Source organism: Salmo trutta, chromosome 10, assembly GCF_901001165.1.
Source record: "Salmo trutta chromosome 10, fSalTru1.1, whole genome shotgun sequence".
Lineage (NCBI taxonomy): Eukaryota > Metazoa > Chordata > Actinopteri > Salmoniformes > Salmonidae > Salmo > Salmo trutta.
The window spans coordinates 38,760,148-38,831,889 of record NC_042966.1 but is presented as its reverse complement, the minus strand read 5'-3'; the positions used below and the strand labels follow the sequence as shown (position 1 = coordinate 38,831,889).

At 43.9% G+C, this 71,742-nt stretch overlaps 4 protein-coding genes across 4 annotated transcripts; 3 read left to right on the top strand and 1 right to left on the bottom strand.

Annotated features, from left to right (window-relative positions):
* Window positions 1-1,022: 1,022 nt before the first annotated feature.
* On the top strand, window positions 1,023-14,490 carry LOC115201702 (fatty acid desaturase 6). Its single transcript, XM_029765531.1, has 6 exons — window positions 1,023-2,207; window positions 9,991-10,157; window positions 10,288-10,468; window positions 12,056-12,243; window positions 13,686-13,865; window positions 14,268-14,490. Exons 1-6 carry the CDS (start codon window positions 1,859-1,861, stop codon window positions 14,415-14,417), a joined length of 1,215 nt encoding a protein of 404 aa, XP_029621391.1. The 5' UTR covers window positions 1,023-1,858; the 3' UTR covers window positions 14,418-14,490.
* Window positions 14,491-16,527: 2,037 nt separating this feature from the next.
* On the top strand, window positions 16,528-31,297 carry LOC115201700 (tripartite motif-containing protein 16). The gene is made up of 7 exons (XM_029765529.1): window positions 16,528-17,602; window positions 23,361-23,456; window positions 26,549-26,629; window positions 26,830-26,982; window positions 27,879-28,050; window positions 29,863-29,958; window positions 30,224-31,297. Exons 1-7 carry the CDS (start codon window positions 16,721-16,723, stop codon window positions 30,862-30,864), a joined length of 2,121 nt encoding a protein of 706 aa, XP_029621389.1. The 5' UTR covers window positions 16,528-16,720; the 3' UTR covers window positions 30,865-31,297.
* Window positions 31,298-47,502: 16,205 nt separating this feature from the next.
* Window positions 47,503-56,163, top strand: tvp23b (trans-golgi network vesicle protein 23 homolog B (S. cerevisiae)). Its single transcript, XM_029765528.1, has 7 exons — window positions 47,503-47,582; window positions 48,047-48,126; window positions 48,269-48,413; window positions 51,040-51,129; window positions 55,051-55,176; window positions 55,404-55,532; window positions 55,738-56,163. The coding sequence occupies exons 1-7, from the start codon at window positions 47,571-47,573 to the stop codon at window positions 55,762-55,764; spliced, it is 609 nt and encodes a 202-aa protein (XP_029621388.1). The 5' UTR covers window positions 47,503-47,570; the 3' UTR covers window positions 55,765-56,163.
* Window positions 56,164-64,040: 7,877 nt separating this feature from the next.
* Window positions 64,041-65,318, bottom strand: LOC115200893 (extensin-like). The gene has a single exon (XM_029764008.1). The coding sequence runs from the start codon at window positions 65,316-65,318 to the stop codon at window positions 64,041-64,043; it is 1,278 nt and encodes a 425-aa protein (XP_029619868.1).
* Window positions 65,319-71,742: the final 6,424 nt, after the last annotated feature.

Sequence of the window (71,742 nt, the reverse complement as noted above, 5' to 3'; positions counted from 1 at the left end):
TTTATTATCTATGCATTGTCACTTTATAAATTACCTCGACTAACCTGTACACCCGCACATTGACTCGGTACCGGTACCCCCTGTATATAACAGATATTGTTATGTAATTTTCTTGTGTCACTTTTTGATTGAATTTATTTTACTTTATTTAATTTAGTAAATATTTTCTTAACTCTATTTCTTGAACTGCGTTGTTGGTTAAGGGCTTGTAAGTAAGAATTTCACCGTAAGGTCTACACCTGTTGTATTCTGGACTTGTGACAAATACAATTTGATTTGAATGTGTTTTGTATGTAACTTCAATGATTATGTATGCGTAAATGTATGCACTCGCTACTGCAAGTCGAAGATGTGTGGATACAACCTTTGGAATACAACATAAGTCATGTTTGGATGTACTCTCACCCAGAACAGTTATTAAAAATGTTTATCACAATTAATGAAGTAACTTTTTTGACGCTGATTGTTAATATCCTGGTCATTGCAACTATAATTACAAAGATGATTGAGCTGGGTAGGTCTTCCTACTGTTTCTGTCACCAGTGTTACAGTGTGATAACATGACTGACAGCTCCTGTTCTGATTAGAACAAGATAGAGTTGATGTAGAGGGAAGGTCTGATAACCCAGCGCTCTGATGTCCCCTGGGTCGTGTTCAATTAGAGAGAAAATATTTTTTAAATGGTGAGATAATACCTGAACTTGTCCAATTACAAACTGGATATTTTAGTTTTCTGTTGTGAAACATTTTGCCAAGTGTGCTCAACTGAACACTACCCTGCACTCTGCTAAACCAGTTTCAGTGGTAGTCCAGTTCACTCAGGATCCCACCAGTGCTCCTATTCCCTTAAATCATTAAGAGCACTGCAGCCAACATTGTACCTGGCCAGCAAAGAACACTGGCCAACAGCCCATTAAAACACTAAACTACTCATCTCTCTCTCTCTCTCTCTCTCTCTCTCTCTCTCTCTCTCTCTCTCTCTCTCTCTCTCTCTCTACACAGTGAGCACTAAGCAGTCGCTGCTGATCCTCTCCTCCTGACTTAGCCCCCCTTTCCCCCACTCCCCCTCCTCCTCCTTTCCCAGGCCCTCTGCCAAGGTTACAACAGGGATGAGAGAGGGAGGAAAGAAAGGAGGGGGAGGGGAAACGAGGACTGCAGGGGAGGGACCTGCAGTATGCATGAGGAGCTTCGGTGAAGAGAGAGGGAATAAGCAGCAGAATCCTTTCTGGAGCTGAGCAGCTGCAGGGTATAGAGTTGTGTGTCCGTGCAGTATGCATGGCTTTGTGTGTGGTGTGTGACACAGGGACTTGCCCGGGCTCACTTAGCTCACACCCATAGAAGCCACAGGACGTCCCCAGAGCTGCTGCTGTATTAAACATGGACTGCACTACAGGAACAACCTGACAAGGAGAGAGGAGAGTAGAGAAAGGAGAGAGAGAGAACACAGAGAAGAAGAGGAGGAGGACGGGGAAAGAGAGAAGTACACAGCCTGTTGGAGAAGAGGAGGAGAAGAAAAGAGGAGAGGAGGAGAAGAGGAGAGGAGAAGTGGAGGAGGAGAGGAGGAGAAGGGGAAGAGAAGGGGAGGAGAGGAGTGCACACCGCAGCTTGTAGTAGAAAGAGAAAAGGAAGGTGAGAACCGTTAGAGTGGTTGTAAAGGAGCTGAACTTCTCAGAGGAGAGTTCCTATCATGTTTACTTCAGTCCGGACCCTTTGTGTTCAGGGCACAATGTCCAGGCTACTATCCTCAGAGTCTGGCCGCTGCCTATGAGTCCGTCCATACAGCCGCTGCACACACCGAGCACTGTCGCTTTTACCGTACTTTGTTGTTGGTCAGGAGGGAGGCACAAAGGGAGCTGAAATGCAGAATGTACCGGAGGAGTGGAGGGAAGAACAGAGAGCTGGAGGAGGAGAGATGGATGCTAAACCCTGGGAGGGTAGAGAGGCCTTATTCCAAATAAACACGGGTAACTCCAAACAGGATATGGACAGAGGGAAAGAGAATGGAGAGACCGGGGTTAAGGAGAGGAGGAAGGAGAATGGAGAGATGATGAACGAAGGGGGAAAGGGGATGAAGGGGACGGATAAAGAGTCGCTGATGATGGAGCTGACCCGTTTGGTTCAGAAGACAGTGAAGGAGAGTAGCTGGTGGGAGAGGAGAGGCATCGACATCGCTATCCTGGTCCTGGCCTTTCTCCTGTTACCCCCAGGTAATCCATACACCTGTCTCACACACTTCATACACCTGTCTCACACACTTCATACACCTGTCTCACACACTTCATACACCTGTCTCACACACTTCATACACCTGTCTCACACACTTCATACACCTGTCTCACACACTTCATACACCCGTCTTACACACTTCATACACCTGTCTTATACAGTTCATACACCTGTCTTATACAGTTCATACACCTGTCTCACACACTTCATACACTTGTCTCACACACTTCATACACCTGTCTCACACACTTCATACACCTTTATCAAGGCCAACATGTTATTATACAGTATATGTATATAGTGTAGGTTTACCTCATTCAGTTCATCCTACCCCAAGGTAAGACATCTACCTGCACACCGCAATACATACACCCGTCTCACAGAATTTATAGTGGTCCTCTCTGGCTAAATTGGTAGAGCATGGCGCTTGAAATGCCAGGATTGTAGGTTCGATTGCCGCTGGGTCCACAAAAACATATGCACGCATGACTAAGTCGCTTTGGATAAAAGTGTCTGCTAAATGGAATTATTATATACTAAAGGTAAAAATATAGCATAGTTTTACCACATTCAGTTCACAAGGTAAGACACCTTGTCACAGCTTGATCTGAAACACCTGTCTTGTGCTTGTCACCCCCCCCCACCAGGTGTCTCCCATTTTCCCCATTATCCCCTGTGTATTTATACTTGTGTTTTCTGTTTGTCTGTTGCCAGTTTGTCTTGTTTTGTCAGCTCTTACCAGAGTGTTTCCTGTTTCTCCTGTTCTCAAGTTCTTGTTTTCTAGTCTTCCCGATTGTAACCTTTCTGCCTGTCCTGACCCTGAACCTGCCCTTTGCATGTTCCTTTGTTATAATAAATATTCTGAGAACTGAACTATCCGCCTCCTGTGTCTGCATCTGGGTCATATCCTGAGTCGTGATAGTATGAACTGGCCATGACTGACCCACAGACTCGGACCAGCTCCGCAACGCTGTCTCCTTCCAAGGAGCTGCGATTGGAAGACACGAGGAGTTACTTCAAACCCTTATGGAAGGACTCTAGATCTTCCATATATCTTCCAGTGCTTTCACTGCACTGCTTGAGTATTTTCCGCAGATTAACTACTAGGCAGCAAGCCTCTACGGTAAACCCCAAGACTCTCGGTAACCCCGCTACCAGCGGCGCTTCTTCCCAGCCTACCCCGGCTTCCCGAGAACCGACTGACCCAGCAGACTCTGACCAGCTTTTCTATCCAAAGCCAATAATTATATGCATATTCTAGTTACTGGGTAGGAGTAGTAACCAGATTAAATCGGGTACGTTTTTTATCCGGCCGTGTAAATACTGCCTCCTAGCCCTAACAGGTTAACTTCTATGGGCTACATGGGACGCTAGCGTCCCACCTGCGGGACACAGCCAGGGAAATATCAGGGCGGCAAATTCAAAAACAACAAAATGTCATAATTCAACTTTCTAAAACATACAACTATTTTACACCATTTTAAAGATACACTTCTCCTTGATGTAACCACATTGTCCGATTTCAAAAAGGCTTTACAGCGAAAGCAAAACATTAGATTATGTTAGGAGAGTACATAGACAAAAATAATCACACAGCCATTTTCCAAGCAAGGACATGTGTCAATAAAACCCAAAACACAGCTAAATGAAGCACTAACCTTTGACGATCTTCATCAGATGACACTCCTAGGACATTTTGTTACACAATACATGTATGTTTTGTTCAATAAAGTTCATATTTATATAGAAAAACAGCTTTTTACATTAGCATGTGATGTTCAGAACTAGCATACCCACCAAAAACTTCCGGTGAATTTACTAAATTACTCATCATAAACGTTGACAAAATACATAACAATTATTTAAAAAATTATAGATACAGAACTCCTTTATGCAATCGCTATGTCAGATTTTAAAATAGCTTTTCTGCGAAGCACATTTTGCAATATTCTGAGTACATAGCTCAGCCATCACAGGCTAGCTATTCAGATACCCGCCAACTTCGGGGCTCACTAAACTCAGAATTACTATTAGAAAAATGTGATTACATGTCACAGTATCTACAGAAGGTGGCGCCCCTCCCCGGTCTGGCGGCGCTCGGCGGTCGTCGTCGCCGGCCTACTAGCTGCCACCGATCTATGTTTCTGTGTTGTTTGGTTTTGTCTGTCTAGGTCTGCACCTGTTCCTTGTTTGTAATTAGTGTGGGGGGGGTATTTAGTTTGTCCTTTTTGTTCAGGTATTCGTGCGGGATTGTTTTGTGTCATTTCGAAGGGCTGTTCGTATTTTGACGCTGCCTGTTAGTTCAGCGTTCTGTGGAGCTGTCAATTATGATTGCTGGGCTGCGCCCCGTTCTCTTTATTGTTTTGGAGCTGTGCTCCTGTCGGGTGTTTAGGCGCACCCAGTATTGCGGCTGCCTATTTTTCCAAACAGTGTTAATAAACATCTGTGTTTTTGGACCTCCGTCTCCTGCCCTTGACTCTGACCCTTCCTGCTACACTGATAGCCGTGACATTACCTTTGCTGTTCTTCGTCAGAATGCACTCCCAGGACTTCTACTTCAACAACAAATGTTGTTTTGGTTACAAATAATCCATAGTTATATCCAAATACCTCCGTGTTGTTTGTGCGTTCAGGTCACTATCCAAAGGGTAACGCGCGAGCGCATTTCGTGACAAAAAAATTCAAAATGTTCCTTTACCGTACTTAGAAGCATGTCAAACGCTGTTTAAAATCAATTTGTATGCTATTTTTCTCATAAAATAGCAATAATATTCCAACCGGACAACGTTGTATTCATTCAAAGAGGGAAAGAAAAAAATGGTGAGGTCTCGTGAACGCGCATCTCCAGTCTCTCTGTCACCAGGCAGTCCACTGACAAACTGAGCTGCTGTTATCTGCCCAGAGACAGGAGACGCGTCAATCCGGTTTCTGAAGGCTTTAGAGAACCAATGGAAGCCTTAGAAAGTGTCACATAACAGCACAGATACTGTAATTTCGATAGAGATGCAACAGATGGACTACAAATTGTCAGACAGCCCACTTCCTGCTTGGAATCTTCTCAGGTTTTTGCCTGCCATATGAGTTTTGTTATACTCACAGACACCATTCAAACAGTTTTAGACACTTTAGAGGGTTTTCTATCCAAATCTACTAATAATATGCATGTTCACGTTTCTGGGCAAGAGTAGTAACCAGTTTAAATCGGGTACGTTTTTTATCCGGCCGTGAAAATACTGCCCTCTATCCCAGACAGGTTAAAGAATTATAGATAGACTACCCCTGGATGCAACCGCTGTGTCAGATTTTAAAATAGCTTTACGGAGAAAGCACATTTTTCAATATTCTGAGTACATAGCTCAGCCATCACGGTGAGCTATACAGACACTCGCCAAGTTTGGGGCAACCTAAACTCAGAATTAGTATTAGAAATATTCTCTTACCTTTGCTGATCTTCATCAGAATGCACTCCCAGGACTGCTACTTCCACAACAAATGTTGTTTTTGTTCCAAATAATCCATATTTATGTCCAAATACCTACTTTTTGTTTGTCCGTACAGATCACTTATCCATTCTGCGAGCGCGGAACCAGAGACGAAAAGTCTAAATGTTCCATCACCGTACTTGTCAAACGCTGTTTAAAATCATTCTTTATGGTATTTTTTACATAAAATTGCGATAATATTCCAACCGGACAATAGCGTATTCATTCAAGGAGAAAAAGAAGGAACAGCGTGCTCGCGTGACCACGCATATACAATCCCTTTGTTGCACTCAGAAACTGAGCTCCTATTATCTGCCCAGTGACAGGAGAAATCACTTTCTGAAGGCTTTAGACAGCCAATGGAAGCCTTAAGAGTTCTGTTATACTCACAAACACCATTCAAACAGTTTTAGAAACTTCAGAGTGTTTTCTATCCAAATCTATCCACTAATATGCATATTCTAGTTTCTGGGCCAGAGTAGTAACCTGTTTAAATTGGGTACGGTTTTCATCCGGCTGTGAAAATACTGCCCCCTAGCCCAGACAGGTTAACTTAAATTTGACTATCTCCTTCCGCCCTGGGTCCAAGAATGTGAAGCCTGGCGCGCTCTCATGCCTGTATAGCCCGTTGCTACACCGTCTGACCCCGAAACCATCCTCCGTACCTCCTGTCTAGCGGCTGCAGTCATCTGGGGTATAGAGAGCCTGGTCTGTACCCAGATAATTGGCAAGCTCTGGCTGGCCTCCTTCAACCACTCCCTGTTCCTCACCACCCCTGGTCTCATATATCCCTGGACTTCACTGGTCTTCCTCCGTCAGATGGCAACACCACTATCCTTTCGGTGGTGGATAGGTTTTCCAAAGCTGCCCATTTCATTCCCCTTCCCAAGTTACCCTCAGGCAAGGAGACGGCCCAGCTCATGATGCAGCACGTCTTCCAGATCCATGGACTTCCGGTCGACATGGTCTCTGATCGCGGTCCTCAGTTCTCGTCCCGATTCTGGAAGGCGTTCTTCACCCTCATCGGGTCGTCAACCAGCCTGTCATCCAGTTTTCATCCCCAGTCTAATGGCCAGTTGGAGCGAGCCAATCAGGACCTGCAGATGGCTCTTTGTTGCCTCATCTCTGCCAACCCCATCAACTGGAGCAAGCAACTTGTTTGGGGGGAATATGTCCACAACACCCTTCCCTGCTCGGCCACTGGTCTCTCGCCTTTTGAGTGTTCCTTGGGATATCAGCCCCTGCTCTTCCCTGAGCAAGAGGAAGAAGTCAGCATACCCTCTGCCCAGATGGTTGTCCGCCGCTGTCACTGTACCTGGAAGAGAGCCCTGTCTGCTCTTATCAAGACCACCTCCAGGTATCGTCTCGGGCAGAGGGTATGGCTTTCTACTCGGGATCTGCCCCTCCGGATGGAGTTACGCAAACTTTCCCCCAGTTTTATCAGCCCTTATCCCCATCTCTAAAATCCTTAGCCCCACTGCTGTTCACCTTCTATTGCCCCCGCACCCTCCGTATACATTCCACTTTTCATGTGTCTAGGATTAAACCTCTGTCTCACAGCCCTTTGTCTCCTTTTGCCAGTTTGTCTTGTTTTGTCAGGTCTTACCAGCGTGTTTCTCCTGTTCTCAAGTTCTTGTTTTCTAGGTTCTGACCTTTCTGCCTGTCCTGAGCCTGCCTGCTGTTCTGTCCCTGATAGACTCTGCCTTGGATTACGAACCTCTGTCTGCCCTGAGCCTGCCTGCTGTTCTGTCCCTGATAGACTCTGCCTTGGATTACGAACCTCTGTCTGCCCTGAGCCTGCCTGCTGTTCTGTCCCTGATAGACTCTGCCTTGGATTACGAACCTCTGTCTGCCCTGAGCCTGCCTGCTGTTCTGTCCCTGATAGACTCTGCCTTGGATTACGAACCTCTGCCTGTCCTGAACCTGAACCTGACCTTTGCATGTTCCTTTGTTATAATAAATATTCTGAGAACTGAACAATCCGCTTCCTGTGTCTGCGTCTGGGTCATATCCTGGGGCGTGATACACCTGTCTAACAACGGCAAAACTGGTTGAAATGACATATTTTCAAACTATTTTGATCACTGGGTTTTAGCCTGGTCAAACCAGGTTGACAACTGGTTCAATAGTGAGAGTAACATTTAGTCTGGTTAAACCGGGCTAACAGCCTTATAGTCTTTATAAAGGTTAAACATATTTGTATAGGTTTACCACATCCTGTGTAACATGCAGATGTGTTGTAAATACACAGGGAGAAGGGAAGTGAGAAATCCACTGTACTAAAACATCAAGGATTATGGCTGTAAAGTAATCCCAGATTTGAGTCATCTGGCCAAACAAGGTCCTCCAGAGGAGAAGGGGCAGGACCAGAAACGGATACCACGTGCTTGATAGCAGAATAGAATGTTCAGGGAAGCTGTTCTCTAATGTGTTTCAAATGGCAGGAGTAGAATGGAGTAGAATTGTGTTGCAAAATTGTCTAATGAAGATCTTTTTTTATGCTTATTTATGTAGCCTGGTTGCAGAGCTGTTTGTCATGACAATGACGATAGCAGTTGGCAAGACATGAAAAACAGATTTGGGACCAGGCTAACGCTAACGGCTAGATGTTTGCCTCTTCTACATTCCATAATGTGGAATATTTGCATCTAGAACAACGTGAAAACTTTCCACTCTTTGTTTGACCCCATTTCCTCCCAACTCCATCCCCATACCCCTCTCTCCTTATCTACACCTCTCCTTCCCCATATCCCTCTCCCCTCATCTCCTCAACTACATATTTCCTTCCCCATATCCCTCTCTCCTTATCTCCTCAACTACATCTCTCCTTCCCCATATCCCTCTCTCTTCAACTACACCTCTCCTTCCCCATATCCCTCTCTCCTTATCTCCTCAACTACACCTCTCCTTCCCCATATCCCTCTCCCCTCATCTCCTCAACTACATATTTCCTTCCCCATATCCCTCTCTCCTTATCTCCTCAACTACACCTCTCCTTCCCCATATCCCTCTCTCCTTATCTCCTCAACTACATCACTCCTTCCCCATATCCCTCTCTCCTTATCTCCTCAACTACACCTCTCCTTCCCCATATCCCTCTCTCCTTATCTCCTCAACTACACCTCTCCTTCCCCATATCCCTCTCTCCTTATCTCCTCAACTACACCTCTCCTTCCCCATATCCCTCTCCCCTCATCTCCTCAACTACATATTTCCTTCCCCATATCCCTCTCTCCTTATCTCCTCAACTACATCTCTCCTTCCCCATATCCCTCTCTCTTCAACTACACCTCTCCTTCCCCATATCCCTCTCTCCTTATCTCCTCAACTACACCTCTCCTTCCCCATATCCCTCTCCCCTCATCTCCTCAACTACATATTTCCTTCCCCATATCCCTCTCTCCTTATCTCCTCAACTACACCTCTCCTTCCCCATATCCCTCTCTCCTTATCTCCTCAACTACATCACTCCTTCCCCATATCCCTCTCTCCTTATCTCCTCAACTACACCTCTCCTTCCCCATATCCCTCTCTCCTTATCTCCTCAACTACACCTCTCCTTCCCCATATCCCTCTCTCCTTATCTCCTCAACTACATCTCTCCATCCCCATATCCCTCTCTCCTCATCTCCTCAACTACACCTCTCCATCCCCATATCCCTCTCTCCTCATCTCCTCAACTACATCTCTCCATCCCCATATCCCTCTCTCCTCATCTCCTCAACTACACCTCTCCTTCCCCATATCCCTCTCTCCTTATCTCCTCAACTACATCTCTCCATCCCCATATCCCTCTCTCCTCATCTCCTCAACTACACCTCTCCATCCCCATATCCCTCTCTCCTCATCTCCTCAACTACACCTCTCCTTCCCCATATCCCTCTCTCCTCATCTCCTCAACTACACCTCTCCATCCCCATATCCCTCTCTCCTCATTTCCTCAACTACACCTCTCCTTCCCAATATCCCTCTCTCCTTATCTCCCCAACTACACCTCTCCTTCCCCATATCCCTCTCTCCTCAACTGCATCTCTCCATCCCCATATCCCTCTCTCCTTATCTCCTCAACTACACCTCTCCATCCCCATATCCCTCTCTCCTCATCTCCTCATCTCCTCAACTACACCTCTCCATCCCCATATCCCTCTCTCCTCATCTCCTCAACTACACCTCTCCATCCCCATATCCCTCTCTCCTTATCTCCTCAACTACACCTCTCCATCCCCATATCCCTCTCTCCTCATCTCCTCTCCTCATCTCCTCTTCTTCGTTGTTCCTCCAGCCTTTCTGCTGCTGGGCTCATCCCAGGTCCTGGTGTTTGTCCTGGGCATGGTGCTGATGGGAGTGTCCCATGCTGTCATTACCGTTAAGGGAACCCACCTGGCCAGCCACGGATCGCTGAGCGAGTCCCCTGCCTGGGCCGAGTTCTGGGCTGTGTTCTTCATAGAGGTAAGAGCGAGTGAGAGGGGTGGGTGGGGGGTGGGGGGGTGGGGGGAGGGGCATCTGTGATCTAATGTCCCCAGATAGATGGCATAATTGCTGTAATTTTAGCTAGTAATTCAGCTATCTGTCTGTCCAGGTGTGTGGGTCGTTCACAGCAAGGGCAGGTGTAACAGGCCACATTAAGATGCATCATGCCCACACCAACGTGATTGGCCTGGGTGACTCCAGCACCTGGAAGATACCCTGTCTACCCCGGAGCGTCTACCTGTTCACCGCACCCCTGGCTGTACCCATTATCACTCCTCTGGTGGCTCTAGGTGAGACAAAGACAGGGTCTGTGTGTGTGTGTGTGTGTGTGTGTGTGTGTGTGTGCGTGCGTGCGAGCGTGCGAGCGTGCGTGTGCGCGTGTGGGGTCTGTGTGTGTGTGTGTGTGTGTGTGTGCGTGCGTGAGTGTGTGTGCGAGTGTGTGAGTGTGTGCGTGCGTGCGTGTGTGTTTCCAGGTGTAGCGTCTACATGTGCACTGTGTAAAATACATAATGCTCTGTCTCTGTTAGGTTGCTGTTGTTTTGAAACAGGAACATGTTGATACCTGTGTTAAGCTAATCATGTTTGAAAGGCTGACAATAACATTGTTTAGGCCCCTTCTTATTTACATTGATATTTTCACTCCAGGCTGTGATGGTGGAACTGTCTGTGTCTGTATCTGTGTGTGTGTCTCTGTTTCTCTCTGGTCCCTGTCTCTGTCCCTGTCTCTCTCTCTGTCTCTGGTCCCTGTCTCTGTCCCTGTCCCTGTCTCTGTCTCTGGTCCCGGTCTCTGGTCTCTGTCTCTGGTCCCGGTCTCTGTCTCTGGTCCCGGTCTCTGTCTCTGGTCCCTGTCTCTGTCTCTGTCCCTGTCTCTCTCTCTGTCTCTTGTCCCTGTCTCTGTCCCTGTCTCTCTCTCTGTCTCTGGTCCCTGTCTCTGTCTCTGGTCCCGGTCTCTGGTCTCTGGTCCCGGTCCCTGTCCCTGTCTCTGTCTCTGTCTCTGTCTCTGGTCTCTGGTCTCTGGTCCCTGCCCCTGTCTCTGGTCCCTGTCCTTGTCTCTGGTCCCTGTATTTGTACCTGTCCTTGTCCCTGTCCTTGTCTCTGTCCCTGTCCCTGACTGTGACTGTATCTGACTGTGACTGTATCTGACTGTGACTGTATCTGACTGTTACTGTATCTGACTGTGTTGTCCCCGGGCGCTTTCGAGTGGATCACTTATGATAATTTACCACAATGCAACACACCTTTCAAAGTGTGTTGCATTATTGGGAGAAAAATTCTCAGACTTGCGGCTACATGCATGAACTTTACAAAAATTATATGATCAAAGGTCATGAAGTTTTGGCTTCAGTTGACTGCAAGTTCCTGCAGTTGTTCTTCACTAACTTCATCCTGCAGCCATCGCCTGCATTGTGGGAGGCTCTATCGTCAACCAATCATCAGGCTGTTTTCATTTGACCCACACGAACGTGACCAAAGACATGACTGGAACAGGAACCAACTGTGCCACATCTCATGTATACATTGGATATAAAAACAAATGAATGTGATATTTGAGGCTCTCTCTCTCTCTCTCTCTCTCTCACCAATTGATTGTACAAGGTACACACATACAGAACCAATCAAAAGTTTGGACACACCTACTCATCCAGGGTTTTTTTCTTTACACACATATAGTCAGTGAGTGTATGATATTGTGGTTGGAGACATGTTTATCTGGTCATTATAAAGAACAACTTCAGTGAGCCTTGCAGTTGGAAAACCACATTACTGTCGTAGATGCGCCTCCCCCGACTTCACTCCTCTACTTGTCTACAGACGGTTGCTTTTGCACTACCATTCAAACGACCCCCCCACCCCACCTGTCTGTGTGTGTCCTGCAGGTCAGCTGAAGGACCACTCGGTGAGCCAGGCCCTGAGGACAGTCCTGATGGTGTTCCTGGGGTTCTACTCTCAATACTGGCTACTGATGCATGTGTCTGGGTTCCAGCATCTGTACAGCAGTCTCCTCTGTATGCTGCTCTGCAGGGCCATGTTCTCTATACCTTACATACACGTTAACATCTTCCAGGTGAGATGGTGAACAACACGCATGTACACACCCGGACGGACGCACTCACGCACACACACACGCACGCACGCACTCACACACGCACACACACGCACACACACACACACACGCACGCACGCACGCACGCACACACACACACACACACACACACACACACACACACTTAACTAAATTGTGTTACGTTTTATTATTTTTTTACTTTACTTTATTTAGTAAATATTTTCTTAACTCTTTCTTGAACTGCACTGTTGCTTAAGGGCTTGTAAGGAAACATTTCACTGTAACTTGTATTCGGCGCATGTGACAAATAACGTTTGATTTGATAACATCAAAGTCAGGAATAAATGGGTAGTTGCTGATCTGGTCATTATTTGGGTTGATTAGTATTTGGGTCAAACTGTTAACTCAGTCTTTCGTAGAAAAAGCTCACCCCCCCTCTCACACTTCACAATGCAGCATTGTGTCCTCACAGCTTCTACCAGGAATTCGAACATTTCAGGCAGTTCAAAGGCTACAGAAAAAAACCATTCATGCATAACTTTCCCAGACGGAGCCTTTCGTTTCCAGTCTATTGTGTTAATGAGTACAAAAGGTTTTTTGAAGTGGGATTGAATGAAACAGTGGTTATTGATGTGGTTAAAGCCATGGGTAGAGGTGGGGGGAGGGAACGCTTGTGTCAAAAGTAGTGCACTAAAATGGGAACACCGTGGAATTTGGGGATGCAGTCCTTATGTTCTTCAGGGTTGAGTACTAAATGTGAAGGAAAAACCTCTTCCCCTAATCGTGTATTGTTGTCCCCATCCTTCCAGGTACTCCCACTGTGGCTGTCCCTCTCTGGCCCTGTATTGTTGTCCCCATCCTCCCCGGTACTCCCACTGTGGCTGTCCCTCTCTGGCCCTGTATTGTTGTCCCCATCCTCCCCGGTACTCCCACTGTGGCTGTCCCTCTCTGGCCCTGTATTGTTGTCCCCATCCTTCCCAGTACTCCCACTGTGGCTGTCCCTCTCTGGCCCTGTATTGTTGTCCCCATCCTCCCCGGTACTCCCACTGTGGCTGTCCCTCTCTGGCCCTGTATTGTTGTCTCCATCCTTCCCGGTACTCCCACTGTGGCTGTCCCTCTCTGGGCCTGTATTGTTGTCCCCATCCTTCCCGGTACTCCCACTGTGGCTGTCCCTCTCTGGCCCTGTACTGTTGACACCATTGCAGAAGTATGTAACTGAACGGATGGGCCCATAGAGATTAATGTCTATAGGTAGACCTCCAGCAGCCCGATCACGCTGGACTTTGCATCCCAACTTTCTACTATATTGTGAATGTGTCCAGGGCAGCAACAACATGCCAACAGTTTCTCTCTGGGTATCGTTCTCTTCACTGAATCAGCAGGGTTTCACAAACACCCTGAGCAGGTCTTTCCTTTAAATCGTCCTTTCCTGTTCCGTACAGCACATCGGCCTGTCTATGTTCTCCCCGACCCGCCGGCCCAAGAGGATTTACCAGATGACCCACGGGGTTCTGAACCTTCCCCGGAACCCCCTGCTGGACTGGATCTTCGGACACTCCCTCATCAACTGTCACGTGGAACACCACCTGTTCCCCTTCCTCTCTGACAACATGTGTCTCAAGGTACAATGTATCCCAAATGGCACCCTAGTCCCCATAGGGCTCAGGTCAAAAGTAGTGCACTACCTAGGGAATAGGATACCATAAGACACAGACAGTGTGTCTGTCAAATATGTGTGGGGAAAGTCAGGGTTGGGGCCAATTCCATTTCACATTACTAATTGAAAAGCTATGAGGAATTGACCGAATTGAAATGGAATTGATCCCAACCTTGTTTACATTGCAATAACAGTATATCTGTCAAATATAAATTAATCAAATAAGCTTCTTTCAAGAAAATTACATTCACTTTCACCTCTTAACTATGTGGAACTGTATGACTACTGTTGATGTAAAAAAAATGGCTTGATAAAATAAAGGTGATCGATATGATCCAATTTCCTTTCCTCCCTCCTCTCCTCTCAGGTAAAGCCCATCGTGTCCCAGTATCTAAAGGAGAAGGAGCTCCCATACCAGGAAGACACATATCTCTCCCGTCTGCAGCTCTTCTTTCACAAGTACCAGGAGCTCATGGTGTTCGCCCCGCCCATCACCGAGCTGGTGGGGGTGCAATGATGGAGGGGGGAGGAGAGAGGGAGACAGAGAGAGGGAGACGGAGAGAGGGAGACGGAGAGAGGGAGACAGAGAGAGGGAGACGGAGAGAGGGAGACGGAGAGAGGGAGACGGAGAGAGGGAGACGGAGAGAGGGAGACGGAGAGATGGAGACGGAGAGGGGGAGACGGAGAGAGGGAGACGGAGAGAGGGAGACGGAGAGAGGGAGACGGAGAGAGGGAGACGGAGAGAGGGAGAGGGAGAGAGGGAGACAGAGAGAGGGAGACAGAGAGAGGGAGACGGAGAGAGTGAGACAGAGAGAGGGAGACGGAGAGAGGGAGACGGAGAGAGGGAGACAGAGAGAGGGAGACAGAGAGAGGGAGACGGAGAGAGGGCAGAGGTGGAGGATGACATGTAGGTCAGGAAACAGGAACTATACCTACTAACTAACCCATGCTGCTGAATGCTGTCACTGGAATAACAGATTGTTAACACGGTCCTATCTAGGAGGATCAATAAGAGCACAAGCTCAAACTAACTCGCATTAACACAGCTGCAAATTCATCAATTATTCCTGTGGAAAAACGATTAAATTAATTGCAACAAATACATTGTCCGTTTGTCTTCATAATCTAAGACTGTAACATGATAGCTACCAATGATCTCTATTCAATACAATGTGTGTACTTAAGGCATTTTATGGTACATACATATTTTCGTAAACTGACCTGTATTGTTCCCTTATGATCACATAAAATATGTATGTACCATAAAATGCCTTAAGTACACACATTGTTATCTATCATAACAAAACAATACAAAAACACACCACATAACCTAGACAGTGTCCAAATCATATTAATATTTAAAAATATTAAACAGCTAGTATCAATGTGATGTAATTGCAAAACCTTTTGATAGCTGCTACAGATGTCTTTTTGATTTCAAGGCTCATAGGCCTCTCGTCCAAACTAGTGCACTACTTTTGACCAAGGCTCATAGGGCTATCGTCCAAACTAGTGCACTACTTTTGACCAAGGCTCATCGGGATACCGTCCAAACTAGTGCACTACTTTTGACCAAGGCTCATAGGCCTCTCGTCCAAACTAGTGCACTACTTTTGACCAAGGCTCATAGGGCTATCGTCCAAACTAGTGCACTACTTTTGACCAAGGCTCATCGGGATACCGTCCAAACTAGTGCACTACTTTTGACCAAGGCTCATAGGGCTACCGTCCAAACTAGTGCACTACTTTTGACCAAGGCTCATAGGGCTACCGTCCAAACTAGTGCACTACTTTTGACCAAGGCTCATAGGGCTATCGTCCAAACTAGTGCACTACATGGAGTAGGGTGTCATTTAGGACACAAGCTGAATATGTCTAACTGACTGAGGAGATTAATCAGACTAGGAGCGTATTTACTACAGATCGATGGTGTTGGCGGTGTTTCTTTATTAGTGTCTGAAACAGAAAACCGTTGTTTGCACTGAAATAACAGTAAATATGAAATAAATCAATGAATCATGTCTGTGCCATTGTGCTATGTTTTCATTCTGAGAAATGTCCCTTAAAAACCTGAGATGCTGTAGTATGAGACCAGTTTTTATTGCCAGTCAATACCACGTGTTGTACTGTGTGGATCTGTATGCTATTCAGTTCTGCCACTGGGTGGCAGAGTTGGATCAGTCTTTCCAATCAAAGCTCTGGCCTCTGTCTACTCAAGAGAATAAAGAATCAATATTTGCTTCTCCATTGTATTGCCCTTGCACTTTGGAACTTGGAATTTGTCCAACCACTTAGATATACAAACGACGCTTGTCGTAGGATACCATTGTTTCTTATCAGAAAATACATAGGGAATAAATTATTATTTCAAACGCTTGATTGATCCTTTTATATAATCATCTGATAGTATAGAAGGGTTATCCATCAATGATCAACTCCAGCTGTGCAAATCATTACAGAGACAAGAGGAATACTACACCTCTGTGTGTCCAGTCTGAGCTCCACCCATCTGGCTACTTTTACTCTGTCATCTGATACACTAGGAAATAAAAGGGAGGGCCGTGATTGCATGGAGAAAGGCATGTGGGTGTGTTTGTTTCGGGGCGGGTGTATGTGTGTTTGTTTGTGTGTGTGTGTGAGTGGAGTTAGCTGAAACTATGAGAGATGCAGCTGAGACGTTCACATAGTTGAGGTGTGGCTTGTTTGAGGCTCCAGGAAGGAACTAACTCAGGTTAGCCAGAGGCAGACAGAGTAGAACAGAACAGAACAGGAGCGGCTGAGGCAAGTTCGTCTGAAGGAGAAAGTGAGCGAGAGTGCGGTATGGCAGACACAAGACTCAAACCAGAATCAAAACCAGACCAGAAACTCTGCTGCACTGTGTGTTCCGGTGCTCTCAATGGTGACAAGTCCTCTACCTGTGGGCACTCAGTCTGTGCCTCCTGCCTGAGCAAGAAAAGTGAGGGCTGCCCCCAGTGTTCACAATGCCCTGGCAAGCCTATACCGGCACCTGTGGAACAGAACGGAACGATGAATGAAATAGTGGCTGAGTCTCCACTGGTGATCAAAACCGAAGAAAAAAAGAAAAAGGACATACAAACCCAAATTTCAAAAACAGCAGAGGAGGCAAAGATACAGAAAGACCAGAAGGAATCAGAAGACCCTAAGAAATCAGAGGATGCAAAGATACAGGAAGACCTGAAGGAATCAGAGAACCCTATGAAATCAGAGGAGGCAACGATACAGGAAGACCTGAAAGATTCAGAGGAAGAAGAGAAAAATAAAGAGAGTGATCCTCCACAGCTTGCAGAGGAAGTGAAAGAGGATGTGGGGGTTGGGGAGGGAGATACATTAAGGGAAGAGAAAGCAAAAGGAGAGGTGAAAGTAGAGCCGTTGGGGCCCGATGATGTTGTGTGTGACTCGTGTATGGAGATGAGCCCGTGCCGGGCCCTCAAGTCCTGCCTCACCTGCCTTGTGTCCTACTGCGAGGCCCACCTTAGGCCTCACCTGGAGAACCCCAAGTTCCAGAACCACAGGTTGGTGGAGCCGCTGAGGGACATCGAGAGACGGACCTGTGAGACCCACAAGTGGCCCCTGGACCTTTTCTGCTGTGCCGACGCAGTGTGTGTCTGTCAGGACTGTGTGACAGAGGACCACAGGGGACACAACACTGTGCCTGTGGTGGAGGCACGCAGAACCATTGAGGTATTGCACTTTCTCTCTTCAGCATGCATACTTTCCTTCTTTCTCTTACGTTTCTTTCTCTCTCCTTCTCTCTCCCTTTCTCTTCCTCTCTCTCTTTCTCTCAGTTTCTCTGTCTCTTTTTCTCTCCCATTCTCTCTGTTTCTCCATCTCTCCCTCTCTCTATTCTGTCTCCCTTCCTCTGTTTCTCTCTCTCTCCCATTCTCTCTTTCTCTCTCTCCCTCGTTCTCTCTCCCTTTCTCTTTGTTTCTCTGTCTCTCCCTTTCTCTCCCTCTCTGTCTTTCTCTCTCCATCTCTCTCAATCACTCTGACGTTCTTTGATACACATGCGCAAACAAACATTTGCATAGATTTGATATCTAAAGGAAACACCTTGTGCATAGGGCCAAACCATTCTGAAATTACAGAACACCGTATCAGTTGTGTGGTGTTGTTATCTATGAAAATTGGCCACCTCGTGTTTGTAAGTAAAGAGTCACCTATGTTTCTATACATGGCGAGAGTGGAATAAAAGCAGGATGTTTTCTTCACAAACTCATCCAGAGCCCTCAAGCCGCTGTGGTCAGTCTGAAACATCCCACTATATTGTATTAGTCCATACATTTTCTAAATTCTATAGCCTACATTGATTTTAAGTAAGTATCTTCAACTATTCGTCACACTTTACAATTTATCCTTGGCTTACGAAGTAGATTTCATCTTTCCAAAGTCTTAATAATGCATCAAAGGCAGCTGCTCTTTATTAAACGTATTAATATACTTGTACCAACTGGTGCATGCACACATTTGACAACAGGTACAACAGTGTACAAAACATTATGAACACCTGCTCTTTACATGACAGACTAACCAGGTGAATCCAGGTGAAAGCTATGATCCCTTATTGATGTCACTTGTTAAATCCACTTCAATCAGTGTAGATGAAGGGGAGGAGACAGGTTAAACACGGGCCAGCATCCTTGTGTAATGCTTTCGACACCTTGTAGAGTCCATGCCCCGACGAAGTGAGTCTGTTCTGAGGGTAAAATGGGGTACAACTCAATATTAGGAAGGTGTTCTTAATGTTTTGTACACTCAGTGTATATAGTAGTGTGTGACTGGTGGTAGGCAGGGCTGGCCCTTGCCTTTTACGGGGCCCTAAGTGAGATTTGGTGGGGGGCCCACCCACCTCGCGGACAAAACGTTTTATTGATCCCCCTTTACAACAGTGGAAATAAACATTTACGTTTTTTATAGTTCATTTCCTGCTAATCTACATATTTTATCATTGGGAGTAGAGAAGTTTAGCAGTTTAATTAAAAATATATGCAATTCTACTCATTTTGCCGTGGGGCAGAGAGAAGAAGTTGCGGTTTTACAGCGAATTTCCTGCAATTCTACACATTTTGCCCTGACTTATGCCACGTTAATGATATCTGACTGAGAGTGACTGACAAAATCAAATGGGGGCCCCTTGGAGGTCAGGGCCCCTGGGCACATGCCCTGCGCTACTGGTCGGTATTCTGCCATGATTACTACAAATTTAGATAGCTGGCTAGACTAACTAGACTAATTTACCAATCTAAAAATTGTTAGCTGACATGACTCACGGGGCGGCAGGTAGCCTAGTGGTTAGAGCGTTGGACTAGTAACCGAAAAGGTTGCAAGAATGAATCCCCGAGCTGACAAGGTAAAAATCTGTCGTTCTGCCCCTGAACAAGGCAGTTAACCCACTGTTCCTAGGCTGTCATTGTAAATAAGAATGTGTTCTTAACTGACTTGCCTAGTTAAATAGGCTATGAAAGTGAACTGTGTTTGCTGGTTATCAGGGGTGTATTCTTTCCTCCAATTCTGTTGAAAAACCTTTCTTAAACAGAAAGGGGATAACATTACCTGAATTCAAAATCTTTCAGTCACTATCCTGCTATATGAAATTGTATTAAATAAATGCATGTTAAAGATAGCATGCATAGGTCGTTGCAGGTCTGTGGAGATCTTCACCATCGCTGTAATAATCTGTGCAGAATCTCAAACGGCATTGATCATCATGTACTTTTAATGTAATCTCAACTGAAATCCAGGCCGTTTCGTTCTGCTATTAGATTAAGCACATTAATCTAAACCAAAAATCAGACATTGTTTTTCCATTGTTGTGCTTTTAGATGGTTGAAAGCATAGTGATAACACATTGGAAATGCAACAAACTTTAAGCAGTTTTTTTTGGGGAGTGATTGAATATAGGTGGTAATCTCATTGTTCAACATCTCAACAAAATAATACCCAATTATCCACGTTGTAATGACGTGGTGAGACCCTCAGGTTCAGTCATTCATTCCAACAGAGATCCAGGTTTTAGCTCACACCTGTTATTTGCAAATGAACCCTTTGTTACGAAACTTTAAATAATGACATTCCCTACCTAAATCAAGGAATGTTTGAAAAACCCATACGGTATTGACAATAGTCATGCAACAACTCAATTACTATTAGCTGAATCCTTGGTAATTCACATGTGCAATGTAAATAGAATAATCTCACAATGCTGAACTAAACTCAACGTATGACTGAGGAGGGAAGGCTCCTCTTTATCTAGAGTTCTTCTTGTGTGTTCACAAGCAAATACCTCTTCTGAGGAATTGCATAACTCACAATGGAATGGTGAAGGCGTTGTTTGATCTGATCTGACTGACACATTGTTGAACAGGAGGCAGAGCTTGTCTGTGTTGATCCAGGATAGTCTACAACGATTCAGTATATGCCATTTATCCTGACTTATCCAAACCTCTTTGTTACTGTTTAATGCTGGCTCAGGGAACATCCAAACAAGATCATTCTGTTGACATTCAGTTTGACACATGATTTGGGACTCAGTTTCCCTTCAAGGGTTCTCGGCTGTTGTCTCACTAAGCATAACACCATTTACATTAACAAGACACAACATGTGAATAGTTGTAAGTAATGTTTTGTGACGTGAGATATTTGTCTCTGTGCCAAATCATGAGTATACGATAATAAGGATAACTAACATTCATGCCTCATCTACAAATTGTTTAAGCCCAAACAGGTCGAACAACTTTGTTGTTCCGCTGTTCTATAGAACACGATATTTGTTTTTTTCAGAGCAATGAGAGCGTGCTCAGACCAGAACAGGAATCTACTGAGGGGAAAGGAGAGGGTAGGACACAAGAGCAGCTGTTGAGTGAGTAACCTGGTCCCAGATCTGTTTGTGTTGTTTTGCTAACTCTGTCATTGATAATGACCATAGAGAGTTGGCAAGACAGCACAATCAGATCTGGGAGCAGGCTAGCTCTTAAATGGCTGAGGAATATGAAAATGCTACATTAACAGTCACACATTAGGCTGTCTGGGAGGTTTTCAAAGTGTTGCGTTTCAATAAAGGGCTGCTCATTTTGAGCACCGTAACATTCAAAGAATATTCTTGGAAAATGTGGGGTAGGTGCAACATAAAACAAACAAAAAATGACAAAGGTTTGAGTAAGAAGTCAAACTGGTCTGCAAGTCTTCAACTATAAGGTGCTTTATTGAGCTCTCCTAACTGTACCGCTGAGGAACTAGAACAAGCACACTTGTAGCTGTTAAGTTTGGAACACAGCCGACATTCCCACCATCACAAAATTACTGTTGTTGTTTACGTAATCCATTCTAAATCGCAATCTGTGTCAGGTTGGCATCATTTGAAAGCTTGTTCTACTGCCAACATGACTAGCTAAATTATACAATATGATCTTACAGGTTTAGGCTTCACAAGGCAATTCAGAGCAGCAGATGGTCATTTTGGTGTGCATAGAATGGAGTCATGAGTACATTCAGATGTGGGGTCCACAGCAAATGTTCTTCACAATACTACAAACACAGGCTCATTATGTTCAGGACAACCCAGGGTATAACGCCATGTCATCATGTAACTGTACATCAAAACACAGATCATAAACGTTGACTCTGTATATTACATGACTTTAATGATATGGAAATGTAAAGTGCACGTTTGGACTCGCAGGTGTTTTGGCTCCTTGTATGACATCAAAGCAGTATTTATTAGTCTTCAACGTCTCATCTTTCAGAATACATTGAGCCCTCTTAATTTACAGCATTTCCCTCACTCAGAGAACAAAACATTTGCAAAAGTGGTCTAATGTCCATTGCTCATATTTCTTGGCCCAAGTAAGTCTCTTCTTCTTATTGGTGTCCTTTAGTAGTGGTTTCTTTGCAGCAATTTGACGACGAAGGCCTGATTCACGCAGTCTCCTCTGAACAGTTGATTTTGAGATGAGTGTTACTTGAACTCTGTGAAGCATTTATTTTGGCTGTAATCTGAGGTGTAGTTAAATGTAATGAATTGATCCTCTGCAGCAGAGCTAACTCTGGGTCTTCCTTTCCTGTGGCTGTTCTCATGAGAGCCAGTTTCATCACAGCGCTTGATGGTTTTTGCGACTGTACTTGAAGAAACTTTAAAAGTTCTTGACATTTTCCGCATTGACTGACCTTCATGTCTTAAAGTAATGATGGACTGTCATTTCTCTTTGCTTATTTGAGCTGTTCTTGTCATAATATGAACTTGGTCTTTTACCAAATAGGGCTGTCTTTTGTATACCACCCCTACCTTGTCACAACACAACTGATTGGCTATAATGCATTAAGAAGGAAAGAAATTCCACAAATTAACTTTTAACAAGGCTCACCTGTTAATTGAAATGCATTCCAGGTGACTACCTCATGAATCTGGTTGAGAGAATTCCAAGAGTGTGCAAAGCTGTCATCAAGGCAAAGGCTGGCTACTTTGAAGAATCTCAAATCTAAAATATATTGTTTTATTTGTTTAACACTTTTTTGGTTACTACATGATTCCATATGTGTTATTTCATAGTTTTATTTCATAGTTTTGAAAAACCCTTGAATGAGTAGATGTGTCCAAACTTTTGACTGGTTCTGTAATTCAAAGAATCAACACTTTATTTCATATCATACAAAGAACGCCTATGTAAATAGTTAGTGGGTTTACACATCCATCTTACATCAAAACAAGAGATGATTGAATAGTGAAATGAATAGTGTCTAATACAAATGATCATCAGAATGTCAGGACTGGAACAGAAACCTGCACGTCCAGTAGCTAGATCTCTAAGAGCAAGGTTGGCCATGCGTGTTCTAGGGTTTATGCATTGTTACTTTTAGCAGTATCGTTGTAGTCCTACAACCAATTCTAACAGTAAACCAATAGCATATACAACCCATTGGGAGATATACTCTTCAGTCTCTCCGGGAACTTGTGACTTTCCTTGGGAACTTAATCCGCAGACAGTTTCACAGTTATCTGTATCTGAGGTTAGGAAACATAGAAATTAGACCAGGACTTGTTTCATTATTTTCAGATAGGAATAGGAATTCTAACATGAGTACCAGTTGCAACTCAAGAGTCACTCGAACCTAAGAAATTCAGGCCCTACTTATACTGAAACACAATTAATCAAACTGTAGTGAATCAGATTCCTTCCCTGAAAACCACAATAGAATAACATAGAAATCAGATCATATCAGACAATAGAGAAACGGACAGGAAAATGCTCTGTTCCTGTGACTCAGCTGCATTGTAAACGTTTAGATAAATTGGTCAAATAAATGAGTTGAACAGAATTGTTCAAGTAAGGCATAGCTTCAGCATGACAACCACTTGGCTATAATGTGTGCAGTCATTGAATTTTCCTCTCCTTCTCTTCCTCTCCTTCTTCCTGTCGTCCTTCCTGTCCTTTTTTTTTCCTGACAGAGGGAACTACTAGATAAGCAAGCAGAGATGGTGAAGACAGTGACAGCAGCAGAGAATGCCATCAACAAACTTCAAGTCAACACTGTCTCTATTGAGGTACGGTAGGCTGCAGTGCCCTTCTCGTTACACGTTTAAAGGATGATGTCAAAGACTGATGGATCTGTGACTGTTAAACAAAGTGCTGTGTAGCATCGCTTTAGCTGAGTGTTTCTAGATTCCAGAATTCCTACACAATGAGTGACAAAACAGACGCATGTCACAACGTTTTACAAGAAGTAAAAAAAAAGTCCCAATAAAAGAGCAAGAGATACCTCTAATCTATAAGTAGTCCCCAGGTATCGGAACCACCCACCCCAACCTGACAGGTTTACCCAGGTGTGGTAAAAGGAATGAATTTGTATAGGGTTTGGCTCCACCGTCATGTCATGTAGCATTCCTTGTCCCCTAGGGATTGATTGTGTAAGCAGACATTCAATACCTGAAGCATAGACACCTTTATGGGAAAATTGCAGACTGTGGAGAAACACACACATGCACACACACACACACACACACACACACACACACAGTGTGTGTGTGTGTGTGTGTGTGTGTGTGTGTGTGTGTGTGTGTTGATATGTGTAGGGTGTTGATATGTGTAGATATGTAGTGTTGTATTGTAGATATGTAGTGGTGTAATAAAGGTATATGTAGTGTTGTATTGTAGATATGTAGTGTTGTATTGTAGATATGTAGCGTTGTATTGTAGATATGTAGCGTTGTATTGTAGATATGTAGTGTTGTATTGTAGATATGTAGCGTTGTATTGTAGATATGTAGCGTTGTATTGTAGATATGTAGCATTGTATTGTAGATATGTAGTGGTGTAATGATGTTATATGCAGTGTTGTATTGTAGATATGTAGTGTTGTATTGTAGATATGTAGTGTTGTAATGATGTTATATGTAGCGTTGTATTGTAGATATGTAGTGTTGTAATAAAGGTATATGTAGTGTTGTACTGTAGATATGTAGCGTTGTATTGTAGATATGTAGTGTTGTAATAAAGGTATATGTAGTGTTGTACTGTAGATATGTAGCGTTGTATTGAAGATATGTAGTGTTGTAATAAAGGTATATGTAGTGTTGTACTGTAGATATGTAGTGTTGTATTGTAGATATGTAGTGTTGTAATGTAGATATGTAGTGTTGTATTGTAGATATGTAGTGTTGTAATAAAGGAATATGTAGTGTTGTATTGTAGATATGTAGTGTTGTATTGTAGATATGTAGTGTTGTATTGTAGATATGTAGTGTTGTATTGTAGATATGTAGTGTTGTAATAAAGGTATATGTAGTGTTGTATTGTAGATATGTAGTGTTGTAATGTAGATATGTAGTGTTGTATTGTAGATATGTAGTGTTGTATTGTAGATATGTAGTGTTGTATTGTAGATATGTAGTGTTGTATTGTAGATATGTAGTGTTGTAATAAAGGTATATGTAGTGTTGTATTGTAGATATGTAGTGTTGTAATGTAGATATGTAGTGTTGTATTGTAGATATGTAGCGTTGTATTGTAGATATGTAGTGTTGTATTGTAGATATGTAGTGTTGTAATGATGTTATATGTAGTGTTGTATTGTAGATATGTAGTGTTGTAATAAAGGTATATGTAGTGTTGTATTGTAGATATGTAGTGTTGTATTGTAGATATGTAGTGTTGTAATGTAGATATGTAGTGTTGTATTGTAGATATGTAGCGTTGTATTGTAGATATGTAGTGTTGTAATGTAGATATGTAGTGTTGTATTGTAGATATGTAGCGTTGTACTGTAGATATGTAGTGTTGTATTGTAGATATGTAGCGTTGTACTGTAGATATGTAGTGTTGTATTGTAGATATGTAGTGTTGTATTGTAGATATGTAGTGTTGTATTGTAGATATGTAGTGTTGTATTGTAGATATGTAGTGTTGTAATGATGTTATATGTAGTGTTGTATTGTAGATATGTAGTGTTGTAATAAAGGTATATGTAGTGTTGTATTGTAGATATGTAGCGTTGTATTGTAGATATGTAGTGTTGTAATAAAGGTATATGTAGTGTTGTACTGTAGATATGTAGCGTTGTATTGAAGATATGTAGTGTTGTATTGTAGATATGTAGTGTTGTATTGTAGATATGTAGTGTTGTATTGTAGATATGTAGTGTTGTATTGTAGATATGTAGTGTTGTATTGTAGATATATAGTGTTGTAATGTAGATATGTAGTGTTGTATTGTAGATATGTAGTGTTGTATTGTAGATATGTAGTGTTGTAATGTAGATATGTAGTGTTGTATTGTAGATATGTAGCGTTGTATTGTAGATATGTAGTGTTGTAATGTAGATATGTAGTGTTGTAATGTAGATATGTAGCGTTGTATTGTAGATATGTAGTGTTGTATTGTAGATATGTAGTGTTGTAATGATGTTATATGTAGTGTTGTATTGTAGATATGTAGTGTTGTATTGTAGATATGTAGTGTTGTAATAAAGGTATATGTAGTGTTGTACTGTAGATATGTAGCGTTGTATTGTAGATATGTAGTGGTGTAATGATGTTATATGTAGTGTTGTATTGTAGATATGTAGTGTTGTATTGTAGATATGTAGTGTTGTATTGTAGATATGTAGTGTTGTATTGTAGATATGTAGCGTTGTAATGTAGATATGTAGCGTTGTATTGTAGATATGTAGCGTTGTATTGTAGATATGTAGTGTTGTAATAAAGGTATATGTAGTGTTGTATTGTAGATATGTAGTGTTGTATTGTAGATATGTAGTGTTGTATTGTAGATATGTAGCGTTGTATTGTAGATATGTAGCGTTGTATTGTAGATATGTAGTGGTGTAATAATGTTATATGTAGTGTTGTATTTTAGCCTTACTTAGTTTGGACCCCAGGAAAACATAATCACAAGAACAAACAAAAGCCACTTCAATCAGACCACTGTCTGTCTGTCTGTCTGTCTGTCTGTCTGTCTGTCTGTCTGTCTGTCTGTCTGTCTGTCTGTCTGTCTGTCTGTCTGTCTGTCTGTCTGTCTGTCTGTCTGTCTGTCTGTCCGTCCGTCCATCACCTCAGCCCCTATATCTAAATATACTGTACCTAATGTGTACACAATTATAAAACGAACCTGACAACACCTCTTCCATCTCACCATGCAGAATTCAGTTACAGAGGTCCGTGAGGTCATTGAGAACCAGTTTACGGTGCTCCAGGCTGCGGTGGAGCGGGCCAAGAGAGAGGTAATCCTATTTATTGATGAAGCGATGTGCTGTTTTATGCACTGTCCCTATATTTATGCGGATCTATTCTTTTTACCTGCTTTAAAAAATATATATATTGTCTGACATCACATTTGATGTATGTTTTATGTACTGTTTGTTTCTGTAAAACCTGCATATAAACCAAAGATTTTGTAATAAACTTAAACCTGAACCTAAAGGTGACGGAGATCCTGGAGGGAGAGGAGAAGCAGGCTCTGAGACAGGCCGAAGGGATCAAGGTACACCTGGAGCAGAGGTGCACTGAGCTGAAAAAGACACAGGCGCAGGTGGAGAAGCTCTCCAAGAACAAGAATGACGTGGACTTCTTACAGGTAAGGTCTTACTTGGTCTGGTGGTTTATGATGGATTGAGACTGAGATAGAGGTGGTGCCAAGTCAGTAGTTCTAGTCACTGACCTAAGGTGTTTATCATGGTGGTAAGTAATGCACAGACAGTAGCCTAATTTACAGGTGCAAAATCTATTTGGTGGTTAACCATGAACTCTGATACAGTGGTGCCACTGCCAAGTGACTCATTAGGGTTATTCACTGACCTAAGGTGGTTCTCATCAACATTAACACAAACCACAGTGCTGCTATCATTCGTATTGACTTTAATCATGAAACATGACTCAGGTGGACTTCCTACAGGTAAGGTAGTTTTCACTGGTCTGGTGGATTCGGTGTTGGTTGTGTTGTGGTGCCGGACAGTGCCAAGTGACTCCATAGTGTTATTAACAAACCTTAATGGCGTATGTGCTGCTATCTTACGTATTTACTTTAATCATGAAACACGACTAAAGTAGAAAATAGTGGAGGCTGGTGGGAGGAGCTATAGGGGGATGGGCTCCTTGTAATGGTTGGAATGGAACAGAAAACAAACACATCAAACATATGGAAACCACGTTTGACTCCATTCCTTTAATTCCATTCCAGACATTACAAAGAGCCCCTATAGCTCCTCACATCTGCCTCCACTGGTAGAAACTAACCTAATGTTTTACCCAAGCCATGTTTCATCATTAGTATTCACTCAGGTTCCCATTAACGTAAGTAAGTAAGCCTTGTCCAATGGCCAATAAGGGCAGGTACCTATATCCTGTTCCTTTAGCATGAGACAGCTTGATGTACAATTACATCCCCTGGACGGGACGCCATTAGCTATACTTCATCAGTAATTTCCAACGGTGTACAAAATAGTGAACCGAGGTGTGTTGTGTGTTTTACAGGAGTACTCCGAGTGGAAGAAGGACTGCTCTGACATCACCCTACCTGGGGTCTACATCGGCCTCATGGACCAGCTCAACTCCTTCAGCAGACAGATTGTTACCTCCACAGAGGAGCTGTGTGAACTGCTGCTGTCCAAGTACACTGAGACACTCAAAGAGACCTGCAAAAATGGTGAGTGCCGTCAACATCTGGATGGCAGAGGCAAACTGCCATAGTGGCTGGCGGCAAGCCTCTGCAAGTCTCTGCTCACCCATTAGTGGCAAAAAGACAATGGCCCGAGCTTGCAGTTGCGGTTCAGGCACACAAAGAAATCCCTCAGGCTGGTCACAGACAAACACAGAAAGTAGAGGAAGTGATGGTGTGTTAGGAGGAAGAACGACACTTCAGCTTTGTGCCCCAGATGCAAAGAGAATCTATGGACTCCCTACCTGGGTGTGTTTAAACTTGTCTACAGACCTGAGGTATCTTTCAGGCAGTGTGGCATAGGTGTAGACTGGTTAACTGGAGTAGACTGGAGTAGACTGGTAGACTGCTGTAGACTGGTAGACTGGAGTAGACTGGTGTAGACTGGTGTAGACTGCAGTAGACTGGTGTAGACTGCAGTAGACTGGTGTAGACTGCAGTAGACTGGTGTAGACTGCAGTAGACTGGTGTAGACTGCAGTAGACTGGTGTAGACTGGAGTAGACTGGAGTAGACTGGTGTCAGAGAGATAAAAATAGTTAAAAGCCTCTAACCTAAGGCTGTCTGTCACTAGAGGGAAACCCAGCTGTGAGTTGTGTGAGTCAGCATGTTTGATTGTCATGGAGACATAGGATAACAATGACAGTATAGCGATGTGTTCTTTGTTGCTTACTCTATCTTTACTAATGATTCACCTTCAGTAATGAACAAAGCAAGAGTGGTCATGTATGCTGATGACTCTACAATGTATAGCGCAGCATCACAATGTAATGAGCTAACAGATGTACTGAGCAGTGAAGTAAGAATGGTCTCTGAGTGGGTTGATATGAACTAATTGGTGTTGAACATTTCTAAAACTAAATGTATTGTATTTGGTTCTAGATATACGCATGATGATAATCCCCAATTGAATTTGTCCGATGAATAGAACACATGTAGAGAAAGTGAAAAAAACTACTAGGCATCATGTGGAACGCAGCTTCATCATGGTCAGAATACATAGATAATATTGTTTTTAAGATGGGTAAGGGAATTGCTGTTACAAGAAAATGTTCAGTGTATGTAACATCTAACACTGAATCAGGTGATTCAATCCCTGGTCCTATCACACTTAGAGTACTGTCCAGTTATATGGTCAATCCCTGGTCCTATCACACTTAGAGTACTGTCTGGTTATATGGTCAATCCCTGGTCCTGTCACACTTAGAGTACTGTCTGGTTATATGGTCAATCCCTGGTCCTGTCACACTTAGAGTACTGTCCAGTTATATGGTCAACCCCTGGTCCTATCACACTTAGAGTACTGTCCAGTTATATGGTCAATCCCTGGTCCTATCACACTTAGAGTACTGTCTGGTTATATGGTCAATCTCTGGTCCTGTCACATTTAGAGTACTGTCCAGTTATATGGTCAATCCCTGGTCCTGTCCAGTTATATAGTCAATCCCTGGTCCTATCACACTTAGAGTACTGTCCAGTTATATGGTCAATCCCTGGTCCAATCACACTTAGATTACTGCCCAGTTATATGGTCAATCCCTGGTCCTATCACACTTAGAGTACTGTCCAGTTATATGGTCAATCCCTGGTCCTATCACACTTAGAGTACTGCCCAGTTGTATGGTCTTATTGGCTAATGGGGATCCTAATAAAATTCACAAAATTCACAAATGTGTCCATGCAAAAAGAAATGGCTACATTCAAATGGAAACTTCATGCTTGTGAGTTAAAAAGTGAAGTAGGCCAATGTGATTATTTCTGACCATAAAACATGTTATATTTCTCTCTCTCTACTCTTCAGACATGATGGGGATAAAAACCACAGTCCATGAAATAATCGCAGCCAAACAGAACAGGGATGTTCCAGACCCAACGACGCGGGATGACTTTCTAAAGTGTAAGTCTCTTCTATCATATTGAGGTCATCCATACACAAACAAAACAAGGCTTCAAATCACTTGAATGATATTACAGTAGTCCTTCAAGGTTATCATAAAATTACAGTAATACTTCAAGTAGTTATCATAATATTCTGTAGAAATATCCAAATCTTTGTATGACGTAATTGTAGATATGAATCTGTAAAGTTGGCCTTACCTAAGTTGTTGATTCTGTTTTACTTTTATAATTTCTGTTATGTTATTCTATCTCACGCTGTGCAGATGCCAATCCGGTGAGTTTTGACGCAGACACGGCCCATAAGTTCCTGCGTCTGACTGAGGAAAACAGGAAGGTGACCAACACCACACCCTGGCAACACCCGTACCCCGATGTCCCTGAACGTTTTGAGAACTGGCGCCAGGTACTGGCCACAGAGAGCTTCTACGTCGGCCGACACTACTTCGAGGTGGACGTGAGCGGTGAGGGCACGCATGTTGGACTCACCTACAAGAGCATCGACCGCAAGGGTCCTGAAAGTAACAGTTGCATCGCCGGCAATGACTTTTCATGGTGCCTCCAATGGAACGGACGTAGCTTCTCTGCCTGGCACGGTGATGTGGAGACGCCTCTAAGCGTGGACAAGTTCACACGTATTGGGGTCTATGTGGACTATAGCCGTGGATTACTGGCTTTCTATGGGGTGGATGACGTCGTCGGCATGACCCTCATCCACAAATACAAGGCTGAGTTTCTGGAGCCCCTTTACCCAGCCTTCTGGCTGTCGAAGAAGGAGAACGTGGTAGTGCTTGTTGAACCTGGCGAGCCGCTGCCACTGAAAAGCTCCTCTCCCCCTAAAATACCCCTAAACACTGATGTAGCACCCCGAAGCCGTTTCACAGTAACTCTTGTTGTTGAACAATGATCAATTTGTCGGTAGTAGTAATTTTCTCCGTCACGCCTGAAAAGATTCAGAATGCAGGAAGCAATGGAAAAAGAAACCTAAAACCTCATCAGGTGACAGGAAACCTCACTAGATCTGTATATTATGTTCTAAATGAAAGTTGAATATTTATAATATATTTCCAGAGAGTATATTGGTTGTTCTTATTCTTGTTGTGTTGCATCTTGGTATAATGTCAGTGGTTAGGTTACATCTAATGTGATGGGTCACTTTCTATTCATATTTTTTGTTTAAATCTGATGCAAAATAGTTTTGATACTGTGACTATTTGAATGGTGGATTTCTTTGGGAATGTTGGGACTGCTGTTACTGTTTACTACAAATTGTGACTTTGGAATGTACTGTATTTCAGCAATACCACAGTAAATTAAATTAAATTGTATTTGTCAACTGCTTGGTATTTGTCACATGCGTCGTAAAATTGTATTTGTCACATGCTCTGCAGACTAACAGTGATATGCTTACTTACAGGTCATTTTCCTACAGTGGAGAGTTAAACAAATACATACAACATTTAAATAGTGACACAAGGACTAAATACACAGTGAATAATGAACAACAATAACGAGTAAAAATAACATGGCTATATTCAGGGTGTACCAGTACCGAGTTGATGTGCAGGGGTAGGAGGTAATTGAGGCAGTTATGTATAGTGCCTTAGGAAAGTATTCAGACCTTCTGACTTTTTGCACATTTTGTTATGCTACAGCCATATTTAAAAAAAATATATCTCATTAAACTACACACAACACCCCATAATGACAAAGCGAAAACAAGTTTTTAGAAATGCTAGCAAATGTATTCAAAATAAAAAACATAAATACCTTATTTATATAAGTATTCATACCCTTTGCTATGAGACGCTTTGCTATGGGAGAAATTGAGCTCAGGTGCATCCTGTTTCCATTGATCATCCTTGAGATATTTCTACAACTTGGAGTCCACCTGTGGTAAATTAAATTGATTGGACATGATTTGGAAAGGTACACAACTGTCTATATAAAGGTCCCACAGTTGACAGTGGATGTCAGAGCAAAAACCAAGCCATGAGGTCAAAGGAATTGTCCGTAAAGCTCTGAGACAGGATTGTGTTGAGGCACAGATCTGGGAAAGGGTACCAAAACATGTATGCAGCATTGAAGGTCCCCAAAAACACAGTAGCCTCCATCATTCTTAAATGGAAGAAGTTTGGAACCACCAAGACTCTTCCTAGAGCTGACCACCCGGCCAAACTGAGTAATTACATTTACATTTAAGTCATTTAGCAGACGCTCTTATCCAGAGCGACTTACAAATTGGTGCATTCACCTATAATATCCAGTAGAACAACCACTTTACAATAGTGCATCTAAATCTTTTAAAGGGGGGGGTTAGAAGGATTACTTTATCCTATCCCAGGTATTCCTTAAAGAGGTGGGGTTTCAGGTGTCTCCGGAAGGTGGCGATTGACTCCGCTGTCCTGGCATCGTGAGGGAGCTTGTTCCACCATTGGGGTGCCAGAGCGGCGAACAGTTTTGACTGGGCTGAGCGGGAACTGTGCTTCCTCAGAGGTAGGGAGGCGAGCAGGCCAGAGGTGGATGAACGCAGTGCCCTTGTTTGGGTGTAGGGCCTGATCAGAGCCTGAAGGTACGGAGGTGCCGTTCCCCTCACAGCTCCGTAGGCAAGCACCATGGTCTTGTAGCGGATGCGAGCTTCAACTGGAAGCCAGTGGAGAGAGCGGAGGAGCGGGGTGACGTGAGAGAACTTGGGAAGGTTGAACACCAGACGGGCTGCGGCGTTCTGGATGAGTTGTAGGGGTTTGATGGCACAGGCAGGGAGCCCAGCCAACAGCGAGTTGCAGTAATCCAGACGGGAGATGACAAGTGCCTGGATTAGGACCTGCGCCGCTTCCTGTGTGAGGCAGGGTCGTACTCTGCGAATGTTGTAGAGCATGAACCTACAGGATCGGGTCACCGCCTTGATGTTAGTGGAGAACGACAGGGTGTTGTCCAGGATCACGCCAAGGTTCTTAGCACTCTGGGAGGAGGACACAAGGGAGTTGTCAACCGTGATGGCGAGATCATGGAACGGGCAGTCCTTCCCCGGGAGGAAGAGCAGCTCCGTCTTGCCGAGGTTCAGCTTGAGGTGGTGATCCGTCATCCACACTGATATGTCTGCCAGACATGCAGAGATGCGATTCGCCACCTGGTTGTCAGAAGGGGGAAAGGAGAAGATTAATTGTGTGTCGTCTGCATAGCAATGATAGGAGAGACCGTGTGAGGATATGACAGAGCCAAGTGACTTGGTGTATAGCGAGAATAGGAGAGGGCCTAGAACAGAGCCCTGGGGGACACCAGTGGTGAGAGCACGTGGTGCGGAGACAGATTCTCGCCACGCCATCTGGTAGGAGCGACCTGTCAGGTAGGACGCAATCCAAGCGTGGGCCGCGCCGGAGATGCCCAGCTCGGAGAGGGTGGAGAGGAGGATCTGATGGTTCACAGTATCAAAGGCAGCAGATAGGTCTAGAAGGATGAGAGCAGAGGAGAGAGAGTTAGCTTTAGCAGTGCGGAGAGCCTCCGTGACACAGAGAAGAGCAATCTCAGTTGAATGCCCAGTCTTGAAACCTGACTGATTAGGATCAAGAAGGTCGTTCTGAGAGAGATAGCAGGAGAGCTGGCCAAGGACGGCACGTTCAAGAGTTTTGGAGAGAAAAGAAAGAAGGGATACTGGTCTGTAGTTGTTGACATCGGAGGGATCGAGTGTAGGTTTTTTCAGAAGGGGTGCAACTCTCGCTCTCTTGAAGACGGAAGGGACGTAGCCAGCGGTCAAGGATGAGTTGATGAGCGAGGTGAGGTAGGGGAGAAGGTCTCCGGAAATGGTCTGGAGAAGAGAGGAGGGGATAGGGTCAAGTGGGCAGGTTGTTGGGCGGCCGGCCGTCACAAGACGCGAGATTTCATCTGGAGAGAGAGGGGAGAAAGAGGTCAAAGCACAGGGTAGGGCAGTGTGAGCAGGACCAGCGGTGTCGCTTGACTTAGCAAACGAGGATCGGATGTCGTCAACCTTCTTTTCAAAATGGTTGACGAAGTCATCCGCAGTGAGGGAGGAGGGAGGGGGAGGAGGATTCAGGAGGGAGGAGAAGGTAGCAAAAAGCTTCCTAGGGTTAGAGGCAGATGCTTGGAATTTAGAGTGGTAGAAAGTGGCTTTAGCAGCAGATACAGAAGAGGAAAATGTAGAGAGGAGGGAGTGAAAGGATGCGAGGTCCGCAGGGAGGCGAGTTTTCCTCCATTTCCGCTCGGCTGCCCGGAGCCCTGTTCTGTGAGCTCGCAGTGAGTCGTCGAGCCACGGAGCAGGAGGGGAGGACCGAGCCGGCCTGGAGGATAGGGGACAGAGAAAATCAAAGGATGCAGAGAGGGAGGAGAGGAGGGTTGAGGAGGCAAAATCAGGAGATAGGTTGGAGAAGGTTTGAGCAGAGGGAAGAGATGATAGGATGGAAGAGGAGAGAGTAGCAGGAGAGAGAGAGCGAAGGTTGGGACAGCGAAATACCATCCGAGTAGGGGCAGAGTGAGAAGTTTTTGATGAGAGCGAGAGGGAAAAGGATACAAGGTAGTGGTCGGAGACTTGGAGAGGAGTTGCAATGAGATTAGTGGAAGAACAGCATCTAGTAAAGATGAGGTCAAGCGTATTGCCTGCCTTGTGAGTAGGGGGGGAAGGTGAGAGGGTGAGGTCAAAAGAGGAGAGGAGTGGAAAGAAGGAGGCAGAGAGGAATGAGTCGAAGGTAGACGTGGGGAGGTTAAAGTCACCCAGAACTGTGAGAGGTGAGCCATCCTCAGGGAAGGAACTTATCAAGGCGTCAAGCTCATTGATGAACTCTCCAAGGGAACCTGGAGGGCGATAAATGATGAGGATGTTAAGCTTGAAAGGGCTGGTAACTGTGACAGCATGGAATTCAAATGAGGAGATAGACAGATGGGTCAGGGGAGAAAGAGAGAATGTCCACTTGGGAGAGATGAGGATTCCAGTGCCACCACCCCGCTGGCTCGATGCTCTAGGGGTATGCGAGAACACGTGGGCAGACGAGGAGAGAGCAGTAGGAGTAGCAGTGTTATCTGTGGTGATCCATGTTTCCGTCAGCGCCAGGAAGTCTAGGGACTGGAGGGAGAAGGGCCTTGGTCAGGGAAGTGAAGTGACCAATAACCTGATGGTCACTCTGACAGAGCTCTAGAGTGCCTCTGTGGAGATGAGAGAACCTTCCAGAAGGACAACCATCTCTGCAGCGCTCCACCAATCAGGCCTTTATGGTAGAGTGGTGAGACGGAATAAAAGGCACATGACAGCCTGCTTGGAATTTGTCAAAAGGCACCTAAAGACTCTCAAACCATGAGAAACAAGATTCTCTGGTCCGATGAATCCAAGATTGAACTCTTTGGCCTGAATGCCAGGCGTCATGTCTGGAGGAAACCTGGCACCATCCCTATGGTGAAGCATGGTGGTGGCAGCATCATGCTGTGGGGTTGTTTTTCAGCGGCAGGGACTGGGAGACTAGCCAGGATCGAGGCAAAGATGAACAGAGCAATGTAAAGAGAGATCCTTGATGAAAACCTGCTCCAGAGCGCTTAGGACCTCAGACTGGGGTGAAGGTTAACCTTCCAACAGGACCCTAAGAACACAGCCAAGATAACGCAGGAGTGGCTTCGGGACAAGTCTCTGAATGTCCTTCAGTGGCCCAGCCAGAGGCCGGACTTGAACCTGATCGAACATCTCTGGAGAGACCTGAAAATAGCTGTGCAGCGACGCTCCCCATCCAACCTGACAGAGCTTGAGAGGATCTGCAGAGAAGAATGGGAGAAACTCCACAAATACAGATGTGCCAACCTTGTAGCGTCATAGCCAAGAAGACTCAAGGCTGTAATCACTGCCAAAGGTGCATCAACAAAGTACTGAGTAAAGGGTATGAATACTTATGTACATTTGATATTTCAGTTTTTGCTTTGTCATTATGGGGTATTTTGTCTGGACTGATGAGGGAAAAAAACATTTGAATCAACTTTAGAATAAGGCTGTAACGTAACCAAATGTGGAAAAAGTCAAGGTGTTTGAATACTTTCAGAATGCAAAGTACAAGCTCAAACATACAAGCTGATATGATATCAGTGGTGATCCGTCACTCAGGGCAGGTGGGGCAGATCCACACCTGTTTTGAGCTACACCTGTTTAGCTACAAATTATTATTATTATTTTTTTTACATGTTTTGCATGTTATTTTAGGATTAAAACGAGTCACATATCAGTTTGCAAACAATATATATATATATATATATATATATATATATATAAAAAACAAAATCATTGAGTTAATAAAGCCTCATACAAACATGGTCTCTTTTTTGCTTTCTTAAGGCGGCTCCAAAACGCAGGTGTTTCAGCCTAGCTCAGTGCTTTCTGGGGTGGTGCGGCAGCAAGCGGAAACTATGGAGCGTAGGGGTTGGTAATATTCTCTAGCTTCGCCGTGATTGACAAAATGTGTAAAAAGTCAAGGGGTCTGAATACTTTCTGAAGGCAATGTATAGGTAGGGGTAAAGTGACTTGGCAACATGATGGATAATAGACAGTAGCACTAGTGTATGTGGTGAGGTTGAAAGTGAGTGTGTGTGTGTGTATGTGTGTGTGTGTGTGTGTGTGTGTGTATGTGTGTGTGTGTGTGTGTGTGTGTGTGTGTGTGTGTGTGTGTGTGTGTGTGTGTGTGTGTGTGTGTGTGTGTGTGTGTGTGTGTGTGTGTCTGGGGTTATAATCTACAGTATGTGTGCGCATGTTATGTGTGTATGGCGTATGTGTGTATTGTGGCTTCAGTGTAAGTACAGTACCAGTCAAAAGTTTGGACACTCATTCCAAGGTTTTTCTTTATTTTTACTATTTTCTACATTGTAGAAAAATTGTTTAGACATCAAAACTGTGAAACAACACATATGGAATCATGTAGTAACCAAAAAAGTGCTAAACAAATCAAAATATATTTTATATTTGAGATTCTTCAAAGTAAACACCCTTTGCCTTGATGACAGCTTTGCACACTCTTGATGTGGACACCGAGGAACTTGAAGCTGTCGAACCCGCTCCACTAAAAGGTGTGTCTTCATTTTCACAGCGACTGATTGCTTCCATTTATATAAAGGTCAATAAAGAGGACCTCTGGATCAGTGTACACTAGTTTGACAGGTTCCTAATGGCTTATTATTGGAATTACAAAATTAACACCAGTTTGTTCACTATTAATTATGGATCCTAATATCTACAATAGAACAGTGAAGAGCCAGTATGTTGCATTAAATACAAAAGTAGTTTCTTATCCATATACAGCAGCAGGGATATTACAATGTCAATCCTGCTTTTAAAATCATATTCTTTAATTCAGAATAATTTATAGCAAAAGAATAAGGTAAGAAAGACCAGTGAAACTTCCTACATTTGGCACCCAGGAGAGAAGAAATCTAGACTTTGGGGTTCTTCGGACATGACGTGGCCACCTGACATATGCACTAACCTAGGTTGAAGATACCCTTCTCTCCAACAGAAGCTTCACAGGAAGCGGCGATTAGCTTGAGCATGCAATCACTGTTTCTGGACTGGTAATATTGATGGTTTCTCAGAACTCATGGCTTCTACGTTTGTGGCTAGATAGAGTACAGCATTTTAGCTAAGCTTTTTTCCAAACCTTAACCTAATTCTCCTAACCTGCTAAATAAATTATCCTATCCTGCTACTTTAATTATCCTAACCTGCTATGTTAATGATCATAACTTGCTACTTTAATTATCCTAACCAGCTACGTTAATTCTCCTAACCTGCTACTTTAATTATCCTAACCTGCTACATTAATTCTCCTAATTGCTACTTTAATTATCCATTCTGCTACATTAATTCTCCTAATTGCTACTTTAATTATCCTAACCTGCTACGTTAATTCTCCTAACCTGCTACTTTAATTATCCTAACCGGCTACATTAATTCTCCTAACCTGCTACTTTAATTCTCCTAACCTGCTACTTTAATTATCCTAACCTGCTACGTTAATTCTCCTAACCTGCTACTATAATTATCCTAACCTGCTACGTTAATTCTCCTAACCTGCTACTTGAATTATCCTAATCTGCTACGTTAATTCTCCATCTAGCCACAGCAGCCTTGTGGATGGCGTTCTGTCCCTGGTTATTTTGAGTGTCCACACTGATGGAGATCTGTATGGAGTACAGCTACAGACAGAAGTGACTTTACATAGCAGGTTAGAAGAACTAATGCAGCAAGTTAGGAGAACTAACGCAGCAGGTTAGGAGAACTAACCCAGCAGGTTAGGAGAACTAACCCAGCAGGTTAGGAGAACTAACCCAGCAAGTTAGGAGAACTAACCCAGCAGGTTAGGAGAACTAACCCAGCAGGTTAGGAGAACTAACCCAGCAGGTTAGGAGAACTAACCCAGCAAGTTAGGAGAACTAACCCAGCAGGTTAGGAGAACTAACCCAGCAAGTTAGGAGAACTAACGCAGCAAGTTAGGAGTGTCACGTCCTGACCAGCAGAGGGAGTAGTTGTTTAGTATTTTGGTCAGGACGTGGCAGAGGGATGTTTGTTTTGTATGGTGGGGGTTTTGTGTGTGTTGTAGAGGGGTGTTTGATTTATGTGTTCCTGGGTTTTGGGTGTATGTTCTAGGTTAGTATGTTCTAGGTTGTATTTCTGCATTCTGTCTAGTTTAGGTTTTCTATGTTTAGGTTTGGGTGCTGGACTCTCAATTGGAGGCAGGTGTTTCTCATTGCCTCTGATTGAGAGTCCTATATATGGGTAATTGTTTGGTGTAGTGTTTGTGGGAAATTGTTTCTTGTTTTGCCTGTGTGAGCCTGGCAAGACTGTTCTGTTGTTCGTGCGTTCTTCATTTTGTTATTTTGGTGTTCTCTTTATTTTAAAATAAATACAAGATGAGCATCCACATTCCTGCTGCGTTTTGGTCCTCCATTCCCGACGACAACCGTTACAGAATCTCCCACCACAAAAGGACCAAGCAGTGGAGAAAGGAGCCAAGGGAATTTGGTCTGGACTATAGGAAGCAGCGCGCTCGGGAGGAGATGGCATCCTGGTCGCTGGAGGTATTGGAGTCTAGGATTGACTGGACATGGGAACAATTACTGGACCACTGTGACAACCTGCCTGGGAGGAAGGTAGAGCACGAGAGGCACCCCCAATAATTTTTTTTGGGGGGGCACACAGTAGTTTGGCTGGGTCAAGGGTGAGCCCTAAGCCAGCTCCCCGTGTTCATATGGAGAAGCGTATGGAATGGAGGGCGCCGTGTTTTGCTGAAGTGCGCACAATCTCGCCCATAAGCATGCACAGTCCGGTGCGAGTTATTCCAGCACCTCGCAGATGCCATGCTAGAGTGGGCATCCAGCCTGGTAGGAGGATGCCTGCGCAGCACGTCTGGTCGCCGGTACGCCTCCTAGGACCAGGCTACCCTACTCCCGCTCTACGCACGGCAACCATCAGGCCCCTGTACAGCCCAGTTCGCCCTGTACCAGCACTCCGCTCGTACAGGGCTACTAGTTCCATCCAGCCAGGACGGGTTGTGCAGGAAGTGAGATCAAGACCGCCTGTGCGCCTCCATGGCCCGGTGTTCCCAGTTCCTGTCTCTCGTGCTGACCCGGAAGTGTGAAACCCCAGTCTGGCACGTCCAGTACCAGCACCACGCATCAAGCTTCCAATGAGTCAGCCCAGTCCAGTACAGCCTGTTCCTGCTCCTCGCACTAGCCCTGAGGTGCGTGTTCCCAGGCTGATACCTCCAGTACCAGCACCACGCATCAGGCTTCCAGTGCGTCAACCCAGTCCGACTCGGCCTGTTCGGCTCCCCGCACTAGCCCTGAGGTGCGTGTCCCCAGACTGGCACATCCAGTACCAGTACCACGCATCAGGCTTACAGTGCGTCAGCCCAGCCTCGAGAGTTCGGCAATAGTGTGCAGTCCAGAGTATCCGGCAACAGTGTGCAGTCCAGAGTATCCGGCGACAGTGTGCAGTCCAGAGTATTCGGCGACAGTGTGCAGTCCAGAGTATCCGGCGACAGTGTGCAGTCCAGAGTATCCGGCGACAGTGTGCAGTCCAGAGTATCCGGCGACAGTGTGCAGTCCAGAGTATCCGGCGACAGTGTGCAGTCCAGAGTGTCCGGCACCAGTGTTTAGTCCGGAACCGAGGGAGACTGCCTGTGATCCGGAACCAAGGGAGTCTGCCTGCGACCCGGAACCGAGGGAGTCTGCCTGCGACCCGAAACCAAAGGGGTCGGCCTGCGACCCGGGACCGAGGGAATCTACCTGTGACCCAGAACCGAAGGGGTCTGCCTGCGACCCGGAACCGAAGGGGTCTGCCTGTGACCCAGAACCGAGTGAGTCTGCCTATGACCCGGAACCAAGGGAGTCTATCAGCAACCCGGAACTGAGTAAGTCTATTGACGATCCGGATCTAAATATGTCTGCCTACAGTGTAGAACGGAAGAGGTCTGCCTACAATCCGGAACGAGGGGAGTCTGCCTACGGCCCGAAACTGATCAAGTCTGTCTGCATTCTGGAGGACAGTAGGCCGGAGCCAGAACCACCTCCTGTATAGGTGGGTTGGGGAGGGGGGGGGGTGTAGCACAAGTGCCGTCGGTGACGGCAGCCACCCTCCCTTCCCTCCCTTTAGTTTAGGGGGATTTTTTTGTTGTTGTTGTTTTAAAAAAAATAAATTATGAGGTGCATTTGGGGTCTGCACCTTTGGGGGGGGTACTGTCACGTCGTAGTTGTTTAGTATTTTGGTCAGGACGTGGCAGAGGGATGTTTGTTTTGTATGGTGGGGGTTTTGTGTGTGTTGTAGAGGGGTGTTTGATTTATGTGTTCTTGGGTTTTGGGTGTATGTTCTAGGTTAGTATGTTCTAGGTTGTATTTCTGCATTCTGTCTAGTTTAGGTTTTCTATGTTTAGGTTTGGGTGCTGGACTCTCAATTGGAGGCAGGTGTTTCTCATTGCCTCTGATTGAGAGTCCTAAATATGGGTAATTGTTTGGTGTAGTGTTTGTGGGAGATTGTTTCTTGTTTTGCCTGTGTGAGCCTGACAAGACTGTTTTGTTGTTCGTGCGTTCTTCATTTTGTTATTTTGGTGTTCTCTTTATTTTAAAATAAATACAAGATGAGCATCCACATTCCTGCTGCGTTTTGGTCCTCCATTCCCGACGACAACCGTTACAAGGAGAACTAACGCAGCAGGTTAGGAGAACCAACGCAGCATGTTAGGAAAACTAACGCAGCAAGTTAGGAGAAATAAGGCAGCAAGTTAGGAGAACTAAGGCAGCATGTTAGGAGAACTAAGGCAGCATGTTAGGAGAACTAAGGCAGCAGGTTAGGAGAACTAAGGCAGCAGGTTAGGAGAACTAAGGCAGCAGGTTAGGAGAACTAAGGCAGCAGGTTAGGAGAACTAAGGCAGCAAGTTAGGAGAACCAACCTAGCAGGTTAGGAGAACCAACGCAGCAGGTTAGAAGAACCAACGCAGCAAGTTAGGAGAACTAACGCAGCAGGTTAGAAGAACCAACGCAGCAAGTTAGGAGAACTAACGCAGCAGGTTAGAAGAACCAACGCAGCAAGTTAGGAGAACTAACCCAGCAGGTTAGGAGAACTAAGGCAGCAGGTTAGGAGAACTAAGGCAGCAGGTTAGGAGAACCAACGCCGCAAGTTAGGAGAACCAACGCGGTAGACTAGGTGAACTAACCTAACTAACGGAGCAGGTTAAGATAATTGAGAAAGGTGGAAGGAGGGTGAGTCTGTTTGGGCTAGCTATTATGCCAACTTCTTCTCAAGCATTCTCATGCCAGACATGGAATGTCTGGCTTCACGATGACAGCAATCGAGTTGGCGTGATAGCACAAAGAGATCTGGGACCAGGTTGGAGGCAGGGGTGGTAGGAAGAAGACGGAGAGAGGGTGCGTCTCAATAGACTGAGACACTAAGACATAGGGGAGGACGTGCTTGTGGTAATGACTGGAGTGGAACTAGTGGAATGGTATCAAGTACTGTAAATCAAACATATGGTTTCCAGGTGTTTGATGCCATTCCTTTTGCTCCGTTCCGGACATTATTATATGTTCTGTTCTCCAGTCAGCAACCTCCTGTGCACTCAATAGATTCACTTTTACAGCTGACGTTACTTCCACACACCAGAGGAGAAATGTTTTTTATTAGTAGCTTTTTTCTTACTTCTTCTTTGGTATCATGGCGTTCTCACATTTTGCTTGTGCATGCCGCCACCTACTGTGCGGTAGTGTGTGGTCAATCACGTTACATTTTGTGATAGAATAATAAAGGAAAGGGGGAAGAAAAAAAAAGCTCCACCAACTAACATCTATATACTACTCTTTTTACTTTTAAAATTATTTTTATTTATTTCACCTTTATTTAACCAGGTAAGCTAGTTGAGAACAAGTTCTCATTTACAACTGCGACCTGGCCAAGATAAAGCAAAGCAGTGTGACACAAACAACAACACAGAGTTACACATGGAATAAACAAGCGTACAGTCAATAACACCATAGAAAAAAAAGAAAGTCTATATACAGTGTGTGCAAATGGCATGAGGAGGTAAGGCAATAAATAGGCCATAGTAGCAAAGTAATTACAATTTAGCAGATTAACACTGGAGTGATAGATGAACAGATGATGATGTGCAAGTAGTGAAACTGGGGTGCAAACGAGCAGAAAAGTAAATAAAAACAATATGGGGATGAGGTAGCTGGATTGGGTGGGCTATTTACAGATGGACTATGTACAGCTGCAGCAATTGGTTAGCTGCTCAGATAGCTGATGTTTAAAGTTAGTGAGGGAAATGTAAGTCTCCAGCTTCAGCGATTTTTGCAATTCGTTCCAGTCAATGGCAGCAGAGAACTGGAAGAAAAGGCTGCCAAAGGAGGTGTTGGCTTTGGGGATGACCAGTGAGATATACCTGCTGGAACGTGTGCTACCGGTGGGTGTTGTTATCGTGACCAGTGAGCTGAGATAAGGTAGAGCTTGACCTAGCATAGACTTATAGATGACCTGGAGCCAGTAGGTCTGGCGACGAATACGTAGCGTTGGCCAGCCGACTAGCCAGCCGACTAGAACAGGTCGCAGTGGTGGGTGGTATAAGGGGCTTTGGTAACAAAACGGATGGCACTGTGATAGACTGCCTCCAGTTTGCTGAGTAGAGTATTGGAAGCTATTTTGTAGATGACATCGCTGAAGTCGAGGATCGGTAGCATAGTCAGTTTTACTTGGGTAAGTTTGGTGGCATGAGTGAAGGAGGCTTTGTTGCGAAACGGAAAGCCGATTCTAGATTTGATTTTGGATTGGAGATGTTTAATACGAGTCTGGAATGAGAGTTTACAGTCTAGCCAGACACCTAGATATTTGTAGTTGTCCACATATTCTAGGTCAGAACTGTCCAGAGTAATGATGCTAGTCGGGCAGGTGGGTGCGGGCAGCGAACTGTTGAAAAGCATGCATTTGGTTTTACTAGCGTTTAAGAGCAGTTGGAAGCCAAGGAAGGAGTGTTGTATGGCATTGAAGCTCGTTTGGAGGTTAGTTAACACAGTGTCCAAAGAAGGGCCAGATGTATATAGAATGGTGTCGTCTGCGTAGAGGTGGATCAGGGAATCACCCGCAGCAAGAGCGACATCGTTGATATACACAGAGAATAGAGTCGGCCCGAGAATTGAATCCTGTGGCACCCCCATTGAGACTGCCAGAGGTCCGGACAACAGGCCCTCCGATTTGACACACTGAACTCTGTCTGAGAAGTAGTTGGTGAACCAGGCGAGGCAGTCATTTGAGAAACCAAGGCTATTGAGTCTGCTGATAAGAATACGGTGATTGACAGAGTCGAAAGCCTTGGCCAGGTCGATGAAGACGGCTGCACAGTACTGTCTTTTATCGATGGCGGTTATGATATTGTTTAGTACCTTGAGCGTGGCTGAGGTGCACCCATGACCAGTTCAGAAACCGGATTGCACAGCGGAGAAGGTACGGTGGGATTCGAAATGGTCAGTGATCTGTTTATTAACTTGGCTTTCGAAGACTTTAGAAAGGCTGGGCAAGATGGATATAGGTCTATAACAATTTGGGTCTAGAGTGTCACCCCCTTTGAAGAGGGGGGATGACCGCGGCAGCTTTCGAATCTTTAGGGATCTCAGAAGATACGAAAGAGAGGTTGAACAGACTGGTAATAGGGCTTGCAACAATGGTGGCGAATAATTTTAGAAAGAGAGGTTCCAGATTGTTTTGCCCAGCTGATTTGTACAGGTCCAGGTTTTGCAGCTCTTTCAGAACTATCTGGATTTGGATGAAGGAGAAGCAGGGGAGGCTCGGGCAAGTAGCTACGGGAGGTGCGGAGCTGTTGGCCGGAGTAGCCAGGAGGAAAGCATGGCTAGCCGTAGAGAAACGCTTATTGAAATTTTCGATTATCATGGATTTATCGGTGGTGACCGTGTCGCCTAGCCTCAGTGCAGTGGGCAGCTGTGAGGAGGTGCTCTTGTTTTCCATGGACTTTACAGTGTCCCAAAACATTTTGGACTCTGACCTACAGGATGCAAATTTCTGTTTGAAAAAGCTAGCCTTTGCTTTCCTGACTGACTGCGTGTATTGGTTCCTGACTTCCATGAACAGTTGCATATCGCGGGGATAATTCAATGCTATTGCAGTCCGCCACAGGATGTTTTTGTGCTGGTCAAGGGCAGTCAGGTCTGGAGTGAACGAAGGGCTATATCTGTTCTTAGATCTACATTTTTTTAAAGGGGCATGCTTATTTAAGATGGTGAGGAAATTACTTTTAAAGAACCACCAGGCATCCTCGACTGACGGGATGAGGTCAATATCCTTCCAGGATACCCGGGCCAGGTCGATTAGAAAGGCCTGCTCGCAGAAGTGTTTTAGGGAGCGTTTGACAGTGATGAGGGGTGGTCGTTTGACCGCGGACCCATAGTGGATGCAGGCAATGATGCAGTGATCGCTGAGATCCTGATTGAAAACAGCAGAGGTGTATTTGAAGGGCAAGTTGGTCAGGAGAATATCTATGAGGGTGCCCATGTTTACGGATTTAGGGTTGTACCTGGTGGTTTCCTTGATAATTTGTGTGAGCAATTGATAATTTGTGAGGGCATCTAGTTTAGATTGTAGGACTGCTGGGGTGTTAAGCATATCCCAGTTTAGGTCACCTAACAGAACGAACTCTGAAGATAGATGGGGGGCAATCAATTCACATATGGTGTCATGGGAACAGTTGGGAGCTGAGGGGGGGGGGGGGGGGGCTATAACAGGCGGCAACAGTGAGAGACTTATTTCTGGAGAGATTAATTTTTAAAATTAGAAGCTCGAACAGGGCATAGACCTGGAAAGTATAACAGAACTTTGCACGCTATCTCTGCAGTAGATTGCAACTCCTCCCCCTTTGGCAGTTCTATCTTCACGGAAAATGTTGTAGTTGGGTATGGAAATCTCCGAATTTTTGGTGGCCTTCCTAAGCCAGAATTCAGTCACGGCAAGGACATCAGGGTTGGCGGAGTGTGCTAAAGCAGTGAGTAAAACAAACGTAGGGAGGAGGCTTCTGATGTTAACATGCATGAAACCAAGGCTTTTTCGATTACAGAAGTCAACAAATGAGAGTGCCAGAGGACACGCAGGGCCTGGGTTAACCTCCACATCACCCGAGGAACAGAGGAGGAGTAAGATAGGGTTCGTCTAAAGGCTAGCAAAACTGGTCGTCTAGTGCGTTGGGGACAGGGAGAAGATTTCTGGGTGTGGTAGAATAGATTCAGGGCACAATGTGCAGACAGGGGTATGGTGGGGTGTGGGTACAGTGGAGGTAGCCCAGGCACTGAGTGATGATAAGAGAGATTGCATCTCTGGACACACTGGTTTTACTGGGTGAGGTCACCGCATGTGTGGGAGGTGGGACAAAGGAGGTATCTGAGGCATGTAGAGTGGAACTATCCTAGACAACAGTATACAAGGCATATTGAGGCATAAAGGGAGGCATAAAGCAATCACAGGTGTTGATTGGGAAAGCTAGCTAAGACAACAAAGGGTAAGACAACAACAGCTAATCAGCTAAGACAACAACAACAGGTAAAATAAATAAATAAATAACTTTACCTTTATTTAACTAGGCAAGTCAGTTAAGAACAAATTCCTATATTCAATGATGGCCTTGGGGAAGTGGGCTAACTGCCTTGTTCAGGGGCAGAACGACAGATTTTTACCTTGTCAGCTCGGGATTTGATCTTGCAACCTTCCAGTTACTAGTCCAACGCTCTAACCACTAGGCAACTTGTTGCCCCCAGGCGATGAATGGCGATGAATGGGCAGAGAGGGTCGGTTAACTACACACAGGGCCTGAGTTCGGGGCTAGGGCCGACAGATAAACAAAAATAAACAAAGTGGACTACCGTGATAAATGAACAGTCCAGCAGGCATCAGCTATGTAGCCACCAACTAATATCTACATACCACTACTACATACCACCAACTAACATCTATATACCACTATTACATACCACCAACTAACATCTATATACCACTATTACATACCACCAACTAACATCTGTATACCACTATTACATACCACCAACTAACATCTATATACCACTATTACATACCACCAACTAACATCTATATACCACTATTACATACCACCAACTAACATCTATATACCACTATTACATACCACCAACTAACCCTCCATCTATATACCACTATTACATACCACCAACCACCATCTATATACCACTATTACACACCACCAACTAACCCTCCATCTATATACCACTATTACACACCACCAACTAACCCTCCATCTATATACCACTATTACATACCACCAACTAACCCTCCATCTATATACCACTATTACACACCACCAACTAACCCTCCATCTATATACCACTATTACACACCACCAACTAACCCTCCATCTATATACCACTATTACACACCACCAACTAACCCTCCATCTATATACCACTATTACACACCACCAACTAACCCTCCATCTATATACCACTATTACACACCACCAACTAACCCTCCATCTATATACCACTATTACATACCACCAACTAACCCTCCATCTACATACCACTATTACATACCACCAACGAACCCTCCATCTATATACCACTATTACATACCACCAACTAACCCTCCATCTACATACCACTATTACATACCACCATCTATATACCACTACTACACACCACCATCTACATACCACTATTACACACCACCAACTAACCCTCCATCTATATACCACTACTACATACCATATGTATTATTGAATGTGCAGTATATAGTAGAATAGCTATTACTTTTTTTTCTTCGTTTTTTTCTTCTTAAACCTGTGTGTTTGCTTATGTTCTTTGCTAAATATGCATTTTGAATGTATAATTCCACTTACGTATATGTTTGTACAAGTTGCTTGACCGATAAACGATTATTCACTCGGAGCTCTTTTTATTTTTTCTCTTGAACGCACTGAAGTCGGAAGTTAGAGATTTCCGAGTTCCCAGTTGTTTTGAACGTGGAAATAATCTTCATTGACTCGTGATTGTCAGTGTCATACACTTTGACGTAGTGCGTAACCCGGAAGTGTAGTCCCGTCTGCAGTTTTCACAATGATGAGACTGGTAAGTCGTCAATTGTCGCTTTCTTTCATGAAATCATTTAATGATTTGAATGACGTTTGGTTATTTGGTATGGTAAACATGTTACTAAGAAATCACATCGTAATATTTCATCGTCCTGGGACGTATGGAGAAAATATACCTCTCGTTCAGAGAACCTAGCTTGCATGCTAACATTATCGGTTAGCTAGGATTTGTTTACATGTTAGGCCTATTTAACAAACTGGTGATTTTATGACAATAGCCACCTAACAAATCACGAACACTAACAAATCAATATCTAGCTAGTGAGGTTAGTGAAGTTGACATGTAACAATCCAGGTATTGGCTGTCTAGCTAGCTAAAGGTAGCCTCTTTTTTTTTTACGGGATCACAGTTTTAGCATGCAATTGGATGAACTATGCAGATTATAGCATTTTCACATCACATGTATGGAGTGATGAATGTTTTCTTTCATATGTTTCTAGGATGACAACGATGATGACGTCTCCCTGTTTGATGCAGAGGAGGACACAGGCAGAGGAAAGTCAAAGAAGAATAAAATCAAGTAAGTCGGTACAGCGTTGCACTCAGTGGCTCATCCACAAGACGGTATAATGCACTGGCGACATAGAAGCGACACATCAATTCAACCTACTGTATTGGCTGAGAAACGCATGAGAAGTTCATGCTCTTACCATGTTTTCCAGGCATCCAGTGGCCTCCTTCTTCCACCTATTCTTCAGAATGAGTGCCATCCTGGTGTACCTGCTCTGTGAGCTCCTCAGCAGTAGCTTCATTGCCTGCATGGTCACCATCATCCTCTTCCTGTCAGCTGACTTCTGGACCGTTAAGGTAGACTCTAAACAGTAGTAGAACAGTTAAGAATAATAATATAATACTAATAGATCAGTAAGAGCAAAATAATATCAATAGAACAGCAATAGAATATGAATAGAACAGCAATAGAATATGAATAGAACAGCAATAGAATATGAATAGAACAGCAATAGAATATGAATAGAACAGCAATAGAATATTGATGGAACATCAATAGAATATGAATAGAACAGCAATAGAATATCCAATAGAATATCGATGGAACAGTAATAGAACATTGAATAGAATATCGATGGAACAGCAATAGAATATCAATAGAATATCGATGGAACAGCAATAGAACATCCAATAGAATATCGAAGGAACAGCAATAGAACAGCAATAGAATATCCAATAGAATATCGATGGAACAGTAATAGAACATTGAATAGAATATCGATGGAACAGCAATAGAATATCAATAGAATATCGATGGAACAGCAATAGAACATCCAATAGAATATCGATGGAACAGCAATAGAATATCAATAGAATATGAATAGAACATCAATAGAATATCGATGGAATAGCAATAGAACATTGAATAGAATATCGATGGAACAGCAATAGAATATCAATAGAATATCGATGGAACAGCAATAGAACATCCAATAGAATATCGATGGAACAGCAATAGAACATCAATAGAATATGAATAGAACATCAATAGAATATCGATGGAACAGCAATAGAACATCCAATAGAATATCGATGGAACAGCAATAGAATATCAATAGAATATGAATAGAACATCAATAGAATATCGATGGAATAGCAATAGAACATTGAATAGAATATCGATGGAACAGCAATAGAACATCCAATAGAATATCGATGGAACAGCAATAGAACATCAATAGAACAGCAATAGAACAGCAATAGAACATCCAATAGAATATCGATGGAACAGCAATAGAACAGCAATAGAACAGCAATAGAACATCCAATAGAATATCGATGGAACAGCAATAGAACAGCAATAGAATATCGATGGAACAGCAATAGATTATCAATAGAACATCAATAGAATATCGATGGAACAGCAATAGAATATCGATGGAACAGCAATAGAACATCCAATAGAATATCGATGGAACAGCAATAGAACATCCAATAGAATATCGATGGAACAGCAATAGAATATCAATAGAACAGCAATAGAATATCAATAGAACAGCAATAGAATATCGATGTAACAGCAATAGAATATGGATGGACCAGCAATAGAACATCCAATAGAACAGCAATAGAATATCGATGGAACAGCAATAGAATATCGATGGAACAGCAAGAGAACATCCAATAGAATATCGATGGAACATCAATAGAACATCCAATAGAATATCGATGGAACATCAATAGAACATCCAATAGAATATCGATGGAACAGCAATAGAACATCCAGTAGAATATTGATGGAACAGCAATAGAATATCAATAGAACATCCAATAGAATATCGATGGAACAGCAATAGAATATCGATGGAACAGCAATAGAACATCCAGTAGAATATCGATGGAACAGCAATAGAATATCAATAGAACATCAATAGAATATCGATGGAACAGCAATAGAATATCGATGGAACAGCAATAGAACATCCAGTAGAATATCGATGGAACAGCAATAGAACATCCAATAGAATATCGATGGAACAGCAATAGAATATCAATAGAACAGCAATAGAATATCAATAGAACAGCAATAGAATATCGATGTAACAGCAATAGAATATGGATGGACCAGCAATAGAACATCCAATAGAACAGCAATAGAATATCGATGGAACAGCAATAGAATATCGATGGAACAGCAAGAGAACATCCAATAGAATATCGATGGAACATCAATAGAACATCCAATAGAATATCGATGGAACAGCAATAGAACATCCAGTAGAATATCGATGGAACAGCAATAGAATATCAATAGAACATCCAATAGAACAGCAATAGAATATCGATGGAACAGCAATAGAATATCGATGGAACATCAATAGAACATCCAATAGAATATCGATGGAACAGCAAGAGAACATCCAATAGAATATCGATGGAACATCAATAGAACATCCAATAGAATATCGATGGAACAGCAATAGAACATCCAATAGAATATCGATGGAACAGCAATAGAATATGAATAGAACATCAATAGAACATCAATAGAATATCGATGGAACAGCAATAGAACATCAATAGAACAGCAATAGAACATCCAATAGAATATCGATGGAACAGCAATAGAATATCGATGGAACAGCAATAGAATATCGATGGAACAGCAATTGAACATCCAATAGAATATCCATGGAACAGCAATGGAATATCAATAGAATATCAATAGAACATCAATAGAATATGAATAGAATATGAATAGAACAGCAATAGAACATCCAATAGAATATCGATGGAACAGCAGTAGAATAGCAATAGAATATCAATAGAACAGCAATAGAACATCAATAGAATATCGATGGAACATCAATAGAACAGCAATAGAATATCAATAGACCAAGTGTAAATATTGTCAAACCTCTTTTTTTCTTTTGCTTTAAGTAAGTAGCCTAATTATGTATTAACACCAAATACTATATTTCAGAATATCACAGGCCGGTTGATGGTGGGCCTGAGATGGTGGAACCAGGTGGATGACGATGGAAAAAGCCACTGGGTGTTTGAGTCCAGAAAGGTAGATCACACACATCCCAGTCCTTCTGGGCAGGCAGTAACTAACTACCCAACGAACTACTACCCTCTACTGAAATACCTTCGTCTTTAGGGTCAAACCTAGTTCCATAGAACCTGTATCGACTCTGGATTTTTATGGGTAAATCCATTTGAATTCAATCACTTTTTTTGACAGCATCCCTTTTGATTTAAACAACATTTTCCATACATGTTTGGCCCATGGTAGAAGTGGTTAGACAATGAGTGACTTTTTGGACCTGAATACCAGAACATTCAGGAGATAAAAGGTGCTCAGTTGACCCATTTTACATACCCCAACATACCATGATACATTCATGTCTTCATCACTGGAAAAGATACATGGTTGAGTTTGATATCATGTAAAAACTTACAAACATTTTTATCAAACTATATTTTATTATTTCTTGAAAAAAAAGTTTAAAACCTTTAACGTCAATGATCTAAAAATGTGTGAACTCAATATTTTTTTCATATTCACATATGTTGTAATTTAGACCCTATTTCACATAATCTGAGGTTTTTGTGTGGTGCCTGCCATCTGTTGAGAAACAACATGCTCTTGAATACAGGGTGGGTGTCATTTCAATCATAGATATATAAATTGTAGAATGGACCTATCCCTTCAGACAACTGCAATTTAGCTGGTACACCATTGAAATTGAATAGAAATGTTAACTTCTAATTACTACCACAAAGATCACAGCCAGTCCACCCACTGTCGAATGTGAACTTAAATGGTCATGTCTATTCTATTATCTGTATTTCTATGATTTCAATAGGTTTCCTATGGAGTATTGAGAGTATAATATAAAACGACAGATTTTCCCACTGAAGTCAAAGTTGACATTTTCAATTTTATTCCCGTATATGTACATTCATCAGCCAAAACATGACACCACACTGCATTCAATAGCATGCTGTGTGCCCGCCATCGGTTGAGACAACACAAAAACCTCAGATCAGGGATGGGGAACTTTCATCGGGGTGGGGGCCTCATTAGAGTCTGCAGAGGCATACCCATACCCACACATGCTCTTGAATCTCCCCCTTGACAGTGGAGAGAAAAGGGAGAAGAAAAAAAACGTTCAGAGTTAATTTCCTGCAATTCTACACATTTTGACATGGGCCATAGAGAAAATGCTGCAGTTTTAAAACAAGTCTGCTGCAATTCTACACATTTTGACATGGGACGTAGAGGAAATGCTGCAGTTTTAAAACAAGTCTGCTGCAATTCTACACATTTTGCCATAGGGTGGATAGAATACTTTGCAATTTTATAACTCATTTCATGCCATTTAAAATGTAGTGTGGAAATAAATGTTTGCAGTTTTTTAGTATATCTTAGTGAGTGTGACTAACAAAATCAATGGGGGCCCCCTGGTTGGCAATTTGACCATGATTACTACAAGTTTAGACAGTTGGCTAGACTAACTTACCATTCTCAAAAATGTCAGCTGACAAGGTCTAATTGAGTGACTGTCAGTGACTGACATAACAAGAGAGAAACTGCTGATAAACAACCAAAAATCTAAATTGCATCTTGTGTATTCTACTATTCTAACTCTCAACTGTAAGTTGAGACCCCAATTGAGTTCCAAAACAAATGTTTTATCTGCGGGCCTAAAAAAGCGGGGCCGTGCCAGTTGCCACATCCCTGCCTTCGATTATGTATAATATGGTCTAAGATACATCATATTCAAATATGATATTTTTAAACTTATTTATTTAAAAATACAATTATCCTGAAATGATTAAATAGTTTGACAACCCTGTTTGTAAGCGTTTACATGATATCAAACTCAACCATGTATCTTTTCCAGTGATGAAGACATGAATGTATCATGGTATGTTGGGGTATGTAAAATGGGTCAACTGAGCACCTTTTATCTCCTGAATGTTTTGGCATTCAGGTCCAAAAAGTCACTCATTTTCTAACCACTTCTATAATGGGCAAATACGTATGGAAGGTTTTGTTCAAATCAAAAGGGGGGGGTCTGTCAAAAGTGATTGAATTCAAATTGATTTACTCCATAACAAAGCCTATTAGTTGGTAATATCTGACTCCACCTACTGCATACAGTCTTAGGGTTTACAGTCGTGGCCAAAAGTTTTGAGAATGACACACATATTAATTTTCACAAAGTCTGCTGCCTCAGTGTCTTTAGATATTTTTGTCAGATGTTACTATGGAATACTGAAGTATAATTACAAGCATTTCATAAGTGTCAAAGGCTTTTATTGACAATTACATGAAGTTGATGCAAAGAGCCAATATTTGCAGTTTCGACCCTTCTTTTTCAAGACCTCTGCAATCCACCCTGGCATGCTGTCAATTAACTTCTGGGCCACATCCTGACTGATGGCAGCCCATTCTTGCATATTCAATGCTTGGAGTTTGTCAGAATTTGTGGGTTTTTGTTTGTCCACCTGCCTCTTGAGGATTGACCACAAGTTCTCAATGGGATTAAGGTCTGGGGAGTTTCCTGACCATGGACCCAAAATATCGATGTTTTTTTTCCCCGAGCCACTTAGTTATCACTTTTGCCTTATGGCAAGGTGCTCCATCATGCTGGAAAAGGCATTGTTCATCACCAAACTGTTCCTGGATGGTTGGGAGAAGTTGCTCTCAGAGGATGTGTTGGTACCATTCTTAATTCATGGCTGTGTTCTTAGGCAAAATTGTGAGTGAGCCCACTCCCTTGGCTGAGAAGCAACCCCACACATGAATGGTCTCAGGATGCTTTACTGTTGGCATGACACAGGACTCATGGCATCGCTCACCTTGTCTTCTCCGGACAAGCTTTTTTCCAGATTCCCCAAACAATCGGAAAGTGGATTCATTAGAGAAAATGACTTTACCCCAGTCCTCAGCAGTCCAATCCCTGTACCTTTTGCAGAATATCAGTCTGTCCCTGATGTTTTTCCTGGAGAGAAGTGGCTTCTTTGCTGCCCTTTTTGACACCAGGCCATCCTCCAGAAGTCTTCGCCTCACTGTGCGTGCAGATGCACTCACACCTGCCTACAAGCTCTGTACTGGTGGTGCCCCTATCCCACAGCTGAATCAACTTTAGGAGACGGTCCTGGCGCTTGCTGGACTTTCTTGGGCGCCCTGAAGCCTTCTTCACAACAATTGAACCACTCTCCTTGAAGTTCTTGATGATCTGATAAATGGTTGATTTAGGTGCAATCTTACTGGCAGCAATATCCTTGCCTGTGAAGCCCTCTTTGTGCTAAGCAATGATGACGGTACGTGTTTCCTTGCAGGTAACCATGGTTGAGGAAGGAAGAACAGTGATTCCAAGCACCACCCTCCTTTTGAAGCTTCCAGTCTGGTATTCAAACTCAATCAGCATGACAGAGTGATCTCCAGCCTTGTCCTCGTCAACACTCACACCTGTGTTAACGAGAGAATCACTGACATGATGTCAGCTGGTCCTTTTGTGGCAGGGCTGAAATGCAGTGGAAATGTGTTTTGGGGATTCAGTTAATTTGCATGGCAAAGAGGGTCTTTGCAATTCATCTGATCACTCTTCATAACATTCTGGAGTATATGCAAATTGCCATCATACAAACTGAGGCTGCAGACTTAGTGAATATTTGTGTCATTATCAAAGCTTTTGGCCACAACTGTACATTCTTTTAGATGCACTTTTTATTTTAGTCTATTTGGTAAATATTTTCTTAACTCTTCTTGAACTGCTTGAGGGCTTGTAAGTAAGCATTTCATGGTAAAGTCTACACTTGTTGTATTCGGTGCATGTGACAAATAAAGTTTGATTTGATTCTAAGCATTATAACCCTCAATTATAGAATTGACCCAAAATGTTATATTGCCAAATACTAACTTGGTCAACAAGCTAGTAGGTTATTCTCACATCTGTGAAATGCCTATCTTCCTCAGGGGAATTCAAAGCAGCTGGTGTCAGACTCCGAGTCGAGGATCTTCTGGCTGGGTCTAGTCGTGTGTCCTGTCATCTGGGTCTTCTTTGTCTTCAGCACCCTCTTCTCCTTCAAGATTAAGTGGCTGGTTAGTTTTAATATAAATACTGCATATACCACTTAGCAGACACTTGTACCCAAAGTGGCTTACAGTACATTGAGTGCATGATTTATTTTTTGTCTACGGGATCACTCCGGGAATTGTACCCCACGAGCTTGGTATCGCCAGCGCCATACTCTCTCATAATGAGGTTGATTAGTGTGAAAAGTGGTGTGCAAGTCCCTGTTGTCAACGTCTCCCTCTCCTCCACCCAGGCCGTGGTGATCATGGGCGTGGTGCTACAGGGGGCTAACCTGTATGGCTATGTTCGATGTAAAGTGGGCAGTAGGACGAACTTGAAGAACATGGCTACTAACTATTTCGGACGGCAGTTTCTTAAACAGGTAACTTTTCTAATGCCTCATCTCAGAATTTCATTTAATTTCAGAAGTGTGCCCTTGAAAGCGCCCTGACACACTTCAGGAGAAGGGTGGAGAATCGGGATGCAACGTAGATTGGCCTTCCGGAAATGGACAAGAATTGTTTGCGTTTATTGGATCAGGATGTTATATCTAATGTTGTTTTTGTTTTGTGTGTTTTCTCTGACAGGCAATGACTAAACAAGAGGAATCATAAAGAAGGACGACTACTCTTTAGATTTGAAGATATGTTTGCATTATTCTGAATGCCGTTGTATATCTGGAGTTTTACTAGCAACTAATACTTAATAGAAATCTTTTGGGACATTGCTTACCTTTGATGAGTTTTCCCATTTTGATACCATTTCGAGAGAAATAGCATAATTTGTAGATAAGTACGTTTTTCCACTGTAGCTATACTGACTCAAAGCAAATCCCTTATCTGTTTTGTTGTTTTGCATATTATCCCTAGACTTTATACAATACAATGACATGTTGTTTCTGACTTGTATTATACAAACATGTTGCCTGTATAATATTGATGGTTGTAAATATAGAACATCAAGGTCATGTGTTCATGTTTTTGTGCAAATACATTTATAACATTTCAAAATGACATGTGTGTTTTTGAGTTATTTTGGATGTACTGCGTGAGGTGCATTCTACACTACTAAACTTTTTGGAATCTGACATCTTTAATTTTACTTAGATGTTTGGTGTCAAAGAGTAAGGCCCCCAAGTGGCGCAATGGTCTAAGGCATTGCATCTCAGTGCTAGAAGCTTCACTACAGACCCTTGTTCGATCCCGGGCTGTATCACAACTGGACATAATTGGGAGTCCCATAGGGTGGTGCAGAATTGGCCAAGCGTCGTCCGGGTTAGGGGAGGGGTAGGCCTTTGTTGTAAAATAAAAATGTGTTCTTAATAACTGACTTGCCTAGTTAAATAAATAAAGTACACACAGAAACATCAACCCCCTCTGATTTGTAGTTTTACTTATGGGAACTTTATGGGAAGGTATTAGATAAAATGATGTGTTGTAGTTAAATCAGTACTTAGTAACTCATGAGCCTGCTTAACATCAGTCATGCATGTTGGTCATAAGTTAGGTCCATTGCTCCACAAATGTTAGCGACACCTTGTGGTACATTATTGCAAGATTTTCTGCCACAACAAAGATGGCCGCTGTCCATGACCGATGTGAAGAAGACATATAGGGAAGCGATCTCTTGTTGATTGTCCCTCCCCAGCCAATGATCATTCTGGGTGTCATTGTTATTATTTTTTGAAAGCTTTTGCTAAATATATTTTCCATATTAGTAGCCTTTATTCTGTATCCACGTTTGACACGAACGCTCAGGTTGATCCCGACCGAGGTAATCAGAAGGGTAACTTAGCTAGCTTGACTCTGGCAATTAACTACTTTGACAGTTGAATTTGTCTTATTTTCTACCATTTGTATGCATGTTATGAGTGTAACTTATTCAAACGATGAGTGCACAGTAAATGTTCCCTAACAAAAAAAGATTGCAATTTGACTACAGTAACTCAAATCTGACCATAATTCTATCCTCCTGATTCCTGCTTACAAGCAAAAATCAAAGCAGGAAGCACCAGTGACTAGATCAATAAAAAAGTGGTCAGATGAAGCAGATGCTAAGATAAAGGACTGTTTTGCTATTAAAGACTGGAACATGTTCCGGGATTCCTCCAATGGCATTGAGGAGTACATCACATCTGTCATTGGCTTCATCAATAAGTGCATCGATGACATCGTCCCCACAGTGACCATACGTACAGTGAGGTAAAAAAGTATTTGATCCCCTGCTGATTTTGTACGTTTGGCCACTTACAAAGATATTATCAGTCTATAATTTTAATAGTAGGTTTATTTGAACAGTGAGAGACAGAATAACAACAAAAAAATCCAGAAAAACGCATGTCAAAAATGTTATAAAAGGATTTGCATTTTAATGAGGGAAATAAGTATTTGACCCCTCTGCAAAACATGACTTAGTACTTGGTGGCAAAACCCTTGTTGAGAATCACAGAGTCAGACGTTTCTTGTAGTTGGCCACCAGGTTTGCACACATCTCAGGAGGGATTTTGTCCCACTCCTCTTTGCAGATCTTCTCCAAGTCATGAAGGTTTCGAGGCTGACGTTTGGCAACTCGAACCTTCAGCTCCCTCCACAGATTTTCTATGGGATTAAGGTCTAGAGACTGGCTAGGCCACTCCAAGACCTTAATGTGCTTCTTCTTGAGCCACTCCTTTGTTGCCTTGGCCGTGTGTTTTGGGTCATTGTCATGCTGGAATACCCATCCACGACCCATTTTCAATGCCCTGGCTGAGGGAAGGAGGTTCTCACCCAAGATTTGACGGTACATGGCCCCGTCCATCGTCCATTTGATGCGGTGAAGTTGTCCTGTCCCCTCAGCAGAAAAACACCCCCAAAGCATAATGTTTCCACCTTCATGTTTGACGGTGGTGATGGTGTTCTTGGGGTCATAGGCAGCATTCCTCCTTCTCCAAACACGGCGAGTTGAGTTGATGCCAAAGAGCTCCATTTTGGTCTCATCTGACCACAACACTTTCACCCAGTTGTCCTCTGAATCATTCAGATGTTCATTGGCAAACTTCAGACGGGCATGTATATGTGCTTTCTTGAGCAGGGGGACTTTGCGGGCGCTGCAGGATTTCAGTCCTTCACGGCGTAGTGTGTTACCAGTTGTTTTCTTGGTGACTATGGTCCCAGCTGCCTTGAGATCATTGACAAGATCCTCCCGTGTAGTTCTGGGCTGTTTCCTCACCGTTCTCATGATCATTGCAACTCCACGAGGTGAGATCTTGCATGGAGCCCCAGGCCAAGGGAGATTGACAGTTCTTTTGTGTTTCTTCAATCTGCGAATAATCGCACCAACTGTTGTCACCTTCTCACCAAGCTGCTTGGCGATGGTCTTGTAGCCCATTCCAGCCTTGTGTAGGTCTACAATCTTGTCCCTGACATCCTTGGAGAGCTCTTTGGTCTTGGCCATGGTGGAGAGTTTGGAATCTGATTGATTGATTGCGTCTGTGGACAGGTGTCTTTTATACAGGTAACAAACTGAAATTAGGAGCACTGCCTTTAAGAGTGTGCTCCTAATCTCAGCTCGTTACCTGTATAAAAGACACCTGGGAGACAGAAATCTTTCTGATTAAGAGGGGGTCAAATACCCCTCATTAAAATGCAAATTAATTTATAATATTTTTGACATGCGTTTTTCTGGATTTTTTGTTGTTGTTATTCTGTCTCTCACTGTTCAAATAAACCTACCTTTAAAATTATAGACTGATCATTTCTTTGTCAGTGGGCAAACATACAAAATCAGCAGAGGATCAAATACTTTTTTCCCTCACTGTACATACCCCAACCAGAAACCACGGATTACAGGCAGCATCCGCACTGAGCTAAAGGCTAGAGCTGCCGCTTTCTAGGAGCGGGACTCTAACCCGGAAGCTTATAATAAATCCCCCTATGCCCTCCGACGAACCATCAAACAGGCAAAGCGTCAATACAGGACTAAGATCGAGTCTTACTACACCGGCTCTGATGTTTGTCGGATGTGGCAGGGCCTGCAAACCATTACAGTCTACAAAGGGAAGCACAGCCGAGAGCTGCCCAGTGAAACGAGCCTACCGGATGAGCTAAATTACTTCTATGCTCGCTTCGAAGCAAATAACACTGAAACATGCATGAGAGCACCAGCTGTACTGGAAGACTGTGTGATCACGCTCTCTGCAGCCGATGTGAGTAAGACCTTTATGTAGTAGAGTTAAAATGGTTATTCCATCAAACTTCAAGTTATTAGAATAGTACACAACGAAGAACAGAACAACCAGGTTGAGGGTCAGTGGCCAAAGCCCGCGAACAGGAATATTCGTAGTTCAGACAGAAATGGGGAGTCAGATCTCTATGATCGCCAGGAACTTTACTTTTGGTGTCTATTTTTAATTCTTGTGCTACTGGTGCTGCTTGTTGATGTTAGGTAGGCAGCTACAGTAGCTGAATGATGTTAACATCTTTGGGTTTTGTTTCATTAAATGTATTTTATTTCATCTGGGTGCTTGCGTCGCCTACTAACACCCTGGTACTACCCGTAGCTCCCATTCTCCTCAGTCCGAGAAAACAGAGAGAAAGGTATGTGTTTCAGATGACTCCTTTGTAGAAGTCCATAACGTGAAATAAATAAAACATCCCAAGGTTAATGCTGTAGATATTGTTATAAGGGAGTGTGAGACTATTGAAACATGTAACTTTCAGAGTTTTATTGTTGTTATTAATATAGTTTACAGAGTGCTAAAAGTGCTGCTGTTGCTAGCTAGCATGCCTTTCTGTGAGGCAGACGGTTAGCTGAGCTGCCGACTGGTGCTGGCGTTGCCTTATGGGAGATGTAGTTTGGTCCTCTAAAGTCTGAATGGGATAGAGGCGATTTCACGTTGTAACTTGTTTGTGTTGCAGTGTTTTTGTACATGAGTTGTTGTATTTTGGTACTGTCAACACTGAAAGCACCTAGCAATGTATTGGGGATGTGAGACAGGATATGTGTTTTACCTTTCTTCATGCTCCTGTATAGAACAACTTGTCAGATGGTGCATTGGAGACTGATGTGTTCCTGTCCTGTCTTTTCACAATACTATTGCAGGTATGGTTCTATTGTCTAAGAATTAAGATTATACATTCTTTGTATTGAAGACTGGTTATTATTTTATAGTATACATTATAGCTTTATGTATGAGTGTGATTGTGTGAGTCTGAGAAAACACTGAGAGAGAAAGAACAACTTGTCAGATGGTGCATTGGAGACTGATGTGTTCCTGTCCTGTCTTTTCACAATACTATTGCAGATCAACATAAAAGCCGTAAAGACAGCTGTGGTGTCGCTCTTCATTTCTTGGTTCTCCTGTGGTGCATATAAGACCCGCTACATTTAGACAGGTCAACATTCACAAGGCCTCAGGGCCAGACGGATTACCAGAACGTGTACTGCGAGCATGCGCTGACCAACTAGCAAGTATCTTCACTGACATTTTCAACCTCTCCCTGTCTGAGTCTGTAATACCAACATGTTTTAAGCAGACCACCATAGTGCCTGTGCACAAGAACACTAAGGTAACCTGCCTAAATGACTACCGACCCGTAGCACTCACGTCTGTAGCCAGGAAGTGCATTGAAAGGCTGGTCATGGCTCATATTAACACCATCATCCCAGAAACCCTTTACCCACTCCAATTTGCATACCGCCCCAACAGATCCACAGATGATGCAGTCTCTATTGCACTCCACTCTGTCCTTTCCCACCTGGACAAAAGGAACACCTATGTGAGAATGCTATTCATTGACTACAGCTTAGCGTTCAATACCATAGTGCCCTCAAAGCTCATCAATAAGCTAAGGACCCTGGGACTAAACACCTCCCTCTGCAACTGGATCCTGGACTTCCTGACGGGCCGCCCCCAGGTGGTAAGGGTAGGTAACAACACATCCGCCACGCTGATCCTCAACACACGGGCCCCTCAGGGGTGCGTGCTCAGCCCCCTCCTGTACTCCCTGTTCACTCATGACTGCATGGCTAGGCACGACTCCAACACCATCATTAAGTTAGCTGATGATTCAACAGTGGTAGGCCTGATCACCGACAACGATGAGACAGCCTATAGGGAGGAGATCAGAGACCTGACCGTATTGTGCAAGGACAACAACCTCTCCCTCAACGTGATCAAGACAAAGGAGATGATCGTGGACTACAGGAAAAGGAGGACTGTGCATGCCCCCATTCTCATCGATGGGGCTGTAGTGGAGCAGGTTGAGAGCTTCAAGTTCCTTGGTGTCCACATCACCAACAAACTAACATTGTCCAAGCACACCAAGACAGTCGTGAAGAGGGCACGACAAAACCTATTCCCCCTCAGGAGACTGAAAAGATTTGACATGGGTCCTCAGATCCTCAAAAGGTTTTACAGCTGCACCATCGAGAGCATCCTGACTGGTTGCATCACTGCCTGGTATGGCAATTGCTCGGCCTCCGACCGCAAGGCACTACATAGGGTAGTGCGTACGGCTCAGTACATCACTGGGGCCAAGCTTCCTGCCATCCAGGACCTCTATACCAGGCGGTGTCAGAGGAAGGCCCTAAAAATTGTCAAAGACTCCAGCCACCCTAGTCATAGACTTTTCTCTCTGCTACCGCACGGCAAGCGGTACTGGAGCACCAAGTCTAGGTCCAAGAGGCCTCTAAACAGCTTCTACCCCTAAGACATAAGACTTCTGAACTGCTAATCAAATGGCAACCCGGACTATTTGCATTGCCCCCCCACGCCGCTGCTACTCTCTGTTATTATTTATGCATAGTCACTTTAATAACTCTACCTACATGTACATGCTACCTCAACTAACCGGTGCCCCTGCACATTGACTCTGTACCGGTACCCTGTATATAGCCTCGCTATTACTTTACTGTTACTCTTTAATTATTTCTTATTCTTTCTCATACTTTTTTTTAAAAGGTATTTTGTTAAAACTGCGTTGTTGTTTAAGGGCTTGTAAGTAAGCATTTCACTGCAAAGTCTACACCTGTTTTATTTGGCGCATGTGTGAAATACAATTTGATTCACATTTACTATGTTACGTCTAACCCTGAGTCCAGGTTGCACCTGTAGTCAACTGTGGCTTGTACTAAGCCAAGTTGAGTCAAAGGTAAAAATACACACAAGAGAAAGAAGCAAAAATATACTACAAATTAGATCCCTCTTTTGTGCAGGCTTGTCCAGATCAGATGGCGTCTCTGTACTGGTATTCAACGACCTTCTATACTCTTGATCTCAACCAGTATCTGGGCAAAGGAGACGATGAATATGGCAGATCGCCTCTGCCCATAAAGTGTCCCTTCATTTTCCCATTAGACAGCTCTGCAAGCGTTATAATGTCAATGATGCCCATTATATACTTCCTCAGAGTCAGATGAACTCGTGGATAAAAAAAATGGATCTCCCTGTGTCCAATATGAAGGGAGTCATGCTAGCAGATACCCATAGACTACCAGTCGTTGTGCTAATGCTATTTAGCATTGGCTCGCAAAACTACCTCTTAACTTCCTTCATACTGGACACAGAGACATAAAAATTGTATCCATGAGTTCATCTGACTTATTGTCAAAATCCCAAAGTATCCCTTTAATGTATTGTTTTCTGGTCGAAAACATTATGTATTTTTTATTTTTTTTACACCTTTTTTGAAGGTACATGCCGGCCTTAACAGCAGGAAATGACTGTCCAATGAATGTCCTGGAGGATTTCAATGCAGGACACTCCTGGCACATAGCAGGTTTTGTTTTCATACAATTAAATGTTTTAGCTACTATCTATTAAGAACTTGATTAATATTACCACTATATTGCAAACACAATTTTCTACTAGCCCAATGCCAATCTATTTCACTTCAACAAACACATGGAAGCAACAAACCATGTCCCCTGCGGTGGCAGATTACATATGACTTTCATCTATACTGTGTTATCGGATGAGTGCAGATACGAGAAACGATAGGATGTGGACTGTTGAGATACACCCAAGGCAGTCTGATTTAAACTTCTTCTTTGCCTTCTTCGTCTTCTTCGTTGGGGTTTTACGGTGGACTACATCCCCAATTTAAAAAAATAAAATGTATTAGTCATTTTTTTTGTTTAACCTTTATTCAACTAGTCAAAAGCAAAACAAAAGTTGTGTTGCTGCCATGTCTGATTACCCTGTTTCACTTGTGCCAGGTACTCTGTGTTCCCTTTGAAGCGTTCCAGTGAAGGAACACTTACTTACATCCTGGACCGGAGGCTCTGATAGGCTTAACGAGGGCAGTGCCACTGAACTCTAGCACATTGCCTGTCAAATCATTGTTAAAAATCTGGCTATGCAATACTACATTTCTCCATTTCTCACTTTAACTTTGTTCTTATGATGCGGTAGCTGGCTGCTGTCTAGTGTTGGTTCTGAGTGGGAAGGAACAGAACCTTTTCAGATGACCCTACACATGTTGGCAAATCACCAGATGAGGTAACTACAGATTGTAATGTGATTTAATACATTTTTTCCCCTATCCATTATACTGAGAGATACAGGTTTGCCTATACAAAATGTCGCAGAGAACTAACCTTATATTGGCGATACTATCTTTGTTCTCGATTCGTGGGAAATGAGAAACGATAGGATGTGGACTGTTGAGATACACCCAAGGCAGTCTGATTAACCTTCTTCTTCTTCGTTGTTTTTTTTTACGGCGGACTACATCCCCAATGTGCCACTGAACTCTAGCACATTGCCTATCGAATCATTGTTAAAAATCTGGCTATACAATACTAACCTTCTCCATTTCTCACTTTAACTTTGTTCTTATGATACAGTGACATTTTGTATAGGCAAACCTGTACCTCCCAGTATAATGGATAGGGGAAACAATTGGTTATGTCACATTACAATCTGTAACCTCTCGGGGGAAGGTGCTTCTGAAGTCGAGGGAAGGTGCTTCTGAAGTCGGGGGGAGGTGCATCTGGGGTCGGGGGGAGGTGCATCTGGGGTCGGGGGGAGGTGCATCTGGGGTCGGGGGAGGTGCATCTGAAGTCGGGGGGAGGTGCATCTGGGGTCAGGGGGAGGTGCATCTGGGGTCGGGGGGGGTGTGTCGGGGGGAGGAGCTTCTGAAGTCGGGGGGAGGTGCATCTGAAGTTGGGGGGAGGTGCATCTGAAGTCGGGGGGAGGTGCTTCTGAAGTCGGGGGGAGGTGCTTCTGAAGTCGGGGGGAGGTGCTTCTGGGGTCGGGGGCAGGTGCATCTGGGGTTGGGGGCAGGTGCATCTGAGGTCGGGGGGAGGTGCATCTGGGGTCGGGGGGAGGTGCGTCTGGGGTCGGGGGGAGGTGCGTCTGGGGTCGGGGGGAGGTGCGTCTGGGGTCGGGGGGAGGTGCATCTGGGGTCGGGGGAGTTGCATCTGGGGTCGGGGGGAGGTGCTTCTGAAGTCGAGGGAAGGTGCTTCTGAAGTCGGGGGGAGGTGCATCTGGGGTCGGGGGGAGGTGCATCTGGGGTCGGGGGGAGGTGCATCTGGGGTCGGGGGAGGTGCATCTGAAGTCGGGGGGAGGTGCATCTGGGGTCGGGGGGAGGTGCATCTGGGGTCGGGGGGGGTGTGTCGGGGGGGTGTGTCGGGGGGAGGAGCTTCTGAAGTCGGGGGGAGGTGCATCTGAAGTCGGGGGGAGGTGCATCTGAAGTCGGGGGGAGGTGCTTCTGAAGTCGGGGGGAGGTGCTTCTGAGGTCGGGGGGAGGTGCATCTGGGGTCGGGGGGAGGTGCGTCTGGGGTCGGGGGGAGGTGCGTCTGGGGTCGGGGGGAGGTGCGTCTGGGGTCGGGGGGAGGTGCATCTGGGGTCGGGGGAGTTGCATCTGGGGTCGGGGGGAGGTGCTTCTGAAGTCGGGGGGAGGTGCTTCTGAGGTCGGGGGGAGGTGCATCTGAAGTCAGGGGGAGGTGCATCTGAAGTCAGGGGGAGGTGCATCTGGGGTCGGGGGGAGGTGCTTCTGAAGTTGGGGGAGGTGCATCTGAGGTCGGGGGAGGTGCTTCTGAAGTCGGGGGAGGTGCTTCTGAAGTCGGGGGAGGTGCTTCTGAAGTCGGGAGGTGCTTCTGAAGTCGGGGGGAGGTGCATCTGGGGTCGGTGGGAGGTGCTTCTGAAGTCGGGGGGAGGTGCTTCTGAAGTCGGGGGGAGGTGCATCTGAAGTCGGGGGGAGGTGCATCTGGGGTCGGGGGGAGGTGCATCTGAAGTCGGCCGAAAGTCGGGCACTAATATGGTTTTCCAACAGCAAGGCTCAGATCAATATGGCAGTGTTGCCATTGTTTATAAAAGGTATAGTTTATAATGTCTAAATCAACATGTATTGAACACCCATATCACACACTCTGAAATAATAAAAATAGTGTGTATACATTGTACAATCAATTAGTGAGAGAGAGTTTCAAATATCACATTTATTTGAATATATCCACTGTACACATTAATTGCGGTAATTTGGTTCCTGTTTCAGTCATGTCTTTGGTCACGTTCGTGTGGGTCAAATAAAAACAGCCTAATGATTGGTTGACGATAGAGCCTCCCACAATGCAGGCGATGGCTGCAGGATGAAGTTGATGAAGAACAACTGCAGGAACTTGCAGTCAACTGAAGCCAGAACTTCATGACCTTTGATCATAGGATTTTTGTAAAGTTCATGGAGTTGACATGTAGGCGCAAGTCTGACAGTTTTTATCCCCAGAATGCAACAACACACTTTGAAAGGTGGTGACAATTGACTTGACAAAAGTGATCTGCGCGCGTGCCCATTGTTTCACAACTTTTTGGGTCAGCCCCTAATCTTTTGCGCTGCTGCAATGGTGTTTAAAAAAATAAATATTTGTAGTCAACTGAATAAGCCACTTAGTTCATAGAGCTGTGGTTATGTGAAACTCCTAGAGTCATCCAACCGTTATAATCAGGGGTGTTGTGCTGCGGGTGCGCAGAGCGCCACTTCTCAGAATGGTGCTACAGTATGCCTCGCAAAGATCACTTAATGATTCATTAGTATTCTACATAACCACCAGACTATAATAGCATGATAATGTCAGTCTACTGTTAAAACAAAAAACACCATGTCCTTTATAATGACTATTTAGGATGATTGTGCTGGAATATATATAAATATATATTTTTTCTCATGCTTTGTTTTACACCATCTGCTCTAAACTTTGATTAGTTCGACCGGTTAGCCACCCTTACATCGTTCAAGAAGATCGAAATGCATATTGTCATGAAACTGATTGGGATCAAATGGTTGGCATGCATGTGTCATCGACGTTTCACCTGTAAAACATGAAGAAATGATCATTCACGATTGACAGTGATTTATAATGAGGTAAGGCCTAATTTGGTGTTTTAGGATTTTCCAAATATAACATTTTGGCTGGGAAATGTTAGCTAAATTGAGGTGTGCTCATGATCATTAGTCTAGCAGTTGAAAGCAATGCAGATCTTCTTCACAAACACAAACAATTGTAATGTCTCCAGTCATGTAAAATGACATAGTTGCAGGAAATTATTTTAGAGAAGGCCTTTTTATTCTCGGACCCACAAACCCGTCAGCTCCTGGTCTTCAGGATTGTGCCCCGAATGTTATGAAACTCTAGTGGTGGCCCTGATGTAGGGCAGAGGTTCTCAAACTTATTGGGTCCGGGGACCCCTTTTGTGATACCAAATTCATCAGGGACCCCCCCTCATAATCAGAACACAATTTGAGTTAGATGAAAATAGCATAGAAGGAGTTTTACTATGACTTCATCAGTGGATGGATGGACGAACCAAGTCTTTGGCCTTGGGAAGGAACATTTTAGGCCCGCCTCTTGGCATCGGAGAGAAAATGTAAGAGTTTAAAAAGTCAATGTCCTGCAATTCTACACATTTTGTCATGGGGCAGAGATATTATTTTGTTGTTGCATCAAAAAATATGAAGCTAATATCCTGCGATTCTACAGATTTTGTCATGAGGCAGATAGAAAATGTTGCAATTTTGAAGCATTTATGTAAAAAAAAGTATAATTGGTGCAGTACTGTGGATACCAATATCCATGTGAGCCAATCATGTTGTCCAGGGTTACAAACAGAAATTAATAATATTACATTGTATTGTATTACACCCTTTAAACTTATCCCACGGCTCACCTGACAAAGTTCATTTAATTTGTCGTTGTTAGTAATATTCATTAAACAAATATTTTATGTTTAAAAAAACAACAACATTTTGGGGTCTGGTCGTGGACCCCTAGCAGTACCCCACTTTGAGAATGCCAAATGTAGGGAATAGGGTTCAATTTGGGACACAACACTGTCTGCTCTGTTGTTTGATTTGCTTAGGCATCTTTGAAGAGCTAACATTAGTACCTACCAGCAGAGGGCAGTAAAACCATAATGAATATGTTTTGTGTGTAGGCCGCATGTAATCTGTACTGATACACAGGCTTTGTCCTAAAATTGCGCCCTGGTCAAAACAAGTGAATAGGGTGGGAAGCAGACATTATCTACTGCTCATTGGTGGGTCTTCTGGGAACATATCCTCAGTATCATCCACAGGTGGAGCTGGGCTATCCAGATCCCACCCTTTTTCTATTTTTTATTTAACCAGGCAAGTCCGTTTAAGAACAAATTGTTATTTACAATAACAGCCTACCCACCGGCCAAACCCAGATGACGCTGGGACAATTGTGCACCGTCATATGGGACTCCCAATCACGGCTGTTTGTGATTCAGTCTGGAATCAAACCAGAGTCTGTAGTGACGCTTCTAGCACTGAGATGCAGTGCCTTAGACCGCTTTGCCACTCAGGAGCCATCCGGCTTTAGATGCTCAGAAATAGGATGGTAAGTCTGGTTGCGGGAAGTCTATTAACACATATTCTGCTCTGACACAGTCATGGAAAGTCCATTGCGTTTCGTGTGTGTTGTGTCTGTCCTATGTGTCAATGTTGCCACTAGATGTGGTTTCCACTGAAATACCACTTGGTATTCAGGCCAGAGAATACACAGCAGTTAAGTGTGTGTTTGTGCGTGTGCGTGTGTTTATGTGTGTGTGTTGTGTGCGCGTGGTTTGATTATGTTGCCTGATTAAAAAAGAACATCTTTGTGTTATTAAACCTCCATTATTTTGTGTGTGTGAATGTGACTGGAAAAATGCAATGGCAACTGACTTTGAGTTTTCCCAATAACCACAGGTCAGAAACACGAAGTCAATGAGAGAGAGAGAACTCCCCTGAACTTTCATCCATTCGTCTGGAATCTGGGATCCCCTGGACGTGATCAATGGAACAGGTATGGTAATGAGTAGTACGGTTAGCATCGCCCTAGCGTGAGAATGCTGCTCTTCCACCAAGACGCCTGAGGTTCACTGGCAGTCTCTTCCACACAGCTGTGTGTGTGTGTGGAGATTGGAGTAAGGGTAGTCAATGAACGAAAAAGGCCTGTCGTGCAAGTGAGCCTTTTCCATGTCTTGACAGCATGTGTGCAGGTGTGTATCCACATCACTGTTACCAAGAACCACGGATGATATGCAGGGCTGTAGCTTTTGGGACTGGAGTGCTTTGCAGCCAAATCCGTGCAAGAAGGCATTTGTATAACTAAGGCTGTGTTTAGACAGGCAGCCCAATTCTAATATTTTTGTTATTTTTGACCAATCAGATCAGCTCTGAAAAAGATCTGATGTGATTGGTCAAAAGACCTATTAGTGGGAAATAGATAATAAATGGAGTGCCTGTGTGAACACAGCCTTCGTCAGTACCTGCACCATCCCAATCCGCCCACAACCCCTCCCCCAAAACCCCCTCTTATGCCACCCCCAGGCCTCTATTGCCACCCCCAGGCCTCTAATACCACCCCCAGGACTCTATTGCCACCCCCAGGTCTCTATTGCCACCCCCATGTCTCTATTGCCACCCTCAGGCCTCTTATGCCACCCCAGGCCTCTATTGCCACCCCCAGGCCTCTATTGCCACCCTCAGGCCTCTTATGCCACCCCCCAGGCCGCTTATGCCACCCCCAGGCCGCTTATGCCACCCTCCGGCCTCTATTGCCACCCTCAGGCCTCTTATGCCACCCACAGGCCTCTATTGCCACCCTCATGTCTCTTATGCCACTCTCCGGCCTCTTATGCCGACCTCAGGCCATGGCACTCTGAGTTCAAAGGACAGACAGGAAATGGAGCTCTGAATCACCTTGATTGGGGAGAAAATTTGGGTTTTCTTGTTTGGGTAAAAGTCCATCCTCTGTCCTCTCTCCTCCGTCCTCTCTCCTCCATGACCCGGAAACCGATAAGTGGTCGAGGAGTGTGTCAACTCGTTAGTAGGCAAACGAAAGACCCTCCTCGATAATCTCCTTTTGGTGACGAAGCACAAGTGCATCCTACCGGAGTCCTTCACAGAAGATTTGTGAAATATGCCACACCCACTTAGAATCAGCTGTTGTTTTCTCAAATGAGAAAAGCATGCAAACATTTCAAAAGATATGCTACTTATCCTTCTATATAAAACATTTCGAAACGATATGTTACTTATCCTTCTATATAAAACCTTTCAAAACGATATGCTACTTATCCTTCTATATAAAACATTTCAAAACGATATGTTACTTATCCTTCCATATAAAACATTTCAAAACGATATGTTACTTATCCTTCCATATAAAACATTTCAAAACGATATGCTACTTATCCTTCTATATAAAACATTTCAAAACGATATGCTACTTATCCTTCTATATAAAACATTTCAAAATGATATGTTACTTATCCTTCTATATAAAACATTTCAAATCCTTCTATATAAAAAAATGTCTTGCACAACTAGCTAAATAATTTTTTTTATCACTTTCTATATTTATTTTGGGATTCCACCCTGTAAACGTAATTTTCCTGATGATGCGTGGTTGGAGAGAGTCTCATTTCATACAAGCGCATTTTCGTCCACTTTCCCTCTCCTCACTGCGTGTCCTCGATTACCTTTGACCTTTTTCAAAAGGAGGCCAGAGAGGACGCAGGAGAGATGACGCAGGAGTTGAGCAAATCTAATTGAGAAAAGGCCAATGGGTTATTGTCTGAGCGATGTGCATTTGTGCAGACTGAGGGACGGACAGGGTCTTCTCATGGTAAACTGAAGCCAAATTGGACAGGGTCTTCTCATGGTAAACTGAAGCCGAATCGGACAGGGTCTTCTCATGGTAAACTGAAGCCAAATCGGACAAGGTCTTCTCATGGTAAACTGAAGCCGACTCGGACAGGGTCTTCTCATGGTAAACTGAAGCCGAATCGGACAGGGTCTTCTCATGGTAAACTGAAGCCGAATCGGACAGGGTCTTCTCATGGTAAACTGAAGCCGAATCGGACAGGGTCTTCTCATGGTAAACTGAAGCCGAATCGGACAGGGTCTTCTCATGGTAAACTGAAGCCGACTCGGACAGGGTCTTCTCATGGTAAACTGAAGCCGAATCGGACAGGGTCTTCTCATGGTAAACTGAAGCCGACTCGGACAGGGTCTTCTCATGGTAAACTGAAGCCGAATCGGACAGGGTCTTCTCATGGTAAACTGAAGCCGAATCGGAAGGGTCTTCTCATGGTAAACTGAAGCTGAATCGGACAGGGTCTTCTCATGGTAAACTGAAGCTGAATCGGACAGGGTCTTCTCATGGTAAACTGAAGCAGAATCGGACAGGGTCTTCTCATGGTAAACTGAAGCCGAATCGGACAGGGTCTTCTCATGGTAAACTGAAGCCGAATCGGACAGGGTCTTCTCATGGTAAACTGAAGCCGAATCGGAAGGGTCTTCTCATGGTAAACTGAAGCTGAATCGGACAGGGTCTTCTCATGGTAAACTGAAGCTGAATCGGACAGGGTCTTCTCATGGTAAACTGAAGCTGAATCGGACAGGGTCTTCTCATGGTAAACTGAAGCCGAATTGGACAGGGTCTTCTCATGGTAAACTGAAGCCGAATCGGACAGGGTCTTCTCATGGTAAACTGAAGCCGAATCGGACAGGGTCTTCTCATGGTAAACTGAAGCCGAATCGGACAGGGTCTTCTCATGGTAAACTGAAGCCGAATTGGACAGGGTCTTCTCATGGTAAACTGAAGCCGAATCGGACAGGGTCTTCTCATGGTAAACTGAAGCTGAATCGGACAGGGTCTTCTCATGGTAAACTGAAGTCAAATCGGACTGGGTCTTCTCATGGTAAACTGAAGCTGAATCGGACAGGGTCTTCTCATGGTAAACTGAAGCCGAATCGGACAGGGTCTTCTCATGGTAAACTGAAGCCGAATCGGACTGGGTCTTCTCATGGTAAACTGAAGCTGAATCGGACAGGGTCTTCTCATGGTAAACTGAAGCCGAATCGGACAGGGTCTTCTCATGGTAAACTGAAGCCGAATCGGACAGGGTCTTCTCATGGTAAACTGAAGCCGAATCGGACAGGGTCTTCTCATGGTAAACTGAAGTCAAATCGGACTGGGTCTTCTCATGGTAAACTGAAGTCAAATCGGACAGGGTCTTCTCATGGTAAACTGAAGTCAAGTCGGACTGGGTCTTCTCATGGTAAACTGAAGCTGAATCGGACAGGGTCTTCTCATGGTAA

What these genes read in the sequence shown, in the direction of transcription:
- LOC115201702 (XM_029765531.1), top strand. Translation starts at nt 1,859, where the DNA reads ATGCAGAATGTACCGGAGGAGTGGAGGGAAGAACAGAGAGCTGGAGGA. An exon ending in CACTCCTCTGGTGGCTCTAG is followed by an intron (nt 10,469 to 12,055) that starts GTGAGACAAAGA and finishes TGTGTCCTGCAG; the next exon opens with GTCAGCTGAAGGACCACTCG. An exon ending in TACACGTTAACATCTTCCAG is followed by an intron (nt 12,244 to 13,685) that starts GTGAGATGGTGA and finishes TGTTCCGTACAG; the next exon opens with CACATCGGCCTGTCTATGTT.
- LOC115201700 (XM_029765529.1), top strand. Translation starts at nt 16,721, where the DNA reads ATGGCAGACACAAGACTCAAACCAGAATCAAAACCAGACCAGAAACTC. An exon ending in TGGAGCGGGCCAAGAGAGAG is followed by an intron (nt 26,630 to 26,829) that starts GTAATCCTATTT and finishes CTGAACCTAAAG; the next exon opens with GTGACGGAGATCCTGGAGGG. An exon ending in GCGGGATGACTTTCTAAAGT is followed by an intron (nt 29,959 to 30,223) that starts GTAAGTCTCTTC and finishes CACGCTGTGCAG; the next exon opens with ATGCCAATCCGGTGAGTTTT.
- tvp23b (XM_029765528.1), top strand. An exon ending in TCAAAGAAGAATAAAATCAA is followed by an intron (nt 48,127 to 48,268) that starts GTAAGTCGGTAC and finishes CATGTTTTCCAG; the next exon opens with GCATCCAGTGGCCTCCTTCT. An exon ending in CTGACTTCTGGACCGTTAAG is followed by an intron (nt 48,414 to 51,039) that starts GTAGACTCTAAA and finishes ACTATATTTCAG; the next exon opens with AATATCACAGGCCGGTTGAT.
- LOC115200893 (XM_029764008.1), bottom strand. Translation starts at nt 65,318, where the DNA reads ATGCACCTCCCCCCGACTTCAGAAGCACCTCCCCCCGACTTCAGAAGC.